The sequence below is a fragment of the Syzygium oleosum genome, unplaced genomic scaffold (genome assembly GCF_021117445.2).
Source record: "Syzygium oleosum isolate NSW1041296 unplaced genomic scaffold, Sole_v2.1 Sole_v2.01, whole genome shotgun sequence".
NCBI classification, from domain to species: Eukaryota; Viridiplantae; Streptophyta; class Magnoliopsida; order Myrtales; family Myrtaceae; genus Syzygium; species Syzygium oleosum.
Genome location: NW_026607485.1, coordinates 15,605,901 through 15,677,989, shown reverse-complemented (window position 1 = coordinate 15,677,989; position 72,089 = coordinate 15,605,901). Strand labels below are relative to the sequence as shown.

The window sequence follows — 72,089 nt, the reverse complement described above, 5'->3', positions numbered from 1 at the left end:
AGAAGATATGATTCGAGCATGTGTGTTGGACTTTCAAGGTAAGTGGGAAGAGCAGTTACACTTGGTGGAATTTGCATATAATAACAGTTTTCAGCAGAGTATTGGGATGGCGCCATTTGAGGCATTGTATGGCAGGGCATGTAGAACGCCTGTGTGTTGGGATGAAGTTGGAGAAAGAAGTATAATAGGTCCCGAGTTGGTCAACAATCAGTTGAAGCAGTTAAGATTATTCGTGAAAGGTTGAAAACCGCACAAAGTCGCCAAAAGAGTTATGTCGACCGGAGACGAAGACCGTTGAAATTTCAAATAGGAGATCACGTTTTTCTTAAGGTATCGCCCATGAGAGGATTGTCCCGGTTTGGCAAGAAGGGGAAGTTGAGTCCGTGGTATGTAGGGCCCTTCGAAATCTTGGAAAAGATTGGAGATTTGGCTTATCGTCTTGCATTGCCGCCGAATTTGTCTCAAGTGCACAATGTGTTCCACGTGTCGATGTTGAGGAAGTATGAACTGGACCTGACCCATGTGCTAAATCACGAGAAAATAGAAGTTGACGATAGGGTGTCGTATGTTGAGAAGCTGGTGAGGATTGAAGATAGGAAGGAACAAGTTTTAAGGAACAAGACGATTCCGATGGTCAAAGTGATTTAGGAGCATCACGGGACAAAAGGCGCTACTTGGGAAAGTGAAGAGCTACTGCGACGTCAATACCCCAACTTGTTTGAGTAGTTAGGTTGGATTGTAAATTTCGAGGACGAAATTTTTGTAAGGGGGAAGAGTTGTGACATTTTGAAATTCGACCTACTTGGGATTTATGAAATGAATGATTTGATTAACATGCTTGTAGTTAGATCTTACCCGGAACTGATCACTCTTGGGATACTAACCATTAGGGAATGGCTAATTAGGGATTCAAGTTCGCGCGACCAAAGAAACTCGATCGTAGGCTAATCTTCGACCATAAGGATTGTCGAGGTGATATTTTGGGCCCATGTAAGCCAATCCAATGATGGTCACGGATCGATTCGCCTATGTCATACGAGTGGATCGCGGGTGATTCCGCTCGACCATGAGATGAAATTGCGAATGACCTTAAATCTATTCCGAACGATCGTGCCCTTCGGAACTAGTGATCGATCCTCTCAATTACATGACAACCAAGGTCGCCATGGTTCGAGTGAACTTAAACGTGGCTCGACTTAGTGTCGACAACGGGTCAAATTCGTGTAACGTCCAAGAGCCGCCCGTTAGTCAGAGATACGCTTAAGTCGCATTGATTTGATTTAGTCATAATTAAAATCCAAGTTTGAGTTTCAAATTTCTCGAATGTCGTGACAATTAATTGGACGACGTTGTCATTAGCGTATTCAATCTTAGAATTTGTTGGATTTGTCGAAAATCGAAATTTGGACCGGGAATGAAAAATTACCGTTTTGCCCCTGGGATTATGTGAAGGCTATTAAGAAAAGTGGAAGGGTAGTTTGGTCTTTTGGCTGCCCCCTTGATGGACGAATTTTATGGACAAAAATGCCTTCACTCTCCTTGCTCATTTCCTTCTTTGCCCCTAGATATTTTGTATATGATTCAATCTTAGCTGTTGGATGAGATGGATGTGATGTGTGTTTGAATGTGGACCCTTGGATTTGGTGAGATAGTGAAGAGGGGTAAGATAGTCTTTTCCTTGGTGAGTTGACTCACCTAGCCTTTCTAGGCTATGATGGCTCTTTCTAGGTAATGATGACCTAGACCTCCCCTAGCCATAATGACCTACCTAACCTACCCCCTAGTCTAATCTCGTCATTTTCCTCTCTTTTCTTTTCTTCCTCTTTTTCTCTCTCTTTTCTCACGCCATTTGCTCTCCCTTTGGCCGACCTTCTTCTTCTCCCCCTCCTCCCGTGACCGTGGCCAACCGGCCAAGCCCGCCGTCGCCATCGTTCAGCCGTCGTACGTTGCCCCCGCCCGTCGCCACCCGTCCGGTAAAAATGTTTCATAGTCACACAATTTATCGAACCGATTTGTGTGACTACGAAGCATTTTTACCTTCATCAACGGAGGCTAAAACGGAAATTTCGAGATGAACGGAGGCCATGGAATGATTCACCGACACCTCCTCTTCAAGCTGGTGGTGCTTGCCTCGCCGGGAAGGTCACCGTTCGACCGAAAAAGCCGCGGTTTCAGGCCCTCACGACTAGCTTGTCAGAGGGGTTGGTCGTGAGGGCCCGAAACCACGGCTTTTCTAGCCAAACGGTGACCTTCCCGGCGAGGCGAGCACCACCAGATTGAAGAGGGGGTGTCGGTGAATCATTCCATGGCCTCCGTTCGTCTCGAAATTTCCGTTTTAGCCTCCGTTGACGAAGGTAAAAATGCTTCGTAGTCACACAAATCGGCTCGATAAATGTGTGACTACGAAGCATTTTTATCTTCGTCAACGGAGGCTAAAACGGAAATTTCGATACGAACGGAGGCCATGGAATGATTCACTGACACCCCCTCTTCAAGCTGGTAGTGCTCACCTCGCCGGGAAGGTCATTGTTCGGCCAGAAAAGCCGCGGTTTCGAGCCCTCACAACCAGCTCGTAAGTGGCACTTAAGTGATCTTTTTTTGAAAGTTATGGCACTCAAGTGAGCCAAAAAAAAGTTATGGCACTTAAGTGTCCTCCGTACAAAAGTTATGGCACTTGCGCTGTACTTATCCCTATGAAATGGTGATTTTATCGACGCTCTATTTGTTAATTGTCACCCTAACCTGATCACTTAGGGAATATTGACCAAAGGGGAAAGGCTAACGAGGAATTTACTTCCAACAACCGCCCGTTAGTTTGAGATGTATTATAATTACGATTGATTGATTGATTTTAGCCATGAATTATGATCCGATTTTGATTGTCGAATGTTCAAGGATTTCACACCCGAACCTTAAGACGTCGCCTCATAATTTTTATGAGTTTGCCAGAAAAAATTTCAATTTCGGAAAAGAATCTAAGAGTCGAAAATTTAACGCGAGAAACGGAAGTGAGCCAAGCCGAGCCCGTTGGGCGTCACGTCCGAGGGGGGGCCGGCCATCAAGGCCCGATAAAATTTAGTTGGCCCTCAATCGGTACTCGGGTCGAGAACAAAATGGTAATTTGGGGGACAAAATTAAAGAAAATTTGCAAACAAAAAAAAAATTGGCGGATATTTTGTGTGGGATCATGATTAACCCCACTTCCTCTCTCTCTCTTCCCCCTTCCCTGCTGACTTCCCCCCACACTGCTGACACCCCCCACCAACTCCTCTCTCTCTCTTCTTCTTCTTCTTCATTTCTTTTCCTTCTTCGCTACTGTTGCTTCTTCGTGCCTTCCGCTTCTGCTTCTTCTTGGGTTCTTCTTGCTGCCATCGCCGGACCCATCATTTCCGCCAGAAGCAGCCACCGCCGAGAGCTGCTCCACCCCACCGTCACACCACCGCCACCCCAGCTCTTCCCCTGGCCGTGCGGCACCACCTCAGCTTCCCTGGAGCTCACCGTCGCCGGCTGGTCTTGTTGGATGCCAGCCCGTCCATCGCTGGTCTTGCCCTTCGACAGTCACTGTCGCTCGCTGCCGCTGTCCTAGCTGCCGGGACACCATCACCAACCACCATCCCGTCCCCAGTTCAGCCTACAAGCCGCGCCAGACCGCCACCAGCCACCACCTCTCCGTCGCGCCCGTTCACCGCCGCTCGTCGCACGCCGTCTGTCCCCGCCGCTACAGCTACTGTCCGCCCCTGTTCAATGCGCCTAGCTGCCGCCACCAGCCATTATTCATGTCACACCCCGAAACCTACCAGGATGAGGGATGACACGGCCGTCCTTCCACCCGAAGGATGCAACCTCAAACCACCTATAAATCCCCACAACATCTCTCTCACTCTAACGGCTACCAACCAAAGAACCTAAAAAGAATAAGGAAAGAGAAGAGTGAGTAACCACAGCTCAGTAAGCAGTGCGTATCTCTTCTAAGCAGATCGAGTAACCACTATGCATGAATACATAAAGGCATACCAGAATTTCAGGAGCCAAACTCAAGATATCAAATACATATAGAATCACATAAGAGTTGTTTCATTTCAACAAGACTTTATACAATTCAGAAAATACCCATTTAAATCATTATAAACATCAATGGTCAAGTCCATTGATCAATCTCTATTAAAAACCACGTCAATGGTCCATTCCATTGACTAATCTCAAATCACACATCAATGGTCTATTCCATTGATAAATCTCATATCACATCACATGTCGATAGTCCATTCCATCGACCAATCTATTGCTCAATATCAAACCATGGTCACAACACAAAGCCTTGTAACAAGGCTACCAAAATTCCCCCCTTGGCAAAGTCTCCACCTACAAAGCCGGTGGCTCGGCCCAGAAGGACATCCTAAACCCGGTATGCATACCCCCAAACCCCTCAATGGGTTCATAGCGATATTGAGCATAAAACACACATCCTCCAATACCATGAATCAAATCCACAATCAATATCACTAATTAATTTCACAAAACAAAACACATAATCTTTCTCAACTTCGTTCGTCAAATCGAACACATTTTACAAGACATTTCTCACATCATTTCAAAATTCTTCATAAATCGATATGTATAACCTTTAACAAAAGAATTCTTTTCATAAAAAATTTCCTCAATTCATTTCACGATAATCGATATATAAGCCATTTCTAGAAATGCTTTACCATATCATTTCAAATAATCAACAGGGTAGTAAATGCCCGATCCGAGCTTTTATGCAATAACAATGCTATTTAACTCATAATATATCTGATTCATATCGCTTTTGAAATATGAGTTTACAAACTCAAAGAAAAGATAGTACCACTCACCTAGAATCCCCAAAAATCAAACGACGACGCTCACTCGAACCGACGATCTCGTAATCCTAACAATTAAACAAGAATCGACGTCAAAACCAAGTAAAATACTACGATAACTACGAAACAGCTAAACGATCCTTAAACGCTAACAAGACAACTCAAAGGCGCCCATAAATTGCTCATCCAAAGCGATTATCCAAATCATCCGCAACGCGGAGCTTAAACGTGAAATTTGATCGTGCCGTAACTTTCTTTATTGAACTCCGACCCTAGCAAACTTATAGTCAAAAGAAGCCCATTCAGAGTATTACAAAAGCCTTAGCTTGGCCGCCCTAAAATCGAGCCAAAAATCGACGAAATATGGCCTGAAGGCTGCCAGACGTGTACTGTTCACTTCACGTGGAAAATTTCAAAAATTCGTTTCGGGCAAACGGTAAGTCCAAATCAAGATCCGTAAAATCCCACGGCTCTATGACACATCAAACTACCAATTTTATATATATACGCAGCTGAACGACTCAAAAATCGGACTTTGCGGCTTGAATTTCTCAACATTCCGAATTTAAACCCTAAATCTGAAAACTTCTACGATCGGACGAACGAGGGACTCGAATACTTACCGAGCGTTTGTGATACGAAATAACTCCGGCTTGGGGAGACTCACATGGCGAGTACGCCTCTCTTTCTTCTTCTTCTCTTCTTTCTTTCCTCTCTTTCTTTCCCAATTGTCTTGCAAGCTCTCGGTCTTCTCTCTCTCTAAGCTGTTTTTCCTTTATATAGCTGAAGTCCACCATTACTTTTTATTCTTTTTTATTTTTCAACTCTTCTTTTCTTTTATTTTTTCTTTTTTTGGATAAAATGTCCAAATATTACAGTTTACGCTAGGAACAGCCCCCAAACAGCCACCGAATCGCCCCGGCAGCCACTCCCTTTGCCGCGCTCGTTCGCTGCCATCCGCCGAAATCGAACCGGTAACCACCGCGGACAGCCGCGTCGCCGCCGTCATTCTCGTCTAATTACCATCATTAGACAAGTAAGTTAACCCCTAATCCCGTGTTTAGGGTGTTAAACTTGCTTAGGTTAGTTTAGATTAATTTATTGACTAGCTAAGTGAGATTAGGTGATAGGTTATCGATACACTATTAGATAATCGTTGGTGATAAGTTATCGGTGAATAATAAGTTATTATTGGAAGTGGTGATAGGTTATCAGTGTTTAATTGATAAGTTATCAGTAAATTTTAGCGATAGGTTATCGGTATGTTCGATAAGTTATGATTATTTGCGTGATAGGCTATTGTTGGATTTGTGATAAGCTATCACATATTTGATGATAAGTTATCCATTATTTTATTATTATTGATTATTTTATTGAATAAATTAATTTTCGGAATTAAATAATAATATTTTATTCTTTAAAAATATTTATTTATTAATAAAATAATTAAATTCCGAAATTTAAATGTTTGTATTTTCGAATAATTTTTAATACCAAATTACGATTGTTTTATTCTTGGATTATGACGCCAAGATTGGATTTCGCCATATCAATAAACATATACGGCCAAATGATTTGAATAAATATTTTCAAGAAAAGATTTTGAATTTTTAAAAATAAATCGTTTTTATAATTATGTTGAGAAATGAATTTGATGCCTTAAAAAGGTGAAGTATGTCTTGAAATGATGTTTTTACAAAGTCGAGCGATTGACTGCATATGTGATCATGTGAAATTGTATGTGGCATTGATTGGAGCACGATCCCTGTTTGCATTAGCGAATTGAAAAGATAAGAATTGGCTTGAATGCTCGAGTGCTCGTGTGGTCACGTGATAGAGCCGTCTTGCTGGATACTGCTTGACGATGCCTGACTTATCAGGGATTGCTGTGTATCGCACCTGATTTGTCGGATGCCTGATTATCGGGGACTGCTGTGTATCGCGCTTGATCTATCGGATGCCTGATCTTTCGAGGTCTGCTGCATATCGCGCTTGATTTATCGAATGCCTAGAGATTATCTGGATTGCCGATACTCCGGATGCCTTGTCACGGCTCAAGGCCGAACTCGATGCTCTTTACGGGATACCATCTTACTGTGTATCGTTCGATGTTGTCGTATTGGAATGCCATCTCGCTGCGTATTGCTTGATGATGCCGTGCCCAACAGGGTGGGACGATGCCCATTCATGCCGGAAGTCTGCCATATTGCTGTGTATCACTTGATGTTACAGTAGACCTGAGTGGTCATGAGAAATTAAGAAATGGAACACGCATGTTGTATAGTGTTTGATTATGGGGCGAATACTGCTAAGCATGGTATGGGACGTGCCCAAGTGGTTTTACCTTATAATCGAAACACGCGCGAGTATGGATGCATGATGCATAGGAAATCTCTTTATGTGTTCCGAGTACATGTTGTGCTAGGTGTATTGTTGTGACATTTGTTGACTGATGATATGCATGACACGTGTGCCAAGGAGAGTCAAGGATGCTTATGATCGTTACTTGGTATGTGATTGATCAGTATATGATGTGTGGTTGCCTGACTAGGAACCCCGAGGTGAGTTGGGCTTCTAAACGGGGCTTAGGCCCATAACTTATAGAGATTTTTATCTCATTTGTTGTTGTTAAATATTTTTCAGGCTCTTAGCATGTTGATGCACCCGGTACGGTTCGGGGTGCCTAGAAGCTAGTTTTTTGGACTGACCTTTTAGTGAAGTAGATTGACCCTCAGCCTGATATCTTTTGTAGATTTTTGTGGAAGTGCCCGAAGTGGACTTGTAAAAATGTTCCTAGGGGTTAATCAAGTGAATATTAAAATGGTGTTGTTGTTTGTTTGTTGTGAATCGCTATCCTACCTATCCCTATTTATTGTTGTTGTCTGGGTATTGGTTGTTATCGCTTCCGCATGCGTAATAAAAAGAAACATAAAAATGAAAGGGTCGGCAACGAGTCCTGGGACATCGCATCATAACGACCATGGTGGGATGTTGTGTGCTCGTAGGGTTCGGGCGTGACACAATGTGTTCTTTAGGGTTTTCTCTTTATTAAAATGAAACTGACCTATATGCAATGACGTACGAAATATGATATGCAATTAACGAAACCTAGCATGCAAGCTATATGTCATGCGACGAAGTGACCTAATGCTAATAATGGGCAAACGATGTATTTTTTTGGTATTTTTCATTAAAATTCTGAATAAAAAAATGCCTAGATTAACATGCAATCTATTCTAGCAAGACACTCTATCTTACCCTAAAATGAAACTCTTTTTGGTATTTTTTATTATGAAAATTCGAAATTATAAAATACCCTAAATAATCTATTAGGACTAGAATAATCCCTAATTGAAACTAGGAAATAAACTACCCTAAATCCTAATTTAAATTAAGAAGCAATCCTATCTTCTAGATATATTGAGGATATCCTAAACATGCAATATTTCTAATTTAGATTCTAACTAACATTTTTGGATTTTCTCTTCAAAGGAAAATAAATCACACGCGAGATAACAATCACACGCCGACCATCCACGCAATCCGCAATATCTTTCTTATCATGTTTAAAATAGAAAATGGTTCGTGATAGCGATCATATCTATAGGGTCATGAATATTGATAGAAAGCTAACTGTTTGAATTTGTAAAGCAGATAAGATTCATTATCATATCCAAGTGGTTATGGATAAAATAAAAATCTTCTGTACCACCGCGTATCGTACCTCAGGGTCAAGGTCAAATGGTCGTCCAAGTACATTGCTAAATTAGGAAAAATATTGCGGATATTTTCAAATATTGCTAAATTTCTAATTTGGGGTATTTTCAAATATTGCGGATATTGCACACATTATCCCTAAGATATCTAGCAATCCACAAAATCATGCAGAATATTCAAAACATCGAAAGATAAGGAATTTAAATATTCTAAAAATATTGGGCCAAAAATCTTATCTAATTTTGCGGATAATTTCCAAATTCGAACCACCGGTCGATCGGGATCTCGGATGGTGGGATGGCCAACGGCGGGTGGACTGGCGGCCGCGAAGGTCGGGCGTCGGGGTCCAGGTAGGTTATGGTGGGTCACGAGCGGCTCCTCGTCTCAGCGTCGGGCTTGCGGTGGTCAGCGGAACGGCGGCCGATGGTGGGCCTCGCAGTGATGAGTGTTCACGGCCAAGGAGGAGGGCTCGTGAACTGCTAGCACGCCGCGGGTGAGAGTTTCATGACTCGGTGAGGAATTCCTAGTGCAGAGAAGAAAGCCAAGTGTCCTCGCAATGTTTTTTTCTTCTTCATAAACCACCACATTTGCTGGCTTGCTTTATCAAATTTGGTCAAAATAAAAAGAAGACAAATTATCTCTTTGAGCTCACCAAATTCACGAAAGCTGCTCCGACTTTTGGCATCTTTATTATTTTTTAAATGATCATGGCCGAAAGCTCTCCATGTATGGCGTGGGTGATTTGCAATGAACGTGGCTGTGGTCTGGGCAAGAGTGCAAGTGCCGCTTGGGATCTGCTGATGCTGCTAGCTATGTTGAGTTTGCTGGATTGACTCGCCGAAATCGATGGTGGGCGTTTGTACGTAGAACGGCTGGTCTCGTTGCAGCAGCGGCTGAGGGTATTGAGCGACGATAAGCTGCTGGTCACGGCTAGGATGAGCAGATAACGAGGGTGCAGTGTTAGTGACTCACAGGGGGAGCGGCTATGGCACCGGCGGATGTCGGGGTAGTGGCGGACATCAAGCAGGGCGGCGGAAGGCACAGCGAGGGGACGACGTAGGGGCAGCAGCTGGAGCGACGGTTGGGCTCAACTGGCCAGTGGCGTCCTCGGCGTCGCGAGAAGCAGCGGCGGCGGAGCAATAGCATCGAGCGGGGCGACCAGCAGTCCACGTTGGCTTCGGGGGAGCTGCGATGGCGATGGGACAGCTCGCGGCCACAGGTCTGGCCGTGAGCAAGGAAAAGCAGCAACGGCAGCCGCCGTGGGGTGCAGTGGATCGAGCAGGCTGCGGCCGAAAGGGGGAGGCTCGGCCGTGAAAGACCCAGTCAGGTTCTCTCTCTTGCTCGCTCTCTGGCTCTCACTCTCACTCACGTGTGTTTTCACTCGTGTGTTCTGGAAATTATGAATGCCCCCTAAAAATTATGATCCCTCCCCCTTGATTAAGGGGTGTAATCACGTATTTATAATCTAAACCTAGGTTAATTGGCCGGGTTTTTATAATATGATGGGCTTTAACCTGGTTTTTCATATTTAATTCCTCAGTGGGTTGAATGATTTTAGGCTCTTCTTTAATTAAAGTTTAATGGGCTGATTTGAGCTCAAATTAAGACAACCTAGTCTGTTGTTGCCCTAGAAATTTTCAGCCCTTTTCCCCTTTGCTTGGCCAAGCGAGACCCGATGCGCAAGATAGGCTCGCACGATGGATTTCGGGCTTACTCACCACCGCCGGCCCGATGCGGGATGTAATTAAACTATATGGTCTTAAACTACATGCTATATGATTTTGATATTTTTATTTAGAGATTAAAGTTTAATCACTAATTTTTTATATAATTAATCACTAAATGGTTAGTCAAAATTTAGATATCAATAACTGCCATCCAAGGAGACCGTGACAGAAAATGATATATTTGCCCAAGAAACGATCAGTGGCCTAATTCAACACGTAAAAGGAAGTTCATTCAAGACACGGTCAATCATTATCCAAGATTTAACTTTCCCTTTAATTTTCTATTCTCCACGGCCGACTCCGAAGGATAATATCTATCCTTTGTTTCAAAACAGAATTTACTTCTTTTCTTTTCTCTGACCCAAACAGCAAATTCACAATTTCCTTTTTGAAGTATTCTTTCACAGTCAAAATCCATCATCACGTTGGACTCAAATTTGGAGAGGAAATCACGTGATTTGCTTCCCTCGATTTCGGACATATGCAATATATACAATTCCGAATATTCAAACCTTCACAATTAATAATTACTCTCGGATTTGGTTTCGTCTATTGGGCTCAAACTCGAGACATATTTTAACAATTATTATATCTTGTATATAACAAGAAGACATATTCCATATTGTGCACGCATGTGCCTTTGCATATGAACAAACTATGACCATCAAGTACAGAAATGATTCGACAAAGTGTCAATATACACACTTGTGAACCACAGCCATCCAAAATACAAGCCAACACCATGCCTCGGATTTAGGGATTTTACACAAGACCAGAGCATGAACGATTAGTCATTGACCCAGCTAAAAGTTTCCATGTTGCTAGTCGTTCTAAGTATGTCATGTTCGATGAACTTGTCCGATACAAGCACCTGTGTTCTACCTCAGGTATCACAATACCCATGAATTGTGACTCATCATTCTCTTAAGTATCCAATACTCAATGGTGAAGTTTTAGAACACATATATCTCAATAGGATCATCAATATCCTCTCAATGATCCATCGACAAAGAACTATTCAAAGACTTAGTCAAACTTTGAACCGTCACACATAGTCTTAACACACTAAGATTAGGTCCAGTCGTAACTGGTTTTATGGACTCATTCATATAAATGTGTCAATGAATGAATATGTCATTGCATTAAATAAATAATACAACTTAAATCCCTAGCATGTAACGATTACATGATTGCATTAGGGCATATAGCCAACACACTCTTAATATGGTTGGTAGATTCTACAATTAGTCAGTACATTTAACTGCTCACAAGTAAGGCTAATAAATGTTGATGACTCAATAGAAAAGTTGGCAAAACTAGAAAAGAACAAATAAACATTGGTATTTGACCCAAAACAATAAACGTTGGTCAACAACTCAAATGAGAGTTGATAAATAAAAACTAGTTGGTAATTTAATGGGAGAAGAAAATTGGTAAACCACACAAGTAAACATTGACAAGTTCGAACAAGAGGTGATAAATTCAGGGCATTAGTATGAAAAACAAATAGAAGTTGATAAACGATAAATAGAATAACCAAATAAACGTTGATATGTATCTCAAATGAGAATTGGTTTGTAACCTAAAGTGAAATGGTACTAATCGGAAAAAAGTTGGTAAATTATTCCAATTAAGATTGGTATTCATAAAAAAAATGTTTATTAAGTAAATTGTAGACAAGAAAGACAAATAAAAATTGGTAAAATAAAAATATTGAATAATTTGTCAACTTTCAAAAAGAAAGGGTATTTTCATAAAATTTCGGTATATTACCAACAAGTTATTAAGAAATCGGGTTTTTCACCAACAGCTTTTTATTTACACTTACCAAGAATTTCAAAATTCTATCAACATGGCAAAAAAAATCGGAAATGGAACACTAAAATCGTCCAAGGAGGTATTAAAAATTTCCATAAAGAGTAGGATATAAGGTACACAATAATCTATAAACTTTCAGTTTTCTACCCTTTCAATGGTGTTATTTTTTTTTAAGTTCACCATAAAAAGCTACCCCAAACATTTGTCAATTGAAAAACAAGTTTAATAACAATATGGCTAATGCATATCCACTCACCTGATTGAACAGATAAATAAAAGGGTTAATACCACGAAAAACCCTAAACTGGTACACTTGTGACACATTTACCCCAAACTATTTTTTTGACCATAAAAAACCCCAAACTGGTACACCTATGACAATTTTACCCTGAACTATTTTTTTGACCACCAAAAACCCCAAACTGATACATATGTGATAATTTTACCCTGAATTAAAATTTTAATATTATTTTTTATTTTTTTCGAATTTTTATTTATTTTTTATTCTTTTCTTTTCTTTTTTTTTTCATCTTCAAACTCTGACCGGTCGCCGGTCCGGCGACCGGCCAGAGGTGGAAGCAGGCGAGGGCCGCCCTCGCCTGCGTCGGGCGAGGGCCGCCCTCACCGGCGTCGGGCAAGGACCGTCCTCGCCCTCCCAGGGCAAGGGCGAGGGTCGTCCTCGCCAGATCCGGCGTCGGGCGAGGGCCGCCCGACGCCGGCGAGGGCCGCCCGACGCCGGCGAGGGCAACCCTCGCCCGGATACCGACGAGGGCAACCCTCGCCCGATACCGACGAGGGTCGCCCTCGCCGGATCCGGCGAGGGCGGCCCTCACCGGCTTCCGCCTCTGGCCGGTCGTCGGACCGGCGACCGGCCAGAGGTTGAAGGTGAAAGAAAAAAAAAGAAAAGAAAAGAAAAGAAAAAAGAAAAAATTCAAAAAAATAAAAATAAAAATATTAAAAATTAGTTCGAGGTAAAATTGTCACATGTGTACCAGTTTAGGGTTTTTTGTGGTATGTTTGGGGTAAAATTGTCATAGGTGTACCAGTTTGGGGTTTTTTATGGTCAAAAAAATAATTTGAGGTAAATGTGTCACAAATGTACCTGTTTAGGGTTTTTCGTGGTATTAACCCTAAATAAAATTACATCTTTGCACACAAGATGTACTTTTTAACAACTAAGCAATTCCAGACAAAAGCCACACATGTACAAAGTACTTGTTCAAATACCATTTTGCTTTATTTTTTTTCAGGTTAGCTAAAAGAGCGTACTTATAGAAACTGCATGCCTCACTATTTTCCATCGTGCCAAAGACCCTGGTTAGAAGAAACGTAGAGAGATGGGCCTCTTGTGTGGAATCATGAATTGGAAAATGGTGGTGGCCAAGCCCATGTCTCTTTTCATTTCTTAGCAAGAGTAGTGTCTACATAGAAATCTCAGAAAGTTCATTGATATCGAGAACTGGACAAACATGGATGTGCGCAGGTTGCGTTGCGCTGTGATGAATCAGTAATTACAGAAGTATCATTAAATTTCATTGAGTGCTTTGCTTTGCTTGACATTGCAATGTTTACTGTATGTAGGAGAATAATTGACTCACCCGGTTTCACTATTAAAAATTTGAGTTTGCATGTTAGGGCAATTCCAAGCTCAAATCAAAAGGGTATGGGTGCTCATGCGGGTTGTCCTTTCACGTTTGTGGCTTCAATTTCTTGTCCTTCCATGAAGATTTTCAATGACGAAACGATCTCTGGTTAAAGATTTAGAATAGAAAGGGAATAATTGTGATGGGACAGTTTTAAGGTTTACTCATCCTTGTTTGCCGATCACTAGTTCTCTGTTTTTTTTTTTTACCAGGTGATAAACAAGGAAGAAAGTTCTTTCCTTGTTTGTGGATGAAGTAATCCTGAAAAATAGCTGTAAATAAATAATATTTTAAAAAAAGGCTTGTGAAGTAATATTTAAATAGGGAGAGATCCATCCAAAATCGTCACCACTTGGAACATTTCTTTCGGAAACTTGACCCACCTAGATCATGAATAAATCACATTCAATGGAGAGAGGACATATGTGTCACCACTTTGAGTTAAGGTGGTCCAACTGCAACTGGACATATGACCGGTTCGAACTTGAGTTTTCTTTTGACAATCTCTTCATTAGATTTTTGCTGTGCACTCCCAACATTAACGACACTTATGGTGAGGAAAAAGTTCACTTTATTGGTCAAAGCTTCGAACTTTACATTGACTTTGGAGCTTAAACTCCTGTCATATTCTCGATGGGCACATTTCAGATAGTCTCATAATATATTCTGTTCTTTTTATTGAAGAAAAAGAAGTGTCATTTCATTCAGGATTCTTAAATGCATAACAAATTTCTTACAACAACAGGGAATCAACAGACATTCAGACAGATGATAAAAGAAAAAGGCCTCATCTTCCTTTTTACAAAAGAAAACAAAAATCCCTCTCGTTGTCTGAACTGGGAATTCTTTCCTTTTTCATTGGAGAGGGCTGCTTTCTATGTAGACTCTTTGTCCTTCATCAGATCCAGACACTTATGTATACACTACACAAAACTCGCACACTTCCTATCTACCAATCCACAGATCCGAAGGCAAATGAAAAGGTAAAACCATATTAAAACCCTTCGCTTTGAGTATTCGGGGCCATTTTAATGTTAGTTTCAGAAGTGCGAAATGCATCTTCTGTGGCGAGCCGTGACCGAACGTTTCTTCTGCTTCATTTCCTCTTTCCATGACCTCCCAATGTCATGTGCCACGCTGATTGCATCCAGAGACGCACCGGACAGGCCTCTCCTCGTGAACCCAACCGCATAGAGCCCGGCCCGGCCTTTCCATCCGTTTGGGAATGGGTTCTTCGGGATTCCATCCTCAGAAAAGAATTCATTCTCCTGCAGACATCACAATTACGGAAATGTTATTTAATCTGGGAAAAGAAATTGGGGTCACAACCAGAAGCAGGATTGCTTGGAGAAAAAGGAGTATTTTTTTTGTTTTCTTGCTTTTAAATTCACTAACCATCAAAAATAGTGTTAGTGACCGCTACTAGAGGAAAACAAGGACAAAGCAAAAAAGAACCTGACAAGAATGGTTGCTTTTAGAATCAAGAATGTCCATATCAGTATCCAGTGAAACACTCACTCCTAAAGTAGACTAAAGTCTGAAGAATCATTTCGAGTTTAGTGAATTCCAGGGTAGGTCCCATCTATTTAAAATCTTTATTCTTCGATTTTGCGTTAACAACTCAAAAAATAATCTCTAGAGAGAGTGGGACAGAAACAACTTGAATAACCCCTGGTTTTCAGTTAACAGTATCCAAATTCCAGGTGCAGAACGTGTAAAGGAAACACCTTTATCAAGAGATTTTCATTCCACAAGTTGCTTCTACAGGACAAGAGCAAAACTGAACTCACAAGCTGACCACAGCATCACAATTTCCACTAAAATGAGACATAATGATGAACAGAGTATAATAAACGAAAATAACATCTGGGAAAGTAGAAGAAAAACATCAAACACTCTATGCCTTACCTTGAGCCAAGAAGGAACATTGCTGCAGTATCCAGTGGCAAGGACGACGGAATCAATGTCGAGAACTTCCCTGTCAAGGAGCTCGACCTGACCGCTTAAGAACTTCTTGATCCCCGGAACCACCTTGATCTCGCCGGATCTGATCTTGCTCAGTGCACCAATGTCCAGAACAGGGGTCTTCCCTGCAGCATTCTTGAGCTGCAGAGGCCCTATTTTTGGCCTTTTAAGACCATATTTCTCTACATTTCCGAGAATCAACCAAGCAAGGAATATGAGGATCTTGTCGATAAACCAAAGTGGCAACCACTTCATCATGAAGACCGCCAGTTCAAAGGTTGATTTCCCTAGCACTTCCCTTGGCAACACATGAACCTGTTTGATCAAAAAAAGAGCGCAAGTGTTTTGTCAAATCAATTTTCTCTTCGCCACACATCAATGTTAATATATGTTGCTGACTACGGTTTCAGCCTTACCGAGCTGCGAACCACCATGGACGGCCTTGCATTGTGATTGCAGAGATCAAGAGAAACCTCCATTCCCGAATTCCCGCACCCGACAACCAGCACTTGCTTTCCGCGGAAATTCTCTCCGGATTTGTAGTCACAGGCATGCGTCACATCGCCCCCGAAAGATTCTAGGCCCTCGAACTCTGGGACAATCTTTTCTGCATTCTCGCCAGAGGCCACCACGAGCCACCGGCAGATGTACTCAACCTCGATCTGGCCAGGTCCAGGCTCTCCTGCCAGGACTGTCCTGACCCGCCAGAGCCCAAAGGTCTCATCATACTTGGCGGACTGCACTGTTTCATTGAAGTTCGGACTGATTTCAAAGTGCCTGGCATAGGCCTCAAGGTAGGCGATGAACTGGTTCTTGGTGGGGTACTCAGGGAAGTCCTCAGGGAATGGGAAGTTGGGGAGTTGGCAAAACTGCTTTGGAAGGTGAAGCTTCAGCCTATCATAGGTCCTGTTCTGCCACAAAGAGGCAATGCAGTTGGCCCTCTCGAGGATGATGAACGGCACGCCCTGTTGCTTGAGCCCGGCCCCGACTGCGAGCCCTGATGGGCCCGCGCCGACAATGACCGGCCCGTTGACCCAGATGCACCGGCAGGAGAAGAATGTCCTGTAGTCAATGCTTTGGAGCATGTCTGGTGTGTTGAGACAAGTGCTGTTGTTGTGCATTGACAGTCCTTGTGCTTTTGGTGCTTAAAAGGGTGAAGGGAGAAAGTTGTGTTTTGCAATCTTTGAATGGAGAGAGAGAGAGGAAACAATGAAGAGAAAGAGAGTTCAAATGTTGCAGAAAGAGGAATGGGAGGAGAGAAAAGAGAGAGAATATTGTTGTGTTTGGCTAAATTAGTAATGGTGTGGAGAGTGAAAGAGGGGTTGGGCGGGTACATATAGGGGAGAAACTTTGGGCCAGAAAGAATCATGTGATTAGGATTGGGAAGTGGTACTTCTCGCTTTTGAAACTCATTCCCAAATGATAAGCTCAAGACCTCTTTTCTTTCTGTAATTATTAAAATATTCCGTAAGCCCACTTGTTTTAATGGCCACAAAAAGAAATAGACTCCACTTTGGTTTGCATTAGAAAACAATCAGCTTTCAAGGTGTGGATCATCAAGTTACAATTGACTGAGTTCAAGAGACCCCCCCATTCATGGCTAATGTCAAAAGGGATTTAGGTTTTCTCAACTTACTGGGTCTTTTTTAATTCGATTTAATCTCCAATATATATATGTATGTCAAAGATCAGATCCATTTGTATTGGGTAAGATTCCACACATAGAATACAGGCAAGACCCCTAAGATTACACCGAGCACAAGATGATGAGATTCAAACTATATTTTGCTGAGTTAAACCAAATACTTAACCATTCGGTCATTCTTTGATTAAGTTTCAACTAGATTACAAAGGAAAATAACATCACCAACAATATTTAAGCTTCTTTCTGGTCTCCTTTCTGTTCAACCTTTGGCCGGTGAACTTACCATTTAAAGTTCTACTCTTTCAGTGGTCCAAATGCGTCTCTGCATTCAGTACATCAAATGAATGCAGTTCAGAAAAACTCCATGAGGACCCGGAATCCAAGAAAATGAAGTCAGAACAGAGACACTAGTTTCTTTTTCTTCCTTTGTCCGACCATCTGAACTGTAGCTACCTCCTTGTAGGTCATTTTCTTTGAGTCATGAATTTTTTCTATATTTATCATTTGAAAACTGACATTCTTGGCAATGATTTGGCTACTACTTACAATGATGGATTCGAGAATCTAGGACGAAATAATAAAATCAGAACATTATTATGTTTGCTCTATTAGATATTTGTTTATCCTACAAATCTAAGTTATGCAAAAATGAATGAGGGTACATATTGAACATTTAATTTTTATGATAAGAAAGTATTAAGTTAAGCAAACCTCGAACTCTTGATATACCATCTGTCACGCCCTGCGCCCCATCCACCAAGCCCCGAGCACGCGACACCCCTATTATCTAGGTCATTTAATTGCAACGTCTCAGGAGGCGTCGTCAACCCATCAAGTATCTAACGAATAAGCACATGCGGAAGCGTAAACAACATCACCCAATCAACATCATAGAAGGGATAGCAAAGAAAACACATAGGCAAAACACACTTGATATATATATACACACGTTAACAATCGAACATTAGCAAAATACAAACCCACTACTACGGGCCTTTTCCCGATTCAATCAACTGAATATAATTGAATGCGGGTGATGTCAATGTACGTAACCCACCAATCAAAAGTATGATCGGAGGAAGTGACTTCTAGCTAGAAATGGAAGAAAACGTGGCCTTTAACGTCTACCTGCCAATGAGGAATATGATTACAAGATACTTTAATAGCTAACAATCAGAATAAAATGAAAAAGATTTTCTGTATTCAAATCTTAAAGTTGAAATTCTATGAAAAGTCGAGACACGAGAAAATTGTCCAAAAAGTCCTAAACCTATTACCCTTTTGCCAATTCAATCATAAACATTTTAATTGTGTCAGTTGAGTTATAAACTTTCTTACGTTTTATTAATTGAGTCTATCTAGTCAATTTTGGCCAGAAATCACTAGCATGGACGCCGGCCGTCCTATGTAGCACAACCGGCGTTGACATAGACAATATTTAATAATATTTTAATTATTTTTCGATTTTTTAAAATTTTTATTTTCCATTTTTTCTTTTCTTTTCTTTTCCTTCTTTAATTTTTTTCTTTTTTTTCTTTTTTTTCCTTTCTCTTCTTTTTTTTCTTTTCTTTTTTCTTTTTTCTTATTCCCTTTTTCCCTTCGCCAACCTCGAGCAATGGATGCCCAGGCCTAGGCTGGTGATTGCTGCCTTGCCAACCCAGGCCTGTGTATCCCTCGCCCAAGGCCAGCAACCTCTGCCGACATCAACGAGGCCCGGCGATGGCTGGCAGAGGGAAAAAGAAAAAAGAAAAGAAGAGAAGAGAAAAAGAAAAAAAGAAAAAAGTAAAGAAGGAAAAAAAAGAAAAGGAAAGGAAAATTATTAAAAATTATCCACGTCAACACCGACCGTGCCACGTATGACGGTCAGTGTCAACGTTAGTAATTTTTTGTCAAAATTGAACGGATTGACTCAATTGGCAAAGCGTGAAAAGGTTTAAGACTCGATTGTCACAATTAAAAGATTTAAGACTGAATTGACAAAAGTGCAATAGATTTATGATTTTTTGGACAACTTTCCTTCATCCAAAAGCTTTGCCCGATGTTGTGATAAGAGATACATAGTGTATACAAGTGTATGTCTTAGCGGTATCTGTCAACGAGTTTAATATTTGCAATTAATGCATTTCCTTGAGGAACTTATGAATTCTATGCGTCTAGGTTACAGGCCTAGCAGGCATTTTGCTTGTATATGTCGAATCATTAATCTTGATAGGGATTGATCATTTGGCAAAGAAAATGCTTCTCTCGAGGAGCACAACTTGTGAGATTGATCAACTTGCATGTTATATAAACTATGTCCTGCGTCCTATGAATCCACCGAGTAGATTTGCCAAATCCACATTGAAACGTGGGTGACCTTAAATAAGTTGAAAAGGATGTGCTTGGTCCAAGAATATGCCAGATCAAAGGTGAAGTTCGCAAAGTGCGCTTTTATTAGGAAGTAGGGTGGACAACTATCGAATGCACGATCATAATAAGTTTCTTCGGGACACTCATCAAGTAGAATTAGTATCGAGTAATTCTTTTTTTTAAGTACTGATAACATATTGACCAATGATTTGGTCGTCAGAAACGATTGGGAAGAATTTCCTATTTCTCTTTGGCAACCAAAATATTTAAATCGTGAGAGATCTCCACTAGCAACTACGGCTCCATTCATTTTGCAAAAAATGGGACATTTGAGAAAAATGTATTTCAGGAATTCATTTTCCAGGAAAATGATAATATTTTCTGATATTTGGCTGAAACCTGAAAATGAGCTAAAAAAATTTTCCGTCATTTGACATTAAAAATCTGATTTGATTCTCTTGAAAAAAATATCAAAAAAATCAAAATTTTTAATTATTTTTTTATTTTCTCATCTTTTCTTTTTTTTTTCTTTTTCCTTCTATCTTTGCCGGTCGCCGGCCATGGCGACAGCCGACAACCGGCCACATGCAAGGTGAAGCCTCGCCGCTTCGAGCAAGGTCGAGCTCACCGCAGGCCGGAGAGCTCAAGACCCACTTGTGGCCAGTCGCTGGCCATCGTTGTGGCCAAAGACCGGTCGAGGAATAAGTGGGTCCCACATGAAAAATGGTTGATGTCAATATTGTCTTCTCAGTAGTTGTGCGAGCTGGTTCACCGGGTATTATTTGAGAGAGAGCCTCAGCACCAGAAAAACAATCTTAAAAGGTGTCCCTAGAACACTGATTAAGTCTTACTAAATACACTTAAAAAATGAGAAATTCTTCAACACAATTGATTTGTAATTGGCAAATAGGTGATAATAATCGATAGGCCTTTTCCCATGAATTTCATAAATCTTTACAAGCACTCGATGAAGAGTATAAAGCCAAGAGTAGCTGGACAAGACAGGCAAAAAATTTTACTTGACTCTGGACCCAATTACATGAACCGAGTCCATCAGCTATTGCTCACGTGGGACCCACCTATTCTCATACGGTTAGAGGTGAACGGTTCCAAGGTCGGTCCAAGTTCCGTCTGGAACTTGAAACCTATCTCTCGAAATCGGTTCCCAAATTTTTGGAACTTGAAACCTACCCTGCATACTCTAAAGCATAAAATTTACTATGTCACAAGTTCCAGAGTCTACTTTGGTTTTGCCTGTATTCTTAATTAAACGATTGTAGTGAGTCGTAACCTCTAATGACCATCATTTGCTGTTACAATCCATTGACAACAACTCATATTTAGACACATGAAAAATATGAAACTTTAATAAAGTAAAAGTCTTGGTCATAAATATTGCCGAAAATAAAAGCTCAGATTAGTGGTTCCAGATTACAAACTCATAATTGGACGTCATGGAATATTGCAGGATTGCGGACTAAAACCTATCCGTCGAAACCGATTTCCAAATTTTTGGAACATGAAACCTACATTGCATACTATGGAACCATGCTTACCCCTGCATACTATACACGAGTCTTTCTTTCCAGATATCTATTCTTTGCAATATTGTCTTCCCAGTAGTTGTGCGAGCTGGTTCACTAGGCATTGTCTAAGAGAGAGGCCTCAACGGCAGAAAAATAATCTTAAAAGCTTTCCATAAAGCACTTATTAAGTCTTACTAAATACACTCAAAGAAATGCGAAACTTCATTTGAAGTAACTTTTTTAAAATGATCGTTCTTCTATATTCCAAGTTCGTAAAAAAGTACGGCCCCCATTTTCAGTTAATTTTTTTGGCGTCTCGGAGCCACTTGTTGGCAAGACGCTTTTCTTGTATACCATTTTTTTTTTTGGTCGGTATCTTGTATAACGTTTTGTTTTAGCAGCTTTGCCATCTTGCAAATTCGTAGACAAGGTAAGTCACTTGGGCTAGAATGTGGAATTCCAAATGTTTATGATTTAAATTTTGTGTGTAATATCCCATTAATTAGAAGAATTATTTAATACATGACAGCATCATATAGCAATATATCAAGGAAATGAAAAGTGTACTAGTGGGTTTTCATTTTTGCATGGAAGGAAAACAAATTAAGGCTTCGTTCGTTTGGCAGAAAATAACTTTCAGGAAAATATTTTCCAAATTTTCCAGCGATTGGTTCATGAGAAATAAATTATTCAAGAAAAACATTTTCCGTAAATGGAAAAAAACACATTTAAAGGTGGAGAAAATGATTTCGTATTTTTGAAAAGAGAAAATCATTTTCCCTCCTCTTTCTTTCACTCAGACCAAGCACATTCTCATCCGTGCACTATTTTAATTATTTTTTTATTTTTTTGGTTTTATTTTATTTTTAAAAAATATAAAAATTTTAATTTTTATATTCTATATCTTTTTATTTTTTTATTTTATATACTATTTTTTTTTCTTTTTTCCTTCTTCTTCGGATGGTCACCGGCCATAGGTGAGCTTGAGCCTCACCATAGGCACCGGCTCAAGATCGCCGATCCGGCGAGCTCAAACCTCGCCGGTAGTCATCGTGGCCGGTGACCGACCGAAGAAGAAGGGAAAATAAAAAAATAAAAATAATTAAAAAATTTAATTTTTTTAAAAAATAAATATATAAAAATAAAAATAAATTATTAAAAGGAGTGCATGGAGGAAAATCAAATCCGATTGTCCATACAAATGGTGGAAAACATTTTCCAATCCATTTTCAAGTTTCAGCCATATACCAGAAAATATTGTCATTACTTCCTGGAAAATATTTTCTAGAAACATCACATTTTTCCACAAAATAAACGGAGCCTAAAAGAAAGAAAAGCTTCTATTTACCGGGCATGTATCGCATGATGGGACAAATGTCCATTTGAAGTGGTAGTTGACACTAAGCTTGATTTGGTAGATATGGTAGATTTACGTTTCCATCTCTCTCGGTCCATCTCTCTCGGTCCATTATGGAGAGCACGATCGCTATCAAGACAAAGACTTCAGAGATGGACCGAGAGAAAAATTGATCAGATTTAAGAAAATGAAAGACTGTCACCGAGGGTGTTCCCATTGGTCGAGCCTATGGATTATAGTGGTAAGTAATTCATCCCCTCTTTAGTGTTTGTGTAAACTATACTTCATATTCTATACGAAAATAGAATCGCATATGCTAATAGGTATTCATCATGGGTGATATTGCCTATCGGATATGAAATATGTGAATGAACGACACCACATGCATTGAGCATTAACCGATGCATGTGCATATTGAGAACTAACCACCGCACGGGACAAAGTGCCACATCCTAGAATCCTACTTATTTCACCCGCTTGTGTATACCGGTGGGACTTAGCCAAATAATGCTCGTGGTCCGATGGCATCTGCATGATATATTTTTCTCAACTTTTCCGAACCCTAAAAGAGATGATAAATTAGAGTTGCTTAGTCACACGTACGCTAACTCAGCATTGAGTTGGAGATCAAGGTCTTGGATGGAGCGGACTTTGGGGCTTTACATTTCGAGAACATGCATGAAGAATAGAATGGAATTTCTATCCACAGGCAACAAAAGATATTAACCCCAAAAAAAGGGTCACGGATTATAGAATTTTATGCGTGGAAAAGCGCATAGCTTAAAACATTCCAATGTCAGTGACCGTCACAGTTTGCATAAGAATGGTGGTAAATGGAGGGTTTTTAGGTGTTGGCTCTCTTCTGCTTCAAGTCCCAAAGAAGCTCTCGGGAGTTGGGCACCGCAACTGGCGGCTACGCATCTCCACAGATCATAAAAATGTGATAATAAGGAAACAAATTAATTGAAGAGTTAAAATATCACATTACTATCTGAAGAATGCCTGGCTTTTCGACAATCCCCCAATCACCCCCTTAGTCAGTGGGGTTTTATCCAATTAATGAGGGAAAAACATAGAAAGTAATTCTTTGGAAAATTGAGCTAATTAGTGCCATGATTTTTGCGCGGTGCCTATTTTGATTAGGAGACTTTTCAAATAATCATTTAAGTATCACAACTTTTGAAAAACGATCACTTAAGTGGCTTTGGTGACCCAGTTTGCCGGAAAATCTAATGCCTCGCCGGGGACATAAATTGACGGTTTTAAGAAATTTTGGCACTAAAATAATCGTTCATAAAGTTTTGACAATAAATTGATCATTCAAAAATTTTGCTCTAAAATTATTAAGGTTAGAAATTTGACTAATCAGCAATGTGAGGCAAAAACATAATATCACGAGCAAATATTCTAATTTTGCCGGTTTTTTTCTTTAGTTTGTGAGACTCAAAAGTAAAACCACCAGCAAACACTCCCTTTAAGTAATTTTATTTAAAATCACAAAGACCAATTTGTTTCCTAAAAAGAAGAGGAAAGTAAGTAAAATTTTCTTCAACTCTCTTAACTTGGTACTCATTTCTTCTCTAAATTTACTCTGTTTTGAGATTGAACAACATAGCTTGGAGCATTGTGGAAACAAACTACTTCTCTTGATCAACTGTGAGGATCACTGTTGGCGGACGTTTGGGAACCAATTTAATCCAAATTCTCAATTAATGAAAAATTGATGCATTTAATGACATTTCGGTAGATAAATTATACGCCTCACAATTTTTAAATATTTGTGCCAAAACTTTAAGAACGATCACATGAGTGCCAAAACTTTATAAATGATAAGTCACGTCCAATTTTCCGTCACCGGAGTCATTTAGAGATCACTCTTTTAATTGACTTGCTTAATGAATATTCGAAAAGTTTTGTCACCAAGATGGGTGTCATACAATAGTTATGACATTGATACTATCCTTATCCCTAATTCTTAGAAAGGAAAAATGCCGAGGTCAAACTTGACCTCCAGTTCTAGAGCCAAAAGAGATAACCAATCCGTACTTCTAAGGCTACGTTTGATAGTCAGGATAAAATTCAGGATATGATAGATTTTATTATATCCCGTGTTTGGTGCCAGCCCAAGACAGGATAAAGTCGGATATAGAAGGGATATAGCCCGGATAAAATTATCCCATGGGAAAGGTGGGATAAACGTGAATAGGATTTGTAATATCCATAATAAAAAAGTTATTTTTCTCGAATAACAAACTTCTTAAATTAATAAAATTAAAATAATATTTGAATTTTAATATAAAAAATTCAAAATAACTAAAAAATAACAATAAATTCGTTTTTATTTATTCTTATTTTTATTATATATTCAAATTTCTTTCTATCTTATGATATAAACATCATATATATAAATAAAAACATTTAGTATTTATATTTATTACATATTTTTGGTATATTTGTATAGTTTACCATTTAATAAATTTTATTAGAGAATGATGGAAGGGGACAAAGAAATAAAAAATAAAATAATTAAAAAAAAGATAGGGAAAAATAATAAAAAAATATGCAAATAAAAAAGAAGTAGGTAAGAGTGTCGTGAAAAAATTTTGTCATCTTCGTTTGTGCAATTTTTAAGTTCATTTACACTGATATGACGTTCATAGCAAATAATTGACATATAATATGTGAAAATTTTCAGCTTTATTAATACGATTCACCAAATTATAGATATGATATAGCAAATCTCTTGGATTTCATATCCAATCTTATCCTATCTAGAAATCCAGACGATCAATCGCTCCCTAATAGTATGTTGCATTGCATCTTTAAGTAGAGTAATACAAAAAGTCAACACTCAACCAATCATGCCCTTTCATGATTTCTTATCTATTTTCCTTTTTTCTCTCCAAATAATTAAATTGTACAGTCATCGTTTGTTCGGAGAAGTATTTATCGGAAACTCAGCTTCCAAGAAGTGTTTAAGAAACAAGGCGAACAAGTTCGATCACCGACTACGTGGACGCTTCAAAACCAAGATTTCACCTTCACTCGCGAGTCTCAACACCTCACGAACGTGCATGGTGGGTTCTTGATGACGAGTTCTCGATTCTGCATGGGAAAGCTCGAAGAGAAAAAAATGACAGATTGGGTTTCGATTCTTGGAACCTGAGATTTGGCAACTGTGCGTCTTGTCGTGACGCCGTCCACGATTCAATTCCAAGATCATAGCCCAAGTTGGAACACAAAAGGTTGTGCATTATCACCATGATCCCACATGGTGATGGTGACGGTGGTGGTGGTGGTGGTGGTGGTGGTGGGTGGTGTTCGTGGGTGGTGGTGTGATGGATGCTTGTAAAGTATCATCACATGGTGCTTGCGTTTTGGGGGTTGGTTCATTATAGTTTTAAATTAAGTCGTTTATTGCCTCTTCTAAGTTCTTTCTACTTAAAGTTTTGGCTGATTTTCCCCTCCCAAAAGAGTTTTGAGTTTATTTTATTTCCCCACCAAGATGATCACTCGACACGATTGGACCAGATCAGAATGTCGGGCATAACTTGTTACCCGAGCTCAGAGCTTGCCCGTCATGAAAACATAGGTACAAATACTCAGGCTCGGCCGAGCTCAAGCTTCGAGCTAAATAGTTTTCTCCGAGCCCATCCATAAGTGTTCTTTCGGTCCATTTGACCCGAGTAGGATCTAGGTGGGCCCACGGGCCATGTGGCCTTTGACCACGAGACCTGTGATCAGGTCTAAACCAAACTACCATAATCATGAATTGTTTCATCAACTTTGATTGGATTCAAATAATTTTATGAGTCAAATTACAAATTTTACGAATATCACCATACTTTAGTAAAATTTGATGGATGCCCTTTTCTTTTCTGTCAAAGGATATCAAATCTGGAATCTGATATTCAGCAGATTTCTAACAACCATTCCCGATATTCAGCAATCGCTCCTGATATTCAGCGAATCTCTTGCAATCACTCCTTGATTTCTTTCTGATTTATTGTTGATTTGTTTATATCCTTAACTTCTTATAAATAGAAGTTGAAAAGAGAGATAAAGATGTACAAAAACATTCATAAAAATTACAATATAATTTTACGTTTTTACATGGTATCAGAGCTTTTCTAGCGAAAGCTTTATTTTATTCTCAAATGGCATCCTCGCCTTCTTCAACATCCGCTTCGATCTCAAGTACCATCCCCGGCTTAACAACCCGGGTACTTGGATCGACAAACCACCGGAATTCCCGCAAATTCCATCTCCGTCCAGCAATTGGAGTCAAGCTCACAGGAGACAATTTTGTTATTTGGAGGGCACGCCTATTACCGTGTCTTCGAGCAAGCAAACTACTACCAATTGTGGAAGGATCTTCAGTATGTCCAACTAGCCAAATTGTGCAAACAACAGATGGAACCACCACCACTATTCCGAACCCAGCATATGACGAGTGGGTAACACGCGATCAAATCGCACTTGGGTGGATTCTTAGCACGACATCCGACGCCATCGTCGGTTAGCTTTCGAATTTCAACACATCCGCAGAAGCATGGGAATTCCTTGGTACATCTTATGCTACTCATAATCTTGCTAGAGCAACTCATCTTAGAATGCAACTGCAAGCTCTTCGGAAAGGTAACTAAACAGTTACGGAATTTCTTCAACAAGCCACTGTTCTTGTAGACCAACTCGCTTCGATTGGCGAGATTATTTCCGATCATGAGTATCAAACTCACATTTTTCGTGGATTGGGAGCCGAATATCAAAGCCTTGCAGTATCCATATCAGCGCAAAGTCAAAATCAAACAATGACTAGAGATGCCCTTCACGGTCTCATATTGTCCCATGAAGCACGCTTAGACCTCATGGAGTCTACTGTTGCTCCATCGGCTGCATTTGCTGCACATTTTGATGGGCCTACAATGGTTTCCTCACAACCTCAAAGATCACAACAACAACATGCTGTCAAATATTCTCGAGGTAATGGGTATTCTTTCCAGAATCGGAATCAAGAAGGAAGAGACAGAAATTATCGAGGGGCTGGCCAACAATATCACAATCGGAATCTCAACACCAATTTCAATCCATCTTTTGGCAATAACCAAAGTCAGAGACGAAGCAATCTTCGATGTTAGATTTGTAACAAACACGGTCACAGTGCCAATGTTTGCCGTGACAGATATCTTCAGCATCCACCATCCGAATTTTCTCCTCAACTCAACTTGGCTGAAATTCCTCCTCCACCTTCCATCTTCTCCAGTGAATCTTGGTATCCTGATTCTGGTGCTACCCACCATGTGACAAATAATCCTTCCGGTCTGTCTAATGTTCAGCCTTATTTTGGATCCCAACAAGTCACCATAGGTAACGGGTCCCATCTACCCATTACTCACACAGGTAGCTATGTTTCTCCTCATTTTCGTATGTCTAATGTTCTCGTTGTTCCCACAATCAAAAAGAATTTGCTATCTGTACGTCAGTTTTGTCAAGAAAACAACTGTGATTTCCTATTCTCATCAAACTCCTTTTCTGTGAAGTGTCGTCACGCGGGGAGAACTCTACTTCAAGGGGAAACTGATCACGACCTTTATTCCATTCCAGCATCTTCTTCGCAATTGTCATCTCCGTCCGTGTTCCAAGCCTCTACAACCAATCTTGTTCGTCTATGGCACAACCGACTTGGTCATGCCGCCTTCTCAGTTGTTTGTCAAGTTCTTAATAAATCACCGGTGGCACTCTCACCATGTCCTGCATGTATGTCTAGTAAGAGTCATAGTCAATTTCATGCACCCACCCATCATAGGTCTACCTTTCCGTTGCAGTTAATTCACATTAATGTATGTGGTCCAGCTCCTGTAACCTCTACATCTAATAATCGGTATTATATTTGTTTTGTTGATGACTATTCCAAATTTACATGGCTATACATGTTGCAATCTCGTGATCAATTCCTCTCCATTTTCTCTGTGTTCCTTAATTTTGTGGAAAATCAATTTTCCACCATAGTCAAAGCCATTCAGTGTGATTGTGCACGCGAATTTCTCTCGGCCGCTTTTCAGCGTTTATTACAAGATCGTGGCATTCGTCAAAGGACCTCATGTCCTCATCACCATCATCAAAATGGCACAGCTGAGAGAAAGCATCGCCATATTGTTGAAATGGGCCTTTCAATGCTTAACCATGCGTCTGTGCCGCCTCGCTTCTGGGATTTTGCATTTGAGACTGCAGTACATATTATCAATCGGCTGCCAACACCAATTCTACAGAATCGAACACCATGGGAGACACTTCATAAAGCTGTTCCAGCTATTCAGCACCTCGAGGTTTTCGGGTGTGCGGTTGACCCCAATCTTCGATCTTATGCAAAGAATAAGCTCCAATCCATATCTCATTTATGCATTTTTCTAGGATATCCGTCGTGCTACAAGGGCTACCGTTGCTATTCTCTAAGAGATCGTCACATCTACATCACCAACGATGCAATTTTTGATGAGCAATTATTTCCCTTTACTACCTCTGGTGCAATGAATGCTTGTCAAACCACTGTTGCGGCTCTAGAATGTCTTATGCTCCCTCCATTTTTGAACAAAAACGTGCAACAACCTCAGTCAATGGAGCGCATCTCTACTGCCCCAACTAATTTTCTTTCTCTTGTACAAGTTCAGCAAAATTCTCCAACACCTTTTTCAGAATCGGAGTCATCTTTGCTCCCAGATCCACCCACTACTGATGTTCGAAATGATAGTGACAGCACCTCCAACTCTCCTTCGCCGCTAGCTGCCTCATCTCATCCTATGGTGACAAGGCTGCGGGATGGAACTTTGGCACGGCGTCAACTTCGGGCTGATCACACTTATGCCCTGCAAACCGAAGCTTCCTCAATACCGACACCGACTTCCTTCACTCAAGCAAATAAAGATCCAGCATGGCGAGCGGCTATGAACGAAGAATACACTGCCTTGATGCACAATCAGACCTGGACCCTTGTATCTCCACCGAAACAATGCAAACCCATTGGTTGTAAGTGGGTATTTCGAGTCAAGCTAAAGGCTGACGGATCCCTTGAAAGATACAAGGCTCGGTTAGTCGCCAAAGGCTTCAATCAACAAGAAGGGGTAGATTTCCATGAAACTTTTAGTCCCGTGGTAAAACATGTAACGGTTCGCACCGTTATTTCTCTTGCCTTTAGTCAGGGATGGCAGCTTCGACAATTGGACGTGAAGAATGCTTTTCTCCATGGTCATCTTGAAGAGGAAATTTATATGTAGCAGCCTCCAGGCTTCGTCGACTCTACTCATCCTCACCATGTATGCCGTCTTCAACGTTCACTTTATGGACTAAAACAGGCACCGCGTGCATGGCACCAACGACTAAGTTCTTTTCTTCTCTCTCTTGGGTTTCAAGTATCTCGCACTGACTCCTCTTTATTTGTGCTTCACTCGGCAGCATACAGTGTCTTTCTCTTGGTATATGTAGATGATATAATTTTAACTGGGTCGCCCTCAGCGCCTTTATCTGCTCTAATCGAATCCCTGCAACGAGAATTTGCTATTAAGGACCTCGGCGAGCTCCATTATTTTTTCGACATTGAATTGCAAAGAACTGACAAAGGTCTACTACTCCATCAAGGCAAGTATGCACACAACATTCTTCAACGTACCAATATGTAAGATGCTCGACCAGTCACGACTCCTTGTGTTACTAGTACTGACCCGTCTTTACTAGCAGCACAAAGCTTTATTTCATGATCCTACCTTATATCGTAGTACTGTCGGCACTCTCCAGTACCTTACCATCACTCGGCCGGATCTGGCCTATGCGGTGAATATCGCGTGTCAGTTCATGCATGCTCCCACCGATGCACATTGGCAGTTCGTTAAGCGTATTCTGCGTTTTCTGCATAGTACTACTAATTATGGCATTATGCTTACTCGCAGCTCTACTTGTCAACTACATGCTTTCTCCGACGTAGGTTGGGCAGGTGACCATGACACTCGTAGGTCTGTTGGTGGTTATAGTGTCTTTCTTGGATCTAATCTTATTTCCTGGAGCTCCCGTAAATAACGGACTGTAGCTCGCTCTAGCACCGAAGCGGAATTTAAGTGTCTAGCCAATACAACGGCCGAGCTCATATGGATAGAAGCCTTATTACGCGACCTCGATGTCTCCTTGCCGAGTCCTCCTGTCTTATGGTGTGACATCCTGAAATTTGCCCATTTGAGATTTATGAAATGCTTGGTTTTATGAACGTACTCGTAATCAGTTCTCGCCCGGAACTGATCATTTCTGGGATACTAACCAATAGGGAAAGGCTAATTAGGGATTTAAATTCGTGCGACTAAAGAAAATTTGATCGTGAATTGATTTTCGACCATAAAATCGTCGAGGTGACATTTTGAGCCACTGTAGGCCGATCCAAGGATAGTCAGGGGTCAGTCCGCCACTGTCATAGTAGTGGATCGCGGGTGATTCCGCTGGACCACGAAATGAATTGACGAATGATCCTGAACCTATACCAAACGATCGTGCCCCTCAGATCTAGCGATCGATCATCGCGATTAAGTGACAACTGAAGTCGTCACGGACCGAATGAACTTGCACGTGACTCGATTTATTATCAGTCACGGGTCGAATATGCGAATTTCCCCAAAAGCCGCCCGTTAGTTTGAGAAACGCTCGAGTTACGTTAAATAAGATTCAATTATTAATTAGAGCCCAAATTGGACATCGAAAAATTAGGAAGTCACTACGGGACGTTAGGACGACGTTGTGGTTGGAACGTACAGCTTTGGATTTTCCCGGATCCTTCAGAAAAATTCAATTTCGGCAAGAAAATGGAAAAGTGACCGTTTTACCCCTAGGAATTTGTTAAGGGCAAGCTTTAAGAGGGAAGGGCATTTTGGTCATTTTGTCCTAATTTTTGAGTTGGACAATTTTGCCCTTGGATATTTTGGAAAAGATTCGATCTCGGCTGTCGATTCCAAGATAAGATTGAATCTCGGCCGTTGATTAAAAAGATTAGAGAGGGGCAAGATGGTAATTTGCCAAAATTGGTCAAAATTGGACTATTTAGACCAAGACCCATTCTCTCTCTCCTCATTCTCTCTCTCTCAATCTCTCGGCTCTCTCTCTTCCTCTCCCTCACCGCCGACCGCCCCTCCCCTCGACGAGCCGCCGCACGCCGGTCACTGCCCGTTCGGATCGCCGCCGAACCGCCACCGCGCCGTACCCCACACCCCACGCCGTCCCTCTCTTTCTCACTCTCCCTTTCCCGTGGCCGTGAACCGCGGCAAGGAGGCCGTCACCGCCGCCGCACGCCGTCCGCGCCGTCGCTTTGCCGCCGTCCACCGTCGATCGCCGCCCGTTTTCCACTCTAGCCGAGTCAGTCTAGAGTTTGGTAAGTCGCGCCCTAAACTTTATTTAGGACGTCGGGTATCGATGGACAAATTTGAGATGTAATCGGGTTTAATTAATCACGGATTAATATAGTTTAGGGGCGAGATGGATTAGTGGGCCTTAGAAATGAATTTGGAAGATTTTGGTGGAAAATTAGAGGCGAAAGGCGGGCTGTGAAGGGCTGATATGCGTGCTGTGATGTGCTGTCCAGTACGTAAATTGAGTATTTGGATTCGGCAATTAATTGTGAGAAAATGTCGTGAAGGGCTGAAATTGATTTGCCGTAGTTTGGGTATGGAAAAATACCAATTTGTATGTTGGTTGCACGTTTGAACTGTGGCTGAATTGTGGTGATGAAATTGGGTGCATTGATGTGCAATTGATTGATTGAAATATGCTTGGTTAGGTGCACGCTCGGGCCGAATTGAATTGATTGTCAATTGGCCGTGTTGAATGCTTATTGAGCATGAGAAATGCGTGCACGGGCCACGCGTGATTAGCCAATTTATTGGCAAGTGAGTGCTGAGCATGTGCATGAGCGAGAAATTGTGTGTTGTGTGGTATGTGTGATTTGTGAAAATCCCTGAGGCGGTACCATTACGCGGGGATATTTATCCGTCCTGAGGCGGTACGACTACGCGGGACGATGCCCGGTATTACCGGAGGATGGCCAATCTGAGGCGGTACCACTACGCGGGTTGTGTCGTAGGTGGTGGGTGTTGAGCCTGAGGCGGTACCACTACGCGGGCAAGATACACGGCCTGAGGCGGTACCATTACGCGGGTCACTGGCGAGTGATGTGGAAAAGATGTGATGAGGAATGAATGCATGAAACGTAATTAGAACATGCATGTGAGTGGAATGATGTTATTATGGCTAACGTGCAGGTTGCACGCTGGAAAGGCCCAGGTAAGTATTGATTGTGTGCCTGCGATGTAATAGCTGAGCGTGGTTGTTTGTCGTGATTGTCTGGAGGTACGTGATAGCCTAGGTGGGATTTAGGGTGTGTGCTTGCTGAGATGTATTCTCATGGTTGTTTCAACCAAACATTTCAGAACCCCGGCCTGAGCAATGAATCCTCCGCCGCCGCCGCCAGAGCGTTTTGGTTTACCAGTGCACACCGACCACAATGTCGTAGAGTTTCCGATCGATGAAAATATGACCTGAATAAAGCATACCTCAGTAGTTTGGGTAGATATAGGGTTACCCATTTTGCAGGCCCACACATATACTGCCTGGTTCTTTAGGGACGGGGTAAATGAGTTTGTTCCCGTTCGAGGGTTTGATGTCCCCTTTGATGGAGTCGGGGATTGGGACCCGTCTGCCATACCAGCTCCCGACGGTGAGTTGACTAGTTTGGAAACTAGTCTGGCACAATCTGGACTGCAGCAAGTGTCTGCAGCACCTGAGCCTTCGGGGGCCGAGCATGAGCCAGAGCCTGATGAATCGCAGGCGGGGTATGATCCAATGGATGTGGATCTCGAGGCGATCCCAGAGGAAGAACCGGAAGAGGAAGAGCCCGAGGCAGAACCTGAGGATGAACCTGCTGAGCCTGAAGGAGAACCGGAGTATATACCCCCATATGAATAGTGGATTGACCCTGAGTTCGTGCCGGAATACGAGTCCGATGAGGAGACAGTGGAGGAAGAGCAGATAGAAGTCCCAGCGGAATCAGGTGACATCAATAACCCGATTGAGATCGGAGCCGAGTCGGAGTCCTCCGAGGAGCAGACAGTTCAGGGAGATTCAGAATCAAAGGACGAAGAATCCGACTGAGCATGGACGCCCAGTAGAAGGCGTAGGGACTAAAGTAGGGGTTGGGTATAGGCTTTTTGAGGTGCACCATTTTTGGTGATAGAATATCTAGGCTATCGATCCTTTTGATGTCGGTGGTTTATAGTACGGTGTGCATATGTATATGGTGGCTTGTAAATGGTGAATAATATATAAGTTTGAATGAAGAACGAGTATGTTTATTCTCCCTGTTTACCCCAGTTTATTATTGTCCGGGTATTTGAGGTTTCCGCCGATCGTTTTAAATATCTGAAAAGTTTATTGGGTCGGCGATACCCTGGGACATCGCAGCAATCGACCAGAGTGGTGTGTCGCGCGCTCGATGGGGTTCGGGGCGTGACATATGGTGTGACAATATTTCGACTATTTACCTCACTGGTAATCCCGTTTTTCATGCCCGAACGAAGCATGTTGAGATTGACTATCATTTCGTTCGGGAACGGGTGGTTCAAAAGCAACTCCATGTTCAGTACATCTCCTCCATAGATCAACCTGCGGACATCTTCACCAAAGCCCTATCTACCACTCGATTTCGTCTATTGCAGTACAAGCTTACTGTGAGATCTCTCACATCAGCTTGCGGGGGCATGTCAAAGGATATCAAATCTGGAATCTGATATTCAACAGATTTCTAACAACCATTCCCGATATTCAGCAATCGCTCCTGATATTCAGCGAATCTCTTGCAATCACTCCTTGATTTCTTTCTGATTTATTGTTGATTTGTTTATATCCTTAACTTCTTATAAATAGAAGTTGAAAAGAGAGATAAAGATGTACAAAAACATTTATAAAAATTACAATATAGTTTTACGTTTTTACATTTTCAAAATCTCCTCCTCGTTTCTTGTCAAACATAGACTATCAATCTCCTGAAGGGAATCAATATCATCCGCATAAATACTATCGTGGTGTACAAATTTGAACTCTTGATTCTTAGAAACCTCACATTTCTTGAGACATCAACTTCTCAGACGCTTTGCAACCTCCGCGAACCCCTCTTATAGTTTTTTTCACATTGTGATAACATTAATCCTTATTTTTTTTATAAGTACGTCAATTCTCATTTTGAAATATTGGTCACATGGGCATTCGATTTTGTACCAATACATACCATCCATCTTGTCCTCCTATTTTTTTGTCACTTAATTTATTTTTCACATTTTAAGAACTTTACATATCAGATGGCACGAGGGTTATCTTTTATTTTAACCAAAGTTAGATAGCATTAGGTTTATAAGCCCGGAAAAATTGCTCGTCGATTGAAGGAATATGAGTATGACACAAGCAAAGAAGTAATGTTCGTGCAAAGCAAGAGGTCCACGTGCCTCCTACCTAGGGTTTCACGAAGCGTATACTTTCGAGGCATAGTGTGAAGTGTTTTGTTTTTTCTCTTTTCTTTTGTGTTTTTCTCTTCTCTCTTCTTATATCATTATTCTAGTTGATAATTCGAAGGCCTCGGAGAGATCACATTACCATTATCTCATCCCCAAATTCTGTGTCGTATCTCATAATTCTCGTTCAAGATGGTTTATCATTGGAATCCGGAACGCCAACGTGTTTCTGGAGAAAAAGATGGGAGAGATCACCTACCTTATTCATGCATTCAAGATCATATGGGGATTTGCAATTTATAATCCCCTAGCAAAGCTTCTTGATCAAAGTCATTTGATCAAACCCAATTCTCTATTCTTTTTGAATTGTTTGGTTGTAGTATACTTTGAGTAGTCCGTGATTGATTTATCGATCCTTGTTATTCGGGGGATAATGCTTGAGACTCATTCTCGATTAAACATATAGAATTCATCTTTCGTTGATTGAGTTTTAAGTGTGGGTTTTACTGTTTTATTAAGCGCGATTCTTTTTGTCTATCAAACCAAATCAAGTTGATATCTTCTCGTGGCTGATGAGGAACCAAATGAGCTCGTCCTCCCACGCATCGCACATAGCTCATGCGCATCGACGCACGAGAGTGGTATACATTCTACGCACTGAGGACCATATAGATGTAATCAATTTTTAAGATATCACTACTTAAGATCTCATAAACTGTCGGACTTATTAGGTTTTCTAGGAATAAAATTACTAGCTTACATTCAATGATGATCATGTAATTTTTTTCTAGGAATAAAAGATCTACTATTAGACAACCTAATAATATTCTTGAACTATAATTAATTAGACACTACATGTTAAACATATCTTTTAGATATTATATCACTAGATATTATATCACTTATGCGTCGTTATGTGTCAAGTAAGCCTGCTGATTACGTCAAACTGAAAGTGTTCCTTGCATTGCTTTTACTCTGTGAGTGATGGCACGCTGGAACCAAGGGTTTGAAGATGCAAACTCCTAGGCTATGCCATAGGGGTGAAAAGATAGAAGTTGTGGTGAGCAGATAAGGATTTGGGTTTATAATCAACAGATATATCACCTTCAACAAATTTGCCCCATTTCAAAAGAGGAGTGAGGGATCAATTGCAGAGAAAAATCTAGATGGTGTTCAAAAACAGGTTGAACTTCAGGAAGAGCCTAGAGACGAGGAGAGTTTTGGAGATATGACCGTTTTTGCATATTCCCCACCAACTTTTGACTAGACCAAAAGTTAAATGTAGATTTGGAGTCGTATGGTTTGGGTAGTGAAGGAAGTATTTAGGTATGGATATCCAAAGAGAGCCAATGACTGAGTTGTTGTGAGTGACTCAAGAAAGTTACGTTGGGAAAGTTTTAAAGCACTTCAACATTCAGGTAGTCAAACGTGTAATTACCCCTTTTGTTGGACGCTATAATCGTCTAATTTGACATGGTGCATTGGGCTGGAAGAGGAGCATTTGTCCCGTACTTCACTTGTTGTTACTAATGGTTGGTGGTATAGTACTAGGCTTAGTCTTTCACATGCTGCTGAGAGAATGCATACGGCTAATCTGTGTACACATTGTGATACTGTGAAATTAGCTCTCCTGATTAGTTGGGTAGGACAAATGTTAGGTTGTGTTCTAGAGAAAGTAGCTCAAGTAGTGTGACAATGCCCAGGGTTTGTAGACCCTGGTCACGCAAGGAACCTGAAGAGTGGTCACTCTCTGAGTTGTTATGTCATTTGCTTTCGTGGGTTGTGCTGTGAGTTTGAGGGAGCCGTTATGAGACATAACAGTTTCGTAGACAACCGAGGCCAAACACATAGCAACAACGGAAGGGGAAAATCAAGAACAGTGATGAGCATTACTTAGGCTTGATAGACATCTATGGCGGTTGAGTGCCCCTGGAAAGGGCTTGGAAGAAATGCTACATAGACGTAAATATCAATTTTTGTGATTGCTATATGAAAACGATCGAAATCAATGTTAGAAAGTCCAATTTAAAATGTCTAAGCTAGTAAATAAAAGGAGACCACGTGTATATAAAAAGAATATGAACCTCGTAGTCAAGCGATATGGGAGATTTTAACAATCAAATTAAAGTGACTCCAAAGTACCATGATCCCTTGTATATGGATTGACATAGAGGTAGTGTGTGTGTGTATATATGTATGTATGTATTATGCGCATACCTATGAACTTATGAGAGAGGGTTTAGGCCTCTAAGTTGACTCAATCCACTCCTTTATCATAATATAGCACTATTAAGCGCATTGTAACTGCTCTGTCTATTAACTGACATAGGCTTGGGCCAGTAGCGGTCACACATCTCTCGAAATTTTCTAAGGTTACCCGTCATATCGTGCACCGTCGTCTCTCCTGTCTAAGATTAGGAGGCGTGAGGTTTGACCGCCACGATCTCTTGGGCATTGGTGAGTGCTTGGATTGGACGACGATTGTCAAGCAAAAAGAAAACGACAATTGCATATTTTTGGGCTGATGCGTCATGATCGCAACAAGGACTTGACATAATTTAATTTCATGTGATGAGAGAGAGAGAGATGTTCGATGTAACCAAATGTTAATGTTTGTTGTTCAAATAAGGATCACATGGAAATATTCTTGAGAACTAGAACAGCTAACCGTCTTCAAATTAAGTGTGATTTGCAAGAAACCCTTCTTCCCAAAATACCGACGGGCAATATATGCGGAAGGAAAAATATAATTCTTCTTTATCTTTAAAGAAAAAGAGAGCAAGATCTCATATCATTAAGAAAAACATCCCTCATTTTTATTCAATGATCACTTACATACCTCTATTTTTGCATGAACAATTCACATACCTCCAAGCAAAATCTCACATATAGAAGACCAAATTGCCCCTCATTGCAAACTTAGTTTAGCATCTGGGTTAGAGTTTTAGTGGTTTGATTTTTTAGTTGGTTTGAGTTATAGAGTTTAGGATTTGGGGTTGTGTTTGTTTGGGAATAGAATGGCAATTTAATAAATATGACATGAATATAATTGATAGGGATATGACACAAACGATCCCTGCACTTTGACCCCATGTGCAAAGTGGTCCCTGAACTTTTAATTTGTTTAATGTGGTCCCTGAAGTACGACCTCCGCCGGCCCCGGCTATGGCCGGCGGAGGAAGAGAAGAAAAAAAAAAGAAAAGGAAAAGAAAAAAAAAACATAAAAGGAAACAAAATAAGTGGTCCCTGCACTTCTCTTCCTCCGCCTAAGGCGGGCGACCTCCGCCGGCCCCGGCTATGGCCAGCGAAGGAAGAGAAGAAAAAAAAAAGAAAAGGAAAAGAAAAAAAAACAGAAAAGGAAAAAAAATAAAAAGTTACTGTTCCGGTGCCGGAACAGTAACATTCTCGCCGGCCGACATGCAATTTTGGCCGGCCGGCGACCCAGGCCCTTATTTGAGACTTTTTGAGCACTTCGGGTCCTTATTTGACACCGTGTTCACTTTGGGTACCAAATTAAGAAAACGCTTCCACTTGGGGTACCAAAATGGAATTTTTCCCCCTAAATAAAGGAAAGCAGTTGACATAATAATCTCTCTCTCTCTCTCTCTCTCTCTCTCTCTCTCTCTTCAGTGCCATTCCCACATGTAGGGATTACGACTTCCAATGGTTGGATTCAGCTAATAAGGTCGGTCGAGTGGCTTGACTGAATGAAGTCTACTTCTGATCATGATCCAAATACCATGTTAGGCACTCGAACTTGGCACAAACACAAGACCACTTCTTGTGGGCACCAAACTGCTTTCAAGACATTAAAAATAGAAAAGAAAGTTTAAGTTGCTCGAGACCATCCCCCAAGCCAAGCTCGGGTGCTTTGACCATTTGAGAGAGAGAGAGAGAGAGAGAGAGAGAGAGAGAGAGAGAGAGAGAGAGAGAGAGAGAGAGCATGTCAGATTCAAACCCACCCAATTATATGAATGAACCTCACTAAATTTCCCACACCCAAATGCACAAACCAAGGAACATAGGAGCTAGAGAGAACCCAGAAAAGATCTGCTCGGGTTTGGAGACCTAAAGATCTTCTACCCGAAAGATTAAGACATGTTCATTATTCTTTTACTTTCTATGCAATTTATGTCATTGTTTTTTCCTTCTCTCTTTGGGCTCTGGAGGAAGTATTTGTCCCTTTCTTGCTTTGGCAGTCAGCTGGCATCTTATTTGAGGACATGCATATTCCCTAAACTATGTAATCTCCATGTGGTTCTATTTGTGTGTTTTTACAAGGTAATAATGCATCCATGTGATTCCTCCCATACAAGAAGACTCCCTCCATTCTCATGCCCACAGAAACATTATTTATAGGGGGCAAACATTTTAAAAGGGCCTCATATCTCGTTGCTTCCCTCCAACAACTAACTCCATAACTGTAACAACGGAAAGCGTATCCCCAATACAAAATTCGTCAGCCCAATTAATGCTGTGAATCAGAGAGGAAAGAACTTTAGACCGCAAGAAAACAATCAGAGAAAGAAACATGGGTGACACATGTGATCACGTGATTGTATGAGAGAGAGAGAGAGAGACAGAGACTGTTGGTGAAGAAATGGTCAACATGCATTTAATGAAACCTTCAAGTACAAGAATAGCATGTGATTTCAATAAACTGAAAATTGCTTGTGTTGGGCATTTGGATTTTTGCGGGTGTCGTTGCCAACTCTAGCTCACACTGAAAAAAATACTTCAGTCAACCAGTTTGGCACCAATTTGTTGGGCTATATTTTCACAACCAGAGAAAATTTTCCTTCAACTTTGTCTGTGGATTTCAAATCATGAAAATGACTCACTTGCAAAGTATACTCATCAAATGTGGGTAATGTCCATATCTATAAACCACCAATCAGTTGCATGCTTGGAGAAAAAAATTTCAGACTAGGGATAGAGGAGAACGCAGCCCTAAAGACTTGCTACCCATATACTGATCTTTTTTTCTGAAAGTATTCAAGTGTGTCATGATCATAAGCAATTTCTTTTAAGCGACATTTTGGTCCATCACGATTCGGAGGGTTACAAGTTATGGACTTCACTAGCAAAACAAACATAACTATAATTAAATGTGGGTGATATTCATGTTTGTAAGCTACCAATGAGAGTTGTGATTGGAGAAAATTTTCTCCAATCAGGGTTGGAAAAAGATATAATAGTTATGTTTTCCTTCAACTGATCTTTGAATTGGTGGATTACAATCACCCACATTTATGTTTAGTTAAGTTTATAAGTGAATTATTTTCATAATTTGTAACCCACCAATTAGAAATATGGTCGGAGAAAATGCCCTCTATTTGTTAGGAATATACAACCCTTTGTGAATATTTTTGGGACCTTCAAAGCCCATTTGAGCAGGCTGCTAATCTTGGGCTGGATTTTGTCAATCAAAAAGCAGATGCTTAAACCAAGCTAGAAGCCCATGTGTTTCCTCTTGTAGGAGCATTTATGATTTATTGTACAAGGAAGAGGATGAAATAATTCTAAGTAGATGGAAGTTCTCTTCCAGCAAAAAGAGGTGCGTGTAAGTTCTCAGTTTTCACGGTGGGCTTTTTGTATAACGTGTGAATTGTGATATATGTCTTGCATAAAAAATCATTTCCCATTGATGTGATTTTGCCAATCTGTCCAAGATGGAACGTAGAATAAAGTCCACTAAACAGTCACACTCACGAACCATAAATCTAAGTATTTGTCTGTCTGTTCATACAATGTTTCCGCGCCATCTTGGGGACTCCTTGTTTCGCAGGAAGAGCGGTTTGACACTCTCCGACGATAGTCATGTCGCCAGTCATTCCTATGCATCTCTTCGCTTGTACGTCATACTTGTTCGGTTATAAACACGAACTTTATTGTTCGGAAAAAAGTTGCATACTTGAAAGCAGAACAAAAGGTATGCACGCTTCTAGGAGAGATGATAGAGACGCACCATAAAAAAAGCCCAAATTCACTTGGTCAAGTCAACAGATCTAATTTTTTTAAGTATTTTGCCACATCCACACCGGCTTATCATCCGCCAAAACATGAAATAAATCTGAAAATCCAAAATTAACGTCAAAAAATTGACCCATTTATCAGTGCTTGTCAATTAATAGTGACAATTAATTAGGATTAAGGGTCATTAATTCATAGAGCAATTTGCTTATGCATATAACAGGGCACTCAACTCATCTATTTCAATGCATTAACATGCTCTGCTGAGGAAGAGTATTTAAATTTGTGAATTCCTCAACTCAAAAAAAGAAGAGGAACTGGAAGAAGAAGCAACATGCTGTACAAGTACAAAAGGAGAATCTTCACTTGACTTCAAATCTATCTGCTTGAGCTTAAGGCATCAGTTCAGACCAAAAAGATCAGCAATGAATTGACAACGAAACGATATGTAAAGGGGGGAAAAGGAAAAGCTGTCATCTTGACATGCTCTTATATCAACACATCTGCACCATTAAAAATGTAGCACAATATGACGATCCATCATAGTCCAAAAGAGCGCATTTGCAGATAACGTACCACAAACTCTCTCTAAACTCGAAGATGGTTGCTCCTAATGTTACCTTTACATTTTACATAGTTTTGTACAAGTGGGTACTTGGGAAGGCTCTAAATCTTCTCTGTACCAGCTCTTCCCACCAAACTATCTTGGACACGTAAAGCCACTACCATTCTACAAAGAATTCTAATCCTCCAGTGACCCATGGGGAGAGAGATCGAGAGAGAGAAGTTGAGAAGGAAAAAAGAAAAAACGGATTCTAAGGTGTAACCCATCCCTACCCCATAGCCTAAATGACAATGCCTAAATAAATTTACAGCTCTAATTTGAAGAGCGACGACTGAACCAGGAAATGGACGAACTGGAGCAAAACCTAGCATACAGGGACAAAACTGGGGATGATTTACAGAGCGACAAACCAAAAGATGAGAAATTTCGGGCAATTCTTCGGGAATACTGGGACAACAAAGAAAATAGCCTTATTCCCGTAAAAATTGGAAGGCTGGATTCTCAAGTAGATCTGCAGCGGGTTTTACGTCAGAAAGATCCTTCACTTGGAGGGAACTGGAGATGTCATCGACCGAGAAAGGTATGCTTCACACAAGAGGCATTAAGTACAATCAGAATATGATGATGTAAAGGAGAACAACACCATCTTCAATCTATGGTGTTAGACATTTACCTGGAAGTGTCGTCCAACAGAAAAGAGTTGCTTGCTTCATTGCTAGAATCCTCTGTCATGAGGATCCTCATGCTAGAAATTACCTAAAGAAGAAAAAGTGAGGTTGTGGTTGTCAGTATAACAGCAAGAGAATCTTCTTAGAGCACCTAATTGTAGGTTGGAAACATACATCAGGAGAGACACTTCGAGTGTTGTAGTTGTCATCCCAGTATAGTGTACAGATCCGATATAGCTGCTGAACACTCAGGACCTAAAGACAAAAAGCTTTAATAAGGACAAAATATAGCGATCAACAATTTTCTACAAGTTAACACACAATGTACATCGTCCACCAGTTTTTAACTTATTTAGTGACATGTCTACTCTATATTTGTTTATCCATGATTCTCATTGATGGACAGACAATCATCTTTGAGATTTCTAAGAAAGAAAAAGAAAAAAACATTGGATATTGCTAGCGCTAGTCATCTGTTCACAAAATTATCCAGAATATCGTCTTGCTATTCATATCTCCTGATGTCAAAGTTCCAGAATGCAGTACAAGCAAGCAGAAGAGAAAGGATGAAGAAGTTGAGAAAGTTACAGGGCAAAGGTCATTTGTGATGTCATCATAGGAAATTCTTGACTTCTGGTGGATCACCTGTAGAAAAAGCAGCCAACTTAGCTGGTGCAATGATGTAATCACATTTTTATCTCCACCTCTACTTTAATAGCAGTTACTAGAATATATCAGATCGTAATTTCATCTATCCTAATGATGAGAAAACACAATAACAAGCCATATTTACACGTAGGTTTTCTGAAGCACAGATAAAGTCACAATTCTTGTGAAAGAAAAGCAACCAACTAGATATCTGAACAAGTGGCTCTTCCACACCTTCAAAAATTGCAGGGAAATTCAAAGATAACATCTCAAAAAGGTTCTAAGAAGTTTGATTTACTCCACCATTCATCAGTGGAAAAAGAAAGCAGATTGACCCACAACTGTACATACACATATAGCTCCTAATGAGCCAGAGTAACCGTTGAATTGCTCCCTCAAAGTAGCATAAATGTCCTAAAATCTGCACCTGAAAATGGAAGATTCTATGATGGCTATGACGATGCATTAAGCTGATAAGCAGCAGCACTGCCTACTTATTGCTCCTAGCTTATTCATTTTGTTCCATAAATCGAAGAGCAGTTATTCAATAATTTCTTTGAACCCCAACTACAGGAGAAAAATTTCTTAGAATATAAAAAGGCCTCTAATGCTCTATGGAGAGTGGTGCTATCTAATTCTCTATGGACAGTGATGCTACAACCAATGTGCCCTGAAAAAGTATTAACCAAGACAGAATGCTTTAGTGAAATTGGGCCTTCAAGATAATATAAGAATTAGAAATGAGGGTATCCAACAAGATGGTCTCACTCAAATAAAAATAGCATGAGATTAAATAACAACTGTGTGGACACAAAACAATGTCCTCGAGCTGCTCCAATGAGAAGATACAAATTTATGGCAAGGGAACAAGTTGAAAGGTCACAGAGAGAGAGGGCCTAAAGGACAAGTTAAAACTCAAAGCAAAGGAGCAAAGTAAGCTAGCATAATTTTATGGCTAAACATAGCGAATGAGAGGACGACTTATAGTTATTGCTTGCATTTTCACCGGAGGAAAAGGAGAGTATGTAATTAACCTAGAGAATGGGCATGAGCCACAAAATTCTTTCATCGCATTCAATAAACATCAGTCTTGACTAACCTAGCTCCTATGACGCTGTGTGCATTACAATATATCAGATCCAAACATATGACTGAGTAGAGAGAACCAACTTCCAGGTGCCAAACTTAAATTCACAGATCTACTATAACTTGTATATTCATTACCCACTTCTAGATATCAAAAATCTTTAACAGCTTCGCTGCTCAGTGCTGGGTAACCTGTTTTTCACGATCTTCTAATAAATTGGCAAAAGAAGGTCATAGACTTGTTTTCCCCTGCTGCCTCTATACACTAAACACAGTTCAATATTGTCCGGCAACGCCTATTTAACCTTGAAACACAGCCCAACCAACAAACCTCTTTTATATGTAAGTAACTATCACAAATTCATACAGCTAGCCTCATCCATCTCTCAAAGCTTTTCTTTCAAAATTGTAATAACTTGCACATAGCATGTAGGTACTCAATACTCTTTGCAATTACCTTTCTTCCAGAGCGGTTCGCATTGCTCATTTAATGTGAGGAAACATTGAAAAACCAATTGCTCTATTTACTGGACTAACATTAGATGTAGGCTGTGAAACCATGCTGTCCTCCACGCTCCACCTAGAACTTGACATCCACTAATCTAGACTTTATGTGATTCAAAGTGTCATATAAAACCGGTAACCTATTTCATCCTCTTCCCAGTTTCTCAACCATTACTTCTCTTGGGAATTGTCAACAAAGAACCCTCAGCTAGTCACATCGTTTCTGTAATTAGAGCAAGGCATTCCCTCATGATTCATCAGGTTCATGACGTGCCAATGTTTGTGCCTCAAATAGACAAAATCAGACTTCCATCAAATTCTTTCTTTGCTTTACGGATCAACTGCTTTATGCAGCAAAATTCCTGTATCTTTGTCGGATAATACAGCATAGACCTATGACTTGTTGAGTGTCAAATGGCTCCATCTTCTCTTTTTCCTAAGCTGTATCGCACTTAACAATCCAGGCATCTAATGCAAACTCAGGCAATGTCTATTAGATCATAAGGTTGCACCATCGAGCATGGACAAATTGATCTATTCCCAGAGAAATTTTTCTTATCCTCCAGGGGATAAATTGTCTTCCATAAAGACAACTTTCCTTTACCAATTTATTAATAGAAAGCATCCAATCAAGAAAATATCACCGTGGAATTTGTCCATATCGCTGGATATGGCCATCACCCACACAACTTTTAGAGAGTACCACAAAATGAAACATTGCGATGAGTCACCAATATTTCAAATACATTTACATGCTTTCTTTTAATTTTTGGAGAGTCGAAAGTACTTCTCATATGTCAGAAAGGAGGTGCCAAGCCCTGCATTTGCAGAAAGCTCAGATTGTGTCCACAAGGGGAGCTTGTGGCTCAATAAAACATAAAAATTACTCCTGATATTTCCTCCAACCAACTACTTAAAATGTAGAATTAGTCAACATGATGTAAGATGAAAATCTGATGTTTTTCCATGGTGCTAAATATGAAAAGTTTGGAACCGTCTGCATAAAACCATATAGTAGGTTTAATGAAATGTGTTCAGACAATCACCGAACAAACGTACCAAGAATCCAACAGCTTGCCTTATGTCCTTGAGCTCTTCCCAGGATGAACCTGCATACTGCAATAATCACTTAGATGAGCAACAGGTAATAAACAGAAAGCATTAACAACAGCAACTAGTATTAAATAGCAATGCCAGCTTTTAATTACGAGATAGGAGAATAAGAATAAAAAAAATCTCCAACGTGATCAGTTAATCAGAATCTAAGTGTGGTCAAGCAGGTCACATTAACACACCTCTTGTTTTGCTTGGCAACACCATAGTTCCAATTCAGCTAAACCAGCTTTAACATATTCTCCGTTGCTAAATGTGCAGCACTCCCGCCGAAGCAACAGGCTGAAAGCAACATTTTCATAGGCAACTTGGGCAAGTAGAAATCTAGAAAACGTGATTGAACCAAAAGAGCAGCTATTACCTGTTAAAAAGCTGCACATTCATGTAGGAAAATGTCTGGGTAAATATTTTCTGTACGAGGACAGGTGGCACCTGCAAAAATGGCAACCTTCAGTTCACAACACAACTTGGACGAGAAAGAAATCTCCACATTTTCAAAGTGCAAATCCTTACATAATTTTCTGTCAATGTACGTAGAAGGCCATTAAGACTCTCAATGATACCATGCCAGTGGTTAGCTGGAGGACTATTTCCAAATGACCGTCCGGATGATCTTAAAGAATTAGCCCTTGAAGTTCTGGGCGCCTGAAAAAATTAATCTTAGACAAGTGGAAGAGTAAAAAACAAGACAGACCATAGCAAGTGATCAGGAAACAGTGGATTCATATGCGTAATTCTTATTCGGAAGTGAAGAAGAGTTCTAGCTCCGAACAACGGAAAGTTATACGGAAATTTTTTTATAATATACAAGAAAAATGAAATAAAAAGGGAAAAGAACCGTATAAAAATAAGCCAAGCATATCAAACCCAACAGAATGGAAGCCAAAATATTTGGCATAAATTACCAAAACGAAGGGAAAAAACTAAAAGAACAGTTCTTCTGAAACTAAATCATGGTACAGATGAAGGAACAGTTCATGTTGTTTCACTGTGTTCATACAGATAATTTGTTTACATTTCTTTCACTATCAAAAGATAACTTTTAACAACAAAATCGAATTGATCTTCCAAAAATGATTAAAAGTAGTGTTATTTGTCATTATTGAAGTTATTGTTCCATCGGATCAAGTCTGTGATATTTGAATTATTTCTAAGTCCGTAATAAAAAAAACATTTATCAACGCAGATAATTATTCATTCATGTACAAGGCCTTTATAATAAATGTTGCGACATCCCACCCAAGTAGGAAACTATCACATGAGATGCAAGGAGAAGCCCAGATTTCTTAGAAATAGGGATAATGACATAATCAGTCTCCGAACTTTGGCCTAATGTGCAATTTGGTCTCTGAACTTTTAATTTGTTTAATGTAGTCCCTGAACTTTAGTCTAATGTTCAATGTGGTCCCTAAACTTTTAATTTGTTCAATGTGGTCCTTTGACTTTTGGTACATGTTCAATTTAGTCCCTGAACTATATGAAAATTAGGATGTCAGAACCAAACCGAAAAACCGAACCGAGATACAAACCGAACCGAACCGAACCGAAAATTTTGTACATTTCGGTTCGGTTTGGATAATCGAAACTAATCATTCTTTTTTTTCCAATTCAGTTCAAATCGAACCGCACTGAAAAAACCCTTTTGGTAAACCCTAGCTAAAAAGGCTAAAACCATTCTCCATCGTGCGAATTCGAGAAGATCAAACACGTAGACGATCAAATGGCATTCGGATCAACAACAGCAGCAAAGAATCAAAATGAGAGGGAAGGTCGAAGAAAGTAACTCGTGAGAAAAGGATATGAGAGAGAAAGGACAAAGGAATCCCGACGGAGGCGAGGGGGAGCTTGGTGCCAGGGAAGGTGTAGTAGCGGAGATCAGAGGGGTAGCACTAGGCAAGGTTGGTGAGGGCGAGATCGGCGGCGGGACTGTTGGTGACGATCATGGTGGACAGCAACGAGGACTGGAAGAACCGATCTGCCATGGCTGTGATCGGAGATTCGACGTCAATCGAGGGCTCTAAAGAACTGATCTGCCATGGCAACAGTCCTCTCTCTCTGTGGCTCTCAGACAAGAACTCGATGAATTCAAGCCAAAAACATTGCCTGAGACTGAGATCAAGAGGCTCCAAAGACCTCTAGAAAGATCAGCACCGGCAGGAACGAGCTTTGAAATCTCCAAGAAAAACTATTGGGAAGCGGCTAGAATCTTCCGGCAAACTCTACAGCGGGGGGAAGAAGATGGAAGAAGAAGCGAAGTACTTGTCTTTTTCCTCTTTTTACTTTGCCAGAAAATTAAAAAATAAAAAGCAGGAAAAAGAAGAGACCTTGTTTGAATAAAAAGCAAAAAAAAAAAAAGAAAGAAAAAAAAAACCAAAAACCGAGCCGAATCAAACCTAACCAAATTGGTTTTTCGGTTTAGTTCATATTCGATTCGAGCGAGATTCAGTTTGGTTCAATTGTGCACTCCTAATGGTTCGGTTCGGTTCAGTTTTCCAAGAAAATCGAACCATTTACACCCCTAATGAAAATGTTCAATGTAGTCCTGAACTTGAATTAATGGAAGGACGACATTGAATATTTTCATATAGTTCAAGGATTAAATGGAACACGTACCAAAAGTTCAAGGTTGACATTGAACAAATTAAAAGTTCAGGGACCACATTGAACATTTGGTTAAAGTTCAAGAACCACATTGAACATTTGGTTAAAGTTTAGGGACTACATTAAACAAATTAAAAGTTCAGGCACCAAATTGCACATTAAGCCAAAGTTCAAGGTCTGTTTGTGACATTTTTCCTTAGAAATAAGTACACTGAAAAGGACATAAATCATGGGGAAGAATGAGTGTATAGAAATTCAAAAAAGTCAGCCGGGTGGCGGGATACAAGTCAACCAAATACCCAGCCTTATAAATAGTATAGAAATCAACTTAATTTGACATAGTTTTTGACCAAAAAAAAAGCAAAATAAGCTACAATAGTAAGAGCTTACCCTTTTTGTCATTTAAAACAAAAGGAAAAAGGTTCTAAATCTTCAGTTAAGAATTCAGGGAAGGCCAACACAGGATCCTTTACCTGGATACAAGAAGACAGAAATGATGATAATTCCTTCTTCAAGTTGTCTCGAATAATTCCATATATCTTCTCCACGTATGCTGTAAGCTGCTGCCGAAAAAGCAAAGCAGGATACTTGGCCTCAACATGGCGAACTACATCATGGCCCCCCACCGGAAGGTTGGCAGAAGAAGCGGAAGAACGGAAACCCTGAAACTCATTATCAGAAAAACTATGACGCTATTAGTTTCCTTATACATTACCTGAGTTAAAAAAACAGCATCTCGAATTATTTCTTAAAAATTTGACAAAAAAGAATCAGAGATTCAAGTATATTGTTGTGTCCTTCCATCTTACCAATTTCTATTTTCAGTTTTAGGAAATATACAATAGAACTTGATGCTTTAAGTGTAAGCTATCCTAGATTACCCTTCTCCATGCCAAAATATCTAGAACAAGATATCATAGACAGGACCAAAACAGGCACATATCATAAACATGATAAACCGATAGACAAGAAGTAACATCCCATTACCTGTGTCATCCTCCCAAATAACGACGTGGCTGGGGAAGCCTTTTTTGTTGGAGTTCCACCAGCTCCACCAGTCGCCTTCAAACTCCGTTGAAGCAAAATCAACAATGTAGAACTATTTGATAGCCAGTATGCCATATGTTCATTATTATCCTGGTTCTGCAAAAAATCCAATTACAGTCCACGAAATTAGATTCCAGTACAGTGAACCTCGAGATGAACTTTATCCTTTGATCAACGGAAACCTACTCTTTGAAATCTGAGCGTGGCTTTTACAAGCTAAAAGGGATAACTAAGAAGCGACGAATCAATACAAATGAAGAATATTTAAAACACACATCAAATATATGAAACAGACCAATCGAAAAGACGAAAAAGTAGATAATAAAAATTATCTGCCCCCTTCTTAAAATTTGCATAGCACTTATCAAGCAAAGAAAGCCAAATTTGATCATTCATTAGGAAAATTGAGCAGCTAATGGATAAATCACCTCTATCGCAGATCCAATCATCTGAATAAGACGGTCAAATACATTAGTTCTTTCTGCTTCAAGTGATCTCCAGTGTAAGAGACATTTGTATATGGTGAATGCAGCAACTGGTACTCCTTCACTAAAACCGAGATCTTGAGTCACGCATCTCATAAGGGCATCAACATTTTCCTACGGCAGTCAAAGGACAGACATACAAATTAACCTAGACTTAACATTCAGGGGAAGAAAGGGACGAATAAATCTAAGATTTAGATTGAAGGGGAAAATGAAGAAGCTGAAGCATTAAGTTGGATTTGCTACTCTGAAGTTACATACATGCTGCTTTTCCACGAAGGATCTCCTCAGTTTGTTGTCAGACTCTCCATCAGCTTTTTTTGTGGGAGTAGCACTTTGTGGATCCTGAATAATATAGGTTCGGTTTCATCAACAACAGATGAAACGATCCACTAAAAAATGCACTTAAGAAAATGCTTGGATCTCATATCACTTACATGATGACCATTTTCCCATGGCTGCAGATCATTTGAAGAAAAAGAATCAATTAAAGTTCCACTAAGGAAGCAACACACACTGATTACTTACAGAGGCAAACTTACCTGATCTTTATTCACTGCTAAATGTTCTGACATTTTCTTGACAGGTGCATTCATTAAAGCTTGCCGCCGTAGAACTTGCTCATCAGCTTCCATATCAGAAAGTTTCTCTTCAAGCCTGAAAACATGATCACACAAGGAACCATTCAGCCTTAGTTGAACATCTAAACGATCAAATTCCAATTAGCACATCTAACAGATAAAAAGAAGGAGCCTAGGATGCATCTTTAAAAATATTGAAAGAGGAACAAAATATTAAGCAGAGACCTCTGCATGTTCATCTTCAATTCAATCATCTTGGATTCAGCTTCCAAAGCTTGCTTCAATCTCTCCTCACTAAGCTTGTTTGTCTCTTCATACTTTCTCTCTGTTTCATCAATCTTCTTTTCCAGTGAACTCACAAGAGCCTGCAATGCCACAACGTCCATCACAATTGAAGAGTCGAAGAACTTTTTCTACATGAAACGAAATCCCTTTAACTTAACACTCAGAAGTCACAATCGACATCCATACTAAAAAGTATTTAGCAACCTAACCTTGAGTTTCTCATTTTCAGCCGCAAGCTTATTCATCAATTCATGATCAACAACTGGAACCTCCTGAACAATGGGCTCTTGTTCAGCTGCTTTTTGTGCAGCCTCTCGTTCCTTGACCAACATGGCTTTCGTTTCTTCAAACTGAAGTTGCATCTCTTGCAAAGCAGACTTCAACTTCACATTTTCTTGTGTTTTTGCTTCCTCAATGTCGGCCTACAAAAAAATTACCAAAAGAGAAAGCTAAGAAGTTAGAATGTATGCGTGAAAGTACCTTTCACCACAATAAAGAACATGAGATCCATTTCTAACTGCATTCAGGGCACTCTCCTCACACTGTTTCAATTGTCGGGATATTGGTCAAAAATCATTAACCTCCATTGGAGAAGCTGTACCATGCTGACATGAGTTACTCTGTAGAGAGAGAGAGAGAGATCTAGAACTTGATATAGGATTCCACAATCTAATCTAAAGTACTTAAATTAGGTGTTCTACTTTATCCTAAATGATGACCACATCCATTACACCCTCGTACCAGGTTCCCTCCCTAAAATTTCACCATAACAACAGGATGTGCATTAACAATATTCCCTGTCAATCAAAAAAGAGCAATAACACATCATGTATCAATCAAAGAACCATCTTACTCTCATGCGCTTCTCCAGCTGCAAACGCCAGGTTAGTTCTTCAACTTGCTTTTCCAACATAGTTTTAGCAGCTTGAAGAGCACCAGTCTCTTTGGCAGCCTGAATGAAGATAAGAATGAATCAATGCGCCATGCACAACTAAAAGGAAGTTGGCACATAACACGATCACTATCATATCAAATGGCTCAGGAATCTCTAAACCTCCAGATAATTCTGGCAAAAGAAAGAAGGACCCATCTTTAACCTAAAGGATTTCTTAAGCATAGATATCATTCCATAGTGGATTGTTAAGAATATTCTCATAAAAAATTTTAAAAAAAATTGACCAGCTGACACTGAAGCCAATGATGAAACCACAAAAGAAGCAAGAGTATTTACCAACTTAAGTTTCCGTAACTCTCTCCTGGCAACCCTTCCTCTCCAGGCACATTGTGTGGTAATTGCTGCTTTCTTTAACGTAAGGTAATAAGCTCGGACCAAATATTTCCGACAATGACTCTGTAATAGATATCAATTGCTTTTAGTATAAAAAAAAAGCACAAATTAATAAAAGGAAAAGATTAAAAAAAGGGAAATGTCTATCAACATGCAATTTCTCAAATGTTACATACAATAGACATAAGTAATTCAAAGATGAGAAGAGACCAATTGAACTCTCTAGAAAATCATAATGACAACTGTCATGTCTAACTCAAACGAAAATTTCCCTTCCAACTCCTGGTAAATTTCTTCGATTTTGGAGACACAATAATTGTAGAACCTAAGTTAATATTGCTCGAATGCACTGAGAACTACAGCTTCTAAATAACAAGAGACCTGCAATGAAAACAACAAAAATAATGGCCAAGTTTTGTGATACCCAAACAGCGGAATAAGAAATTCATGCTTCTTAACCTCACATCATATAGTGAGAAGGATCTTTTTTTATCCTGTAAGTATCACAAATTTTTCAAAGAAACCCTATATTAAAAGCTTCTGGATTATTTAGAAAGCAAAAAGAAACAAAGAAAATCAGAATCGGGAAGCATCTATCAACAAGAAAAAATTAATTGCGCCCCCTGGGTTTGCGTCAGGTAAAGATAAAACAAAGAACTGCTAGTCCTTGCAGCAATAAAACCGCTTTCTGGTGAGGTAAGGGCTTCACTCATATTATGTTCAAGAATATATCAATTTCAACAACTCAGTAGGTGCCTACCTGAAGAATAACAGCAGCCCTTGTCTGCTTTCTATGCCGCAACTCATCACGGGCAGCCATCCCACGTAAACCAGTTTGAATAGAAAGAGCAGAAGAGTACAAATTTATGTACACTTGCCTAGCAAGACACATGCGCCAAACTCTCTGGATCTTCAAACAAGCAGCTTCTCTTCTCATGTTCTCAAATCTACAGCGTGCAACTTGTCCTACAATCAGCAAAATATTAATGACAACCAACTTATAAGTAAATCAATGGACCATTAAAAAAAAGCAATTGATTCTTTTAGAAGCTTGTACTTTATACCTCTTGACATGGCTTGGATTTGGATTGCAGTCAGGCGCAACTGGATAAAACTTTTGCGACTCAAATAGGAACGAACTTTTCTTTGAATAATACTAGCAGATCTACCAAGGACCTCAATTCGACGTGCATCCAGTTCTGCCATCTGACCTGCTCGAAGAAACACTTTTGTCTTGCCAACCTGTTAATTGAAATTACATCAGTGTTGTGATTGTTACACCATAGCAAATTCAGTCTCAACCAGCACAACTACTGGCTAATGATGGAAATAAACCACATCAAAGGAATAATAATGAGGCCAGAAGCTTATATGATCCCCCGATTGATGGTCAGAGACGACCATGGTCATGCAGACTAGTTACAAGAACATAAGGGAAGTAAGCAATGCCCTCTCCAAAAAGTTAAAAACTTAGAAGATTGCACATTACAGACACACAAGTCACGAACCTGATAACCATCAAGGTTCACCCTCTCCAATATCTTCTTGCACACAGTGATCTCATCAAAGCTACCAGCACATGGATAACAAATAAGTATGCATTGATGAATCAGATATGCAAGAAAGTAAACTAAGGCTAGAAAACAAACAAAAGAAGGAAATAATTTCCACGGAGATGTCAATAAACTGTTAACTACCTCCCACTCAGAACATCAGGTGCCAGGATGCCAAATCGACCAACGAACTCATCGAAAGTCTTCCTAGTAGGATATCCCGCGCAGCTGATCCTAATTGCCTCCATAACTCCCTGAAAAGTGTACAAATAAATCCAAAGCCACTCATAGTAGCATCTGCCTGTATAAGAGAATCAAACAAAGAAAATGAAACACTAACCCCACAGCGGAGTTGCTGCAGGACATTACTGCTTTCAAAAATTGCAGGCTTAAGTAGATTATTTGGCTTTACACATCGGATATAGTGGGGCTCAGTAGCACTGAGCGTTTCAAGTAAAGCTTGTAATTGTTGCTGCAGAGAAGACACAAGCAAAGAAACTTTAAGGAAAGTAAAACACCAGGCAAAGTACATCAAAACTCCCCAGACCAGTCAGCAAATCAGACCTTAAAGCGAGAACCTATAGATGAGAACTTAGATGATTTGGAAGATTCCTCAGGTAAGGGGGGGAACAAGCCTGACACAAAGGTGCACCTTGACGCACTCAGGAGCGCCTGATGCTCTGCAACAACATAATCTTTATTCTTGTCCAGGAAAAACTCTGTTTGGTAAGTAACCTGGCAAGTGGATTTTCCACAAACCACAACAACCATTTAGCGTCTACATGCCAGCAAGGATCTGAAAAAGTGCTAGGAGGGGAACTAGGGAGTAAAATCAGGAAAATAGGACCTGCATATCCAGTGAAGTGCTAAAAATATACTCACATCACCCGCATAATGGCAAATGGTGAAATCACTCCTCGACAATTTTGGTTTACTGAAGCGCTTGTGATCCTTAAATGTCTGGTAAAGTTTTTCCGCAAATGTCTCATGGGTGGATTTTGGAAACATGCTACAAAAAATTACAAGTTGCAGTTAGAGTCTTAGACGTAAGAAGCTCCATTGATAGCTGCAACATGAGACAATTTTAGGACATACCAAGCCTCATCCAAAAGAGCAATGATGCCACCAGGTTTCTGAAATTACAAAGAATAGAATATATAAATACTAGTATGAATTACTTGGATCAAGAAATTTATCCAAACCTTATAATAAATTGAACTCAACAAAAAGCAAAGGAAAGAAATTTCATAACAGCAGTGGGAAAAATGGATAAAAAAGTTGTAATGGCTTAGTTTCAACTGACGCATCTCTTAACAGTGGATATTCCTGATTTTAGCCATAGAATGAGATTCATGTGAAAAACAAAGCAATCGAGGACCCTGACTAGATAAACTATTTAGAAGTTTGCCACTCCTAAGGCTTCTGGCTATTTACAGCACTAAGCCACCCCAAAAATTCAGATTACACTTAGTTCAGTTATTCCCAGGTCCCTATTTCAAGGTTGTCTTTAATTAGCACACTCTTGTTAAAGCAACCTAGCCTCCATTCAGCCATGATGCTGTACTAATATATAATTTCACTACTTATCCAAAAAAAAAAAATGTTTACTGAAATGGATGGCCACTACAAAACAGACCTTGTTTTGTTGTACCTAAGAGACTACGCATGCCAGACAAGTCCACTGATTGTTAGTTCTGATTGTCAACTGAGATCATTCAAGCGATTTTGTATAGAAACCACAAATACTGCATTGCTCAATTGGTTTTCATATGAAATTGAGAACTTGTTGACAAAACAGTACATAAGAAGAAAGAACTCCCTCATTGTTAATTCACACAAATTTAAATAATTGAAACATGCCCCACAACCAACAATTTTCGTACTATACCAACACCTACATATACAAACACTTAGTATATAAGTTGTGTCTCCATGAACTATTTCTGGCAAGAAAAGGTAACATACCTTTTCTAATAGATCAAGGACATCTTGATTATCAATGAACTCTATGTAACTCCAATCAATTTCTTCCCTTGTATATTCTTCTTGCTCCATCTTAAAAACATGCTGAAAAGCAAATAACATTGGCATCATGATAGATTGTTGAACTACAAGTAGTAGACACCTTCAAAAGTACTTCCAGGTGTAAATTTCATCCATTGGGTCACTGAACTTTAGTGAATTTTGCAATCAAATAATTGGATTATGATATCAATCACCCCCACATACTAATTTTCATTTCTTTGCAAAAGATTCACTTGGACCGAAATCCGGACAAAATTCCAACGATCTACAGATGTGCAGCCACATGGCAATGAAATGCCTTCCAAAAAAAAATGGCTATTTGTCCACAATGTCAGCCATTTGCCGGAAAACTGACCAGATTTATGTCAAAATGCATCAATTGCCAAGAAAAAAAAATCATTGCATTTGGTAAAAATCAAAGTTCAATAACCCAATGGCAAAATCCACAAAAATTCAGTGACCACCACTGAAAATCACCCACATTTCTAACAAGCAACAGCTATATATATTCCATTCAAAACCTGATTGAAATGTTGTTGCAGCTTTTCATTTGTCAAGTTTATGCAAAATTGCTCAAAGCTGCGAGGAGTCACAAAAAAGATGAGGTAAGCATTCATGGAAGTCAACATCAATGTAAAAGAAAACAACCAATGTCTTTACAGGAACCAAGAAGTATGGATCAGCAGCTTATGATCAATACTTAAGCCATGAATTTCCTAATAGAACTAAATGAAGTAATATCATCTTCCCTGCAGACATGTACAATAACAAAGAGGAATTACTGTTGAGATCCACAAAGAAAGAACGTTGCATTATTTATGTGATTGTGGTGATAATATGTGAAGTATGACCATTAGGTCAACCAGCATTATTCGTATATACCCCAAATGGGAGGCTTTAAAGCGCCAATAATCTCAGTCAAGTTTTCCCAGGTGAAGATGAGCACAGTCAACCAACTAAAGCCGTGCTAGACGCGATATTGCTTACACACACCAAATGAAAAGATATAAGATTCAACAATTAACAAATTGACCCAACATGATATAAAATGGCAACTTTTGTTCAAACATCTCAAGGTAAACTACACAAATGATCAAAATACAAAAGCGTACCGGTAAAGCACCTGTTTGTCTTGAAACTCTCAAATCCGTAGATATCCAAAACCCCAATTAAGAACTTTGAATCGGGATCTTGCCCAATCGAGCTATTGATCTTGTTCACAAGCCTAAAGCATTCAAGAAAAGAACATTAAAGAACAATAGTATTTTGAGGCAGCATTGATCTGTTTATAAAAATTTTGCTAAACTACAGATGAATGCCATTCCCCCACTTATGACAGCACACAATCTAAAACCAATCTTCATTGGATAATTCTTTTTAGCATCTTTAGTTTCTTGAGTCATACCGATAGTTTCTAGCATTTAGCAGTTCATACAACTTCAAAACTTATTTCGTTATGGTATCCTTACTTCCTTCAGTCACGCTGAATATTTTTATCCCATTTAGCAGTTCATACAACTCCAAATTTCCTTTACGATATTGCATGACATCATTAACCCTGGGGTCAAAGTTACAAAATTCTATAACAGGCAGATGTCATCTCCTATTGGAGAGGGCATCCATGTGCATATTAAAGAAATAATTGTCCTTCCAATATGCAATTCGATTTGTTATGCATAAAACCTAGAAATATTCAACATCAAAGTTAAAAGCAAATCTTGGTAGAAAGAACAAAACTACAAAAAAAAGTAAACTCCCCACAAGGTATGGTGTGAAGCCATCTGAATTTCAGAGATGTAAGATTTGCCCGAGAGAGCCCAAAAAATAAATTTAACACAAAGCAATTATTTTGAGTTCTGTTCAAGGGATATCATTAATAAGAAACAATCAAAAACCAATGCCAATTTTCTTAAAGTGAAATTGGCATAATTTGCTTCTCCTATTCAACAAAGAATGTGTACACAGCTGACAAGATATGACGTAGATGTTTAGCTTCTAACAAGATTAAAAACCTACCAATCAAATAATCTTGAATAGACAATTTTCGCCAAAGCATCTCTGTTGACAGCTGCAGCCTCTGGGTTCATCCATTTTGTTATGGACTCATCACGAGTCACAATCACACGTTTGCACAAAGAATCTTCAAGAGACTTCTCATCACACCTAAACAACAACTCTGCAGCTGTTAACTTTTTGTTCAAGCACATTTCGTCTAATTTAAAAGGAGATTTCTAAAGCATATCATAAAAGCAAACATACATGAACAATTCAGCTGCCATTTTAAGATGGAATCGTGACTCATCATCTTTGGGTTTGGAAGAATCTGCTTCCTCGCCCTTTGCGAACTCAACATTCCCTAGATGAAGTATAGCAGCAACAACTCGGAAGATCGCATCCTGGGGCAAGGTATAAAAACTTATCACCACAAACACCTTTTTCTAACAACCAACTTCTTTCCACAAATATTATTTCAATCATTAACAAACTACCTGCTCATAAGGACTTATGCCAACGACTTCCATAGCCTTTCTAGTCGCAATATACTCCTCAGAATCATTCACTCCATCCAGCTCAAAGCAGTTTGATTGATTCAGATAATGAAACCTCCTTGGATTCCCCAATTTATACCTCTCAACATCCTGAGAGCCAGTATCATAGCTAGTAACTAAAAAATCTTTTTCTCTGGTAAATAATTTGAGAATTACTTCAAAAGCATATCACTTTTGAAGCATGAGAAATCAAATGTGAAACTTATGGAACATCGCCTATTTATAAACCCACTACTGAAAACCTAATGAGATTCATAAGCTAATTGAGCATGACATCAAGGCATATGGAATCGAGATAAATCACGGCAAAGACTTCAATGCAAAAGCCTTTCAATAACAATGGCCCTGCTGCTTCTTGTTGTATAATATTCATAGGCCATTTCCCTTCAAGCCTGGAAGTTAGAGAAAATGTTTCATCTTGAGAAGTATACCTAAAGAATGACATGACCAAAAGCTGGCTATACCTACTTTAAGAACAACTCGGCCGAGTTTCTAGGATTAAAATTAACCAGTATCTTGACCCTAACAGAAACAACAAACAACATTAAAACAATAGCAGATGCTCTGCCATTTGGAACTTACCAAAGTTCAAAACAACAGATTGACCGGTAAAAAAAACACATTAGACAGCTAAGTATAAGGATGAGAAGTTATCAAATACCCTGAGGCAGTAACACGACTGTTAAGAGCATTACAGCCATCAATCACATAATGCTCAGTCAGTTCGGTTCTTGGGCAAGTACGCCTTTTATCGGGATGGTATATTATGCATATGACATAAATGCACAGATTTTCAGCAAGAAACACCAATATTATAACTCAATACATGCCACTTATGTTCACAACAAGCTGGACTGAAACAAGAAGACTCGTGATTTAAACCTTGCAAGATTTTTGGAAGCAGGAGCATAAAGAAAAAGTAAAAGCCGCCAAAGAGCAATCAATGAAGTTAGTTTACCTCCTGCGGTGCGGCACAAAGCATATAGAAGCAATGGTAGTTTCTCTCGGGATCAGACACTTGGCAAACGCGCGACCGCTCTAGCAAGTATGTCCTTATTGCAGCTCCCGAAATTCTTCCTCTTTGATCAAATTGGATTTCCACAAACTTACCAAAGCGACTACGTGCAAATAGTGACTTCCAATCAGTATGCAGCCTCTGGTAAAATTTTAAAAGAAAAATGACAAGTCTATAGTACGCAATCAAAAGATTCTGACCTTGAGTTATTATTTCTAACTGTCTTGGCATTACCAAATGCTTCCAAAACAGGGTTAGACTACAAAAAAATTTGAGAAATGAGACAACCTTGGCAAACCCTCAGAAAGAAATATTCATATAAAAGGATAATAGAAAAAGACAAAAATATCAGGTATTTTCCAGAGTAAAAAAGAAAAAACAAACCGTCAGTAATCAGGACTACTACAAATGATGATCCAGCAATAACTGAAAAGTTTACCTCAAAGACTTGCTGCTCCAAAAAAAAATAAGTTTACCTCAAGAACTTGCTGCTCCACAGTTCTTCCCTCTGCCGCAGCTCTCCCACCCATATAAGCAAGATAGCGCATAAGCATCTTAGTGCTTTCTGTTTTACCAGCTCCGCTCTCTCCGCTTACCAAAATGGCTTGGCTTATACCTTCATTGATCATCTGTCTGCATAGACAGAAATCATCAGAAGCCTATCAATAATTGTACAGCATGACATATGGTCAAACAATTACCTGTATGCAGAATCTGCAACAGCAAATGGATGAGGGCTTAATTCACCAAAAGCAGCCCCTTTATATTGTTCCATCATGTAATTGTCATATAAATGAGGTAACCTCCGAAAAGGGTTCACCGCAATCAATATATTTCCCGTATAAGTCTGAAAAAATTAAACATTAGACTTATTCTGTGGCAACAGACCCAGAGAGAATGTGCTCATTCTTACCTAAAAACAAAGCAAACTAATATGTGAACCCTAGATGGAAACAATTAACAGTCAGCGCAAATGCTAAAAATGCCAGCAATCAACTGACTACTGAAAAACCAGAACCCAGCAGCAAATGCTAAATATTCCACCTTGTGAAAGGTTTCACAACACATGAAAACTCAACAAAAAGATTATAATGCAATGCAATATCAAGTTGTCCTTACATATATCTCATTGAGATCATATCTGCATCTTAAATTATCCAAAACCCCAGGCTCATGCAGATAAGCAAGCCTCGTCATATCATCCACGCCGCATTGAGGAGCTTCAGTATCTTTAGCATAGACAGTAGAAGCATTGGTAACAACCTAAAATGCGAAAAGCTAGGTAATAAGTACATTATCCTGCCTTTGAGATGGAATCGTAAAAGATTGCGAACAAAAGAGCAGAACCGCGAAGGAAACAGACCACAGATGCGTCCCTACTAAACAAACATCATTTGATCAAGGATATCACGCGGACAAATGAACTGGCAAGAAGGCAATATCACCATCGTTACCCAGAGCATGTGAACAAGACTCCAAAAAAGGCACCCTCATATTTAAACACTCACGTTATAATGAACGGCCTTGAAACCCAACATAATCACACTTCCGTTTGAATAGGTAATATGATGTTATTAAATGTATTGGACAAATGACAGGTCATGCAACTATAAAGTCTGATTCTCCTCTCTTTTGGATAGTACAGAAGAAATTAGTTTTATGTTTGGAGTGAATTTTATACTTTTTTGAGTTACTAATGTTTTCCTTCCGGTTGAACTTTTACTTAATGTCAAACACTTGCATAAAATAACATTCGCACTTAAAGTCACGTAGACATTCTTCTTAATCTCTTAAAATCTATGAATTGATATGTTGCCTAGAAATGCGGATAGCGCTGGACTAGAACGATCCTTTATAACATAACTTAACAGTAAAGTAAACATTCTAACAGAAAACATCTTACAATCATGCAACATAATTCTAATCTGAAAAAAAATTAGTGAGCTTTTAAATAGCTTCACCACAATGACCTGACTCTCATCTGATGATATACAGTAAGTTTTTGCATAGTTTTGCAATTGATATGACATAAAACCTATATCTCATGTGCAACACAATCAATCTCACCCAAATAATCCTTCCATGAAATAATTACAAACACATGCACAGTAAGGACACTGCACAATATAATAACGGCTATTGTCAACAGACACATTGCTGAACTTACCAAGATAACAACCATCTTGGCATAAAGCAACTAAAGTACCATTTAAATCCAGAAAGCCATATTCTTTTTGAATACTTTGTGCACTTGAAGAAAATAGGAGAGAACTAATTTAGAAGTGTTAAGAAGGGATATGACAAAGGGGAAAAGAATGATTGTAGAAAATAGGTGCAGCTAGCAGTCCTACACAGGCAAGAATCACATTAGAAAGAAATCCTCTAGTAGGCACCTGAAGCAATGACAGATAGTAGTACAAAGTTACCAAAAAACAGAAGATGTCATGACAAATCCTCCAAGTTTGTAAAACAGAGTGTTCCACTTTATTCATCTTACCACCCACCTCACAATTACTGCCAGAGACCACCCACCTTCCCAATGATTTCCGGATGTTTTCACATCAGTAATATTTTCTGAAACTCATCTACAGTTAAAAAAGACTCCCAGAAGCTCCTCAATCAGAATGGCCCGCAGTTTCTAAACAGTCTCTAGAGAACGGTTGATGAATTTAAAAGACAATTCTATCTTTATCATCTGAAAAAGATAACTAGGCAGTCCAAAATCACAACTCTGATACCTGGAATAAGGCCAAAGATAATCCTCTGTTTGGCTAGTCCAAAGGCAATTTTATGCCATTGACACAAAAGCACAAAACTAAAACAGAACTAAATCCTACACCACCCAAAGTGAAATATGGCAAGATCCTTTCCCTAAAATGTCTTCTAATCATTTAGACTCACAAACAGCTTATAAATTCTTCGACACACCACAGAAGCAACTCTATTTGAATCAGCTCACAATCAGTCTATCAGACCCAGAAAGTTACCAATTGATAATGAATATAGTATCCCCTGGCATTGGCGAAAAAGCCGGTCATTAGCCCCATAAAAAGCATGCCGTTCAGTATTTAATCATGACTCCAAGCATCTGGTCCTATAATAACCATTTTCTGCACTTGCTCATGCAGAAAACATAAAATGGAAGAGGAGCACATTCACTTCATCACTCGAATCAGCCATATATGCTCTGGCCGACAAAAATTTGGCATACATGCATCATTTCAATGGGAAGCTAAGACATTAGGTAAATTTGGTGTAGTTCTCATAGTGTTCACCCTGTCCAAGCACCAGACTAAAGTACATTACTGGAAACAAATAACTTGAGAAACAATACAATATGCATAAGAAAACTGTCAAGTAAGCGAAACTAAACAAGTACACACAACCAAATCATATACAAGGAATCTTGCAATCAACCCCCCAAAAAAATAAAAATATATATAATTTAAAAAAAAACAAACAATATTTGATAAAACCGCTTTCTTAAAAAAACTGGGAAACGTAAAACCTACCGTCCTTCCTGATGTCAAATTTATCTTTATCTCTTCGCCATTGACTTCCACGACTTCACCATCTATCCAGGCTACGTCAGGATCCTCCACCCATACAACAGATCCAACCGCTACAGCCATTGAAGTGGCCTGTAAAACAGTAAAAACACTTCTAAATGCACAGATTGGTAAAACAAGTGCACCGTTCATCAACTTGTCTAATACAGAATAGTCTCAAGCATGCATGACTGGGACTGCAGTTTTATGAAGATCCCATAATTTAAAGGGTGATCTCCATAGAGAGCCTGCACACTAACCAATGCAGAAAAATTCCATCTTGAGAAAGAACTGCTATAGCAATTCCAAACTAAACATTTATTCATGAAGTACCAGATGATTCACTCCATCTGCTAACAAAGAGGGGACACACATTCGCCGGACATAGTTTAAAGCAGCTAAAGTCATGACAAAATAGCATAAATATTTCGACATAGTCAATCATTTCCAAATAGTTACTCTGCACTAGAGTAAATGCAATTTTGAGCTGAACCCTTCGTCATTGCAATCAATCAGAAACAAGATGACCATCTTCTGCCGAACCTCTGTGGACGATACAAATTAATAACATCTCAGCAAAACCTCCACATTGAACAGCCTCGAACTAAAAATGGAAAAAAAAAATCAACTTCTATATGCGTTCATAGGACCACATTACTAATCACAAATGTCAACTGATGCTGACAACATCGAAAGCACAGAAACGGGAAAACATGATTGACAAATACCATTGCTGGCGAGATTCAACTCGACTATGGATCAAAGTACGAGCTCGCGAGCCTCAACTCCGTCACCAGCAACGGCCGCTCAACGTTGCGGACACCATAACGTGGGCCAATCTCCAAAACAAAACGCCCCACGACGCAGAAAGGAACCGGCTTTCAACGTTACAATCGAACAAACCAATCACTCGAACCACTCCGAATCAATCTTTTGGCCGGCTGCAAACACTAAGCTGCTGTATTCGCGCCCCCGCTTCGTCGGCAGCGGAGCTTGCTTCGTCGGGTTTTCGCCGTCGCGTTCGCGCGAGGACGGAGGCGCGACCGGGAAGGAATCGGAGGAGGGATGAGCCGGAAATGGGAAAGCGAAATGTCGCAGAGGACGGCGATGCCCAAAAGGGTCTTCGAGCTTTCCTCTCCTCGTTCTCGGGATTTTCTCGGGAAAGCAAAGCCCTTTCCTTTGAGATCCTCGGCAACTATCGTCCCCTTCCGCCCGCTTATTTTCTCGCGGTTTCTTGCGTTTTCCCTCTCTTTCTCTCTCTCCAGACTTCCTCTGCGGTTCTTATTCGGATGTCGAAACAACGCACACAAACACAACAACGGGAACGCGTCAACGTTGTTTTGCCTCGTTCCGGAATTGCCCCCGGTCCCTCGTTTTATTTACGGAAACGGCCGCGGGAGCTTTTAATCTTCAACTTTCCTCTTCCCCCATGTTTTCCAATATCCATGGGATTCTCCAACCAATCTTGTTTTTTTGACGGGTTACGAATACGGACATCACCAGCGTTTAATTTTATCGAATTCGTATGTGAAGATGCTCATAATTTGGAATTGTATGCCGTCAATCAAAGACATGATTTTATGTAAAATGATGTTTGATTCTTTCGCTATAGCATCTAATTTGTCCGGGCTATCCTAACCATGTTCGCTGGCCAAAATATGATGTCGAATCAGATAAGCTATAAAGTAACAATGACTTTAATAAATTTAGTATGTGAGGAGAATATTTGGTACAGTTTCAATGCAGCTTCGATTATAAAAATAAGTAATGCGGCTTTTATAAAGTGTTTGACAAAGCATCTCAGAGCTACATTACATTCGGTTACAACAGTTTTCTAAGAAGCTGGCCCACCTAGTTCTAAGGTGCTACAAATTTGAAACATAGTTTACTAAACACATGAGTTACAACACTTTGCAACACAGTTACAGCAAAGCATGGCTCCAGTTGTGACATCCTGAATTTCGCATATCCACTTAGTAAGCCAAGGAAATTGATTTTGGTAATGGTGATCGAATTTATTTAAATGACACATTTTCAACGGTCATTTATGGAATTGAGGAACAATGGCACTTGTTAACACCTAAATTTCGACCGACCATTTAATAATTAATTGCATAGAAAATTATGGATTAAATTTTAACCCCTAAACAAAAATATTAAAATTGCATAGCATATAGTTTAGGTTCATATAAGCTAGCTAATTACATTCCGCATAGGACCGGTGGCGGCAAGTAAGCTGAAAATTCGTAGCATAAACCGAGCTTAGGTGCCGAGCGAAATTCGACTCATTCTGAGGATGGGGTAACGGGTCTTGATTGTCTTAATTTGAGCTTAAATTAGCCCATTGAGCTTAATTAGAGAAAAGCTCAAATTAATTCAACCTATTCGGAATTACAATAAAATTATATGATAAAGCCTAAGCCAAAGCCCACTAGGATTAGAAGCCTGGCCAATTAACCTAGATATGCAATATAGATATGCAATATAAATATATCGTTATGCCTCATAATATGAGGAAGCTCTCATAATTTTCAGAACACGATTCCTGAGAGCACGAGAGACACACGTGAGTGAGAGAGTAAGAGAGGACCGTGGGTGGGCTCAGCCGCGCTTGCGTCCTCTCACCACCACGTTGCCCCGCACCCGTGCTGCCACGCTGCGCCCATCTCGCATCTACGTCTCGTCATTGTTGTTCATCACTCGCTGCTGCTGCCACCGTTCCCCACTGCTGCCCGACGCCGCTGGTCCCGCCTAGCTCGCCACCCAACCGTCACGCCTAAGCCGCTACTACGCCTGGCCCGTCATTGCTCCTGCTACCTTTGCTGACCTGAGCCACACTCGACAATCGCCTGCTGCTGCCGTTGTTGCTCCAGCGACCGACACCACCACCGCCCCAAAGCCCGACGCCGTCGTCACTGCTCCCGCGCCCGACTGCTGCTGCACCCACGCTATCCAGCCGCCACGCCCGAGACGCCCGGTTTCCTCACACCGCCCGAGCTTCTACCCCGCCTGGCCCAGCCGCCGCCCGATGCTGTGCTGCTGTCGTGCCGACCCGACCCCAGTGAGCTGCTACCTCCTTTGTCGTCCAGCCGCTGCCGAGACCTCATGGGATTTGTTGCTCCAGCGAGTCCTTCGCCTGCCCCCGCCGTCACCGTCATCCCCATTGCCGTTCAGTGTCGTCCCAGAGGATCCCGTTGGTCCGATACTTAGCCGAGCATGAGCTTACCACCCTGCGTCGTCCCCGATCTGTCCCGGTGTTTCTTGTTGCTCACGTGGCCATGGCATCCCTACACCGGCGCGGCCAATGTTCGCCGTTGACTGCCCATCGCCGGTCACCCACTGACGACCGCAATCCCAATCTGCCGGCGATTCAAATTTGGAAAGAAATATGTAAATTAGGTAAAAATTTCTATCCGGTATATTTTCAAAATATTTAGATTCCTAGTTTGAATATTTTGAATATTCTGTGAATATCGCATAATTAACTAGATACCTTAGGCTAATATTTGTGATATCCGCAATATCCTAAGATACCCCGAATTGGGAGTTCTACCTAATTTAGCAACTTATTTGAACAATTTGTCTGACCTTAACCCTAAGGTACGATATGCAACGGTACGGAAAGTTCATTATCTTATCCATAACTACTTGGATATGATAATGGATCTTATCTGCTTTCCAAATTCAAACAATCGATTTTCCATCGATATCTATAACCCTATAGATACGACTGTTAGTTCGATTCCCTTTCCTAATTCGAATAAGATCAGAATAATTTTGCGGATTGTGCGAATTGGTTGATGCGTGATTGTTATCTTTCGTGTGATTTATATTCCCTTTAAAGAGAAAATCCAAAAATATGTTAGTAGGATTTAAATTAGAAGTTTTACTTGTTTAAGGAATCCTAAATATATCTAGAAGATAGGATAATTATTTAGTTTAAAATTAGGACTTAAGATAATTTATCCCTTAGTTTAAATTAGGTGTTATTCTAATCCTAATAGATTATTTAGGGTATTTTAAGATTTATAATTTCCATGAAAATCCCAAAAAATGAGTTACTTTAGGATAGATCAGGATAGATTGCATGTCAATTTGAGTAATTTTTAATTTCGAATTTTAATTAAAAAATACCAAAAAGAGAAGTAGTTCTAGAATAAATAAAATTGCTTTTTTTAGGGTAGATCTCATGTTAACTTAGGCATTTTCTTTATTCCGAATTTAAATGAAAAATACCAAAAAATACATCATTTGCCCGTCATTAGAGTTAGGTCATTTAATTGCATGTCATATAGTTTGCATGTTAGGTTTAATTAATCGCTGGGTATTAAATTGGTGGATTGCGCACTCGCATGGTCATCCCTGCATGTCAGTATCTAGGTAATAAAATGGATCCAGACTACCTGCCAAAACATTTTTTTTTAAAGAAAAGGTACCGAAATGGCGTTATACTAGATCTAGCGTAATCAAGTCCCCGAGCTTAGAATCTCTGGTTCGTAAAACTAAAACATATCTCCCTATGTTTTATTTTAGGTTTTTAATCGACCTACCGCAAATAGATTAGTGGTGACTCCAAGCATGAAGACATTTGCACGTTAAGAACTTTAACCCTAAGTCGCGAATTGATAGGGCTTGGGAGGGCCCGAGTTAGGCTTAGTCTTAATAATCCATTAGCCGAGGTTAGGTCGCGACAGCACTTAATATATGTCTTGTCCGAAAAATTATAAGAGCCTATTGGATAAGTCATAGTCCTAAATTTCAGTACTTAGAGCCCAATTTACAAGAGGTAGGACACAATTGAAATATTTTTCTCACCCCATACTTAGCCGACCACCTTATATCACCTATACACTTCAATTTATTAATTATTAAGGTCTAAATATCATTATGGCCGCCCCTCTTGTCTAATAGATTTTCATACAAGGAGATCAAAGAGGGTTTAACACTCAACACAACCTCTCTCCCGTTACCCCTCAATCAGCCGAACTCCCTTCTCCCTCTCACCCTCATTCTCATCATTTTCTCTCAAAAACTCTCTCAAGAACACAGCAACTAAGGAGTAAATTTCAGTCTTTGAAGCTTCAAGGCAAGGAGAAATTCCTAACTACTAATCTTCTTGGTTTTCTTGATGCCCCGGTTTGATTCTGGCTCTTAGTTTCTTTTTGTTGTTCTTGGTCTTGGTTAGTTCTGTTGAATTCTTGTTGAGATAGTTTATGCATGTGAGTTGTAGTACTTGGTCTTGATGATTTTTTATCTAGAGTTTGCAGATCTTTCAAGATTGGGTAAATTTGTAAGTCTATATGTTTTTTTTTAACTCGAAACTATCTAACCCTTACTGTTTGCTATTTTTATGTGGCTCTTTGTGTTACGAATTTCACAAAAATTCCTTCATAAGAGTTGTGTGTAACATCTTGAAATACAACATATTTTAATTTCAGAATTTTTGGAATTTAAATGATATGTATGAAGGCTTTGAACATTACCGGTTTTTGCATGTGTACTGGGAAACGGGCTACGACCTTTGCATACTCCTGATTTTCTCGGAAATTTTCCAATTCGAATTTGGATATACTTTCTTCATGAAAATTGTAGATAATACCCATGCCTAGGACATAGAAAAATTCCAAAATATTTTGAGTAATTTTGGTTTGTGAAATGGCTATTTCTTGGACCACAAGATCTCTGTTTTCAGTAATTCTGGATTGCTTTGATTGAGTGAATTACTGAAATATATACAGACTGATTTAGAACTTAGTATTTTTTATGAAAAATGTCAATCATGAACTTACCTATAACATATTAAAGTTTTGTGAATTTTCAAAATGATTTACTAAAGTAATAGTCTTGATTTAAATAGTTGCCCAAAACTGTTTTGTTCTTACATGCTGATTGGAATCTGTAAATTACTGATTTAAGGTGATTGAATCTTGACTTCTTGTCGTCTGATGATAGAGATTTGACTCTTCAAGCTTTCTAATGATGCTTGATTTGCTTTAATCTGATATCAATTGCTTGCTGAATTATGATCATCTTCGTGAGTTGGTAATCTGGAACTTCTATTATATGTCATACTTGTGCAGTTAACAAGTTAGAAGTCACTGTACATTCTGAATTGGAGTAGTCTGGGGTGCCATCATATCATCTCGTGCGAAAAACGTTTGGAATGGGTACATGGCATGTGGCATTTTGTGTGCATGAGATTGCAATTACAAGATAAATGCCTAAAATGTGTGAAATGGAGTAACTGTTAAGAGATGACTATCGGCCAGTAAACCAATAATGCCCCGTGGGAGTCGGGATGCCCAAGGCCAGCAAACCTTGGATGCCTCAGCCAGTAAACCGAGATGCCTCAAAGTGAGATGCCCGTGGCCAGTAAACCACGGAAGTCCAACTAGTAAATCGGAAGTGACCCGCACGGACCGGCCACTAAATAGGTTGAACCGTGAGATAAGGTGGAAATTATCACATCACAACCAATGAAACTTAGCGTGTGAGTCGTGTGTGTTGATGGGCTATATGTTCTTGAATTGTTATTAGTTTTGCATCGTAGTTTCACAATGTCTTTAGTTCATGTGCTGTTCTGACCCTATGCCTTGATGTTCGTGAATCATGTCTTTTAAGTAAGTTTTTAACTGTGATAAGGGCGGAGCGAGTGGTTTAGAGGTTAGATACTTCTCTTGTTGAGCGTTAGCTCACTCCTATTGATTTTCCATATATTTAGCTATAGCAGCCCTACTTGTTATCCATGTAGCTCACTATGGAACTCCAATAGACTTCAAGGGTGTATTGCAGGAGTTCACCGACCTTGCCTTTCTTTCTGTTCGTTTTGTGAAGTACATCGTTACCCTATGGGTTGACATAGGATCACCGGCTAGCCTCATTCCATATCGTTTTGTCGCGATCTACGCAAAGGTTGAGAGAAGGCTTGTAGGACCACTGCCTTATCCAGATGATAGCAGCAGCGATGACGGAGAGAGCGGTGAGGAGTAGCTAGGTAAAGCTGTTGATGTTGCTGTGTATAGTGGGACTGCTTTTGGTGACACAATCGTCACTTTTTGGCTATGACTGTGAGGATGGGTGATGGGAGATGGTGGCAGCCGTGTGTGTCACTTTGATGGCATTGAGGGAGCAGGACACCTTTTTGATCTCCCAGATATAGTCTTTTACTATAGTGTTTGATGATGATGTTACCCAAATCACCCACGTACATAAATAAATATATGGAATGAAAATGTGATATTTGCATTGCATATGTGTCGACTGAATGAGAAATGTCTACTCTGATTGTGAATTGTCTTCCGCTTGTGCTATAAGTGAAAAGACTAAAGAAACGCGTTAGTATGTGACACTCTGAGACGTCACATCAGTACACCAATTACTATATTACGTGGGCTCTAGAACATGTGACAAAGCGAGAATGAAATCAATGTGAACTGCCAAAAAAAGTATGATTGTTTACCCTTAGTTTTATGTGAGAGAAGAACATTTGCCATGCGTATAATCCACACACATTTCAATGCCTTCACTCACAAGTCTCAACTCCATAGGGTATGTGGATCCCATTTTGGTATATCATTCCTGTGGATATTTGTGATTTGTTATTTTAATATGTAAGATAACACGATCCGTGAAGGCAAACACCAAATGGCGCATTATACACATTTAAAGGGATTTCTTACATATTTGAAAATTTCAAAGTACAGAAAATTATTTGATGAAGTGATCTCGCTTTAGTAGAATCAATAAATTTTATTGTTACATATAGAAATTAGTTATTGCAATGCAATAGAAATTATTAAAAAAAAATACTTCATAAGCAATTGTGATAATTAGATGAGAGCGGAGCATATTACAATAGGACAGAGCATCAGTAATTACAACTTTTTTTTTGCTAGAAATCAATAATTATAACTTATAACAATGTCAAACAGACCAGTAAATTATAGAAGGGATTTTCTGAAAAATGGATTCTCTTTAATAAACACATAGTAGCCCACATTGTGAGTTTGGCAATACTTCAAAATTGGAAATAATTACATGTGAATAGCTAAAAGTAATAATTTTCCCAAAAAGAAATTCAAATTGCTTTGGTCAATTTGTTGTTATAACTTTTATATTTAAAGATTTTCTAAATTTAAATAATGTCAAGCTATAAAATACTAATTGAGAAATTTCATTTGACTCTGGAATAAATTAATTTCTCAATGGAATAATATATGCGAAAACTTAGGTGTATTGTACATAATATCACAAACCTCAAGAAAGAATTTGACATAACAATACTTAGGTTTTATCAATAAATTCAATGAAAATATTATACATTCTATTGAGCAAATCAACATTGTACAATAAATGTTATACATTCTATTAATATACATTCTATTAAAGAGGGGCCAAAATTGTAATCGAAAAGCAAACTAAATCTTTGACACTTAAATCGTGATTCTTTAATCCTTAACACTCTTTGATTTCGATTTTAATCTTTCTTTTCAGTTTTATCTTCTTATTCTATGAACGATTAAGTTTGTTTACTATAATGAAAATCTTCAAATATTTATTTCTTAGCATGATTATATCTTAAAATTTGTCTTGCCCCACGTAAACGGCATGCTCTTTTGTCAACATAGCAGAAAATATGAATATGGCATGTGATATGAGAAACTCTCCTCTCAGATCAAGAAATGTTTGGTTATCTTTCAAATGCTAACTCTTATTCATTCTCTTTAGGATTAAAATGGCGTGAATTTTAAGGTTATTCATGACATCTATTGAAAGAATATGGTATTATTAATGAGTTATCCACTCGTATGGATGTCGTTTTAGTGGGATAATTGTTCAAAAACCTATTGTACGGCTGTAAATTCAGTTTTAAACTTTTCAATTTTGTCAATTTAATCAAAACATTTTTTACGATTTTCTAATATAGTCATTCCAGCCAATTTTGATCAGAAATTATTGACGTGGACGCCAGCTATCGAAGTGGCATGGCCGGCATTGATGTTGATAATTTTTTGTAATTTCTTTTAATTTTTTGAATTTCTTTTTTTCTTTTTACTTTTTTTATGATTTCCCTCTGTCGGACCACAATGCCCTTGCGGGCCATAGGTGAGGCCTTGCAAGCCCTCACCGTGGCTTGTGAGATCGCCGTGGCCTTCGCCAGATCTAGGCAAAGCTAGGGTGTTCTAGCCCTCATCAGTGTCTGGCGACCTTCGCTAGCCATCACCGAGGCGCAACAACTAGTGGAGGGAAACAGGAAAAAAAGAAAAATGACAAAAATCGTTCACATCAGCGCTTACCTCGTCACGCAGGATGTTCGGTGTTTATGTCAGTGATTTCCGGCCAAGACTGAAGGACTACTTTGGAAAATCGTCAAAAATTTTATGACTAAATTGACCAAACTGAAAAGTTTAAGACTGAATTGGTTGTCGTACAATAGG

At 39.6% G+C, this 72,089-nt stretch overlaps 2 protein-coding genes across 11 annotated transcripts; both read right to left on the bottom strand.

Annotated features, from left to right (window-relative positions):
- Window positions 1-14,593: 14,593 nt before the first annotated feature.
- Window positions 14,594-16,835, bottom strand: LOC115679842 (probable indole-3-pyruvate monooxygenase YUCCA7). Its single transcript, XM_030603560.2, has 3 exons — window positions 16,131-16,835; window positions 15,658-16,029; window positions 14,594-15,017 (listed from the first exon to the last, which is right to left on the bottom strand). The coding sequence occupies exons 1-3, from the start codon at window positions 16,833-16,835 to the stop codon at window positions 14,790-14,792; spliced, it is 1,305 nt and encodes a 434-aa protein (XP_030459420.1). The 3' UTR covers window positions 14,594-14,789.
- A 24,716-nt stretch (window positions 16,836-41,551) lies between these two features.
- Window positions 41,552-63,914, bottom strand: LOC115679803 (myosin-6-like). 10 transcript variants are annotated; one of them, XM_056313849.1, is made up of 39 exons: window positions 63,381-63,914; window positions 62,617-62,745; window positions 60,224-60,367; window positions 59,806-59,951; window positions 59,581-59,737; window positions 59,305-59,363; window positions 59,048-59,207; window positions 58,030-58,179; window positions 57,800-57,936; window positions 57,557-57,703; window positions 56,664-56,765; window positions 56,062-56,119; window positions 55,481-55,582; window positions 54,611-54,648; window positions 54,398-54,524; window positions 54,080-54,250; window positions 53,856-53,987; window positions 53,660-53,769; window positions 53,471-53,531; window positions 53,027-53,204; window positions 52,723-52,928; window positions 51,906-52,025; window positions 51,528-51,626; window positions 50,884-51,096; window positions 50,615-50,754; window positions 50,351-50,465; window positions 50,246-50,266; window positions 50,055-50,153; window positions 49,752-49,922; window positions 49,264-49,419; window positions 48,750-48,938; window positions 46,189-46,320; window positions 46,037-46,107; window positions 45,858-45,957; window positions 45,622-45,678; window positions 42,913-42,969; window positions 42,499-42,579; window positions 42,330-42,412; window positions 41,552-42,241 (listed from the first exon to the last, which is right to left on the bottom strand). In XM_056313849.1, the coding sequence occupies exons 1-39, from the start codon at window positions 63,381-63,383 to the stop codon at window positions 42,127-42,129; spliced, it is 4,536 nt and encodes a 1,511-aa protein (XP_056169824.1). In that variant the 5' UTR covers window positions 63,384-63,914; the 3' UTR covers window positions 41,552-42,126. The 10 variants fall into 10 exon arrangements, 9 of the variants coding, with proteins under 9 accessions (XP_056169824.1, XP_030459372.1, XP_056169828.1 ...); XM_030603512.2 differs by having other exon boundaries at window positions 50,070-50,153; XM_056313853.1 differs by lacking the exon at window positions 50,246-50,266.
- Window positions 63,915-72,089: the final 8,175 nt, after the last annotated feature.

What these genes read in the sequence shown, in the direction of transcription:
- LOC115679842 (XM_030603560.2), bottom strand. Translation starts at nt 16,835, where the DNA reads ATGCACAACAACAGCACTTGTCTCAACACACCAGACATGCTCCAAAGC. An exon ending in CCATGGTGGTTCGCAGCTCG is followed by an intron (nt 16,030 to 16,130) that starts GTAAGGCTGAAA and finishes TTGATCAAACAG; the next exon opens with GTTCATGTGTTGCCAAGGGA. An exon ending in ATGTTCCTTCTTGGCTCAAG is followed by an intron (nt 15,018 to 15,657) that starts GTAAGGCATAGA and finishes TGATGTCTGCAG; the next exon opens with GAGAATGAATTCTTTTCTGA.
- LOC115679803 (XM_056313849.1), bottom strand. An exon ending in TTTGTGCCGCACCGCAGGAG is followed by an intron (nt 58,180 to 59,047) that starts GTAAACTAACTT and finishes ACTGGCTCTCAG; the next exon opens with GATGTTGAGAGGTATAAATT. An exon ending in GGGCTGCTGTTATTCTTCAG is followed by an intron (nt 52,026 to 52,722) that starts GTAGGCACCTAC and finishes TATCTATTACAG; the next exon opens with AGTCATTGTCGGAAATATTT.